Source organism: Chiloscyllium punctatum, chromosome 38 (genome assembly GCF_047496795.1).
Source record: "Chiloscyllium punctatum isolate Juve2018m chromosome 38, sChiPun1.3, whole genome shotgun sequence".
NCBI classification, from domain to species: domain Eukaryota; kingdom Metazoa; phylum Chordata; class Chondrichthyes; order Orectolobiformes; family Hemiscylliidae; genus Chiloscyllium; species Chiloscyllium punctatum.
Window position 1 is genome coordinate 26444684 of NC_092776.1, and position 72089 is coordinate 26516772.

The 72089-nt window shown below is 38.7% G+C and overlaps 1 protein-coding gene across 1 annotated transcript; it reads right to left on the minus strand.

The window, feature by feature from the left end:
* Nucleotides 1–11297: 11297 nt before the first annotated feature.
* LOC140463465 (regulator of G-protein signaling 10-like) lies at nucleotides 11298–46767 on the minus strand. Its single transcript, XM_072557446.1, has 5 exons — nucleotides 46487–46767; nucleotides 39699–39817; nucleotides 24617–24703; nucleotides 17422–17565; nucleotides 11298–11663 (listed from the first exon to the last, which is right to left on the minus strand). Exons 1-5 carry the CDS (start codon nucleotides 46536–46538, stop codon nucleotides 11514–11516), a joined length of 552 nt encoding a protein of 183 aa, XP_072413547.1. The 5' UTR covers nucleotides 46539–46767; the 3' UTR covers nucleotides 11298–11513.
* Nucleotides 46768–72089: the final 25322 nt, after the last annotated feature.

Sequence of the window (72089 nt, forward strand, 5' to 3'; positions counted from 1 at the left end):
CAAATCCCATTGTAGCAGCTGGTGGAATTTAAATTCAATTAATAGATCTGGAATTTAAAGCTAACTACTGTAATGGTGACTATGAATCTTTTGATGCAAGAACAAATGCAGCCTTCTGGTGATTGTAATGAACTCAGCCAGGTGAACCACATAGAATATGAGTTCCCCAATAGGTGTGGTTAATCTGGTCCAATCAGGAAGCCCTGGCAGACAGATGTAAACAGGGATGTGCAGTGCTTGTCACTGGCCACTCGGGTGTTTTTCATATCTTCCTGGTGGTGGAAATTGAATAAAGATTCGTGCACTTTGTGTCTTTCACTGTGTCTCAACACCCGCGCACACACACCATGGGTGCTGGGGAAAAAAAAATAAGCACTACCGCAGTTAGGCGGTAGTGTGGGGGGTAAAAGGAAAAAAATATAACCAGGAGATTCACAACAAAAAAGAAAAAAGAAATAAAAGAAGTGTCAGCTGTTCAGGGAAAGAAAAAAAAGTAAACAGGAATGTGAGAGCTTCTGTTCACTCTGAAAGCTGGCTCTGAGGGAGCTGGATCAGTGTAAAGGACTCTCCATGTGTAAAAGAAGGGTGACTTGGTGACAGAAACTGTCCTCTATGGAGCAATTTTAGTTCCAACTTTCCTTTAGAAAGGAAATCTCTTGTCCTTACCTGATCTGACCTATATGTGACCATAGCAATGCAGTGGGCTCTGAAATTGCTAAAGAAGATCAGTTTGGGATGGGCAACAAATGCAGGTCTTGCCAGTGATGCCTACCTACTATGAAAGTCACAAAACGACATGACCCTCTGTAATTAGTATCCTTATATACAGATGAGGAAGGACACCACTTTGACTGGGACAACACATCCATTCTAGGATAAGCCAAACAGAGACACGTGTTTCTTAGAGAATTCCTAGAAGCATGGCATTCCAACCAGAACTCTATCAACAAACACATCGAGTTAGACCCCATCTATCACCTTCTGAGAAAAAGAACGGGAAGTGACTTCACCACAGCAAATGTCATCACCAACCCAAAGAAACCCAAACATCTAAGTAGAAGACAGGAATTATCAACAGTGCTTCGCCCGGGATCCCACTGAAGATGTTACCTGGTAGGATGACAAAATGTCTGGAAATAAACCTTCCAGCTCAGCGAGGAAACCTACATCCAGAACCTCAATCTGAGCTACAAATCTTCTCAAAACTAACTATAAAAGACAATATTAAAAATGTAGTGGCAACCACTTCCATTACAGTGGGCTTCAATTGCAAAGGTGTGCCCTGTAATGTAATAAGTGTGCAAAATATTTTGAGTAATTATTAGCTAACACTTACTGATTTCAGGAAAAATAGGATCTTCAATCATTTTCAATAAGGTATTCATATTTCAATAATCCTTATTGAAAGAACCAATGTAAAAGTGTTTGCTTATTTTAGGCAATATCTGTTATCCAAGCAGTTTCAGCCAGTATCTGGACCTCAGTATAGTCGATTATTTTAGTGTTGCAATTCTGGATTCAACTTCTGACCAGGACTCACTGGAGATTTTCTGCTTTTCCAGAAATATATTGGATACTTTGGTTTTGCAATTACCATCAAATACATGCTATGGGAACTTTATACAAACATTGACTCTGAGGACTGTAGCCACGTTTTATTTCCAAACTTTTAAAATTGGATTCAAATTATCACAGCAGAATTGCAATTTGTATTCTCTGAATTATTAACCCATCACCCCTGGATTACTAATTCAGTGATGTATCCACACTCTAATATATACCCATGTTTTTAAGGTAGAAAAGAATAACAACAATGTGGAAATAAAACAGAAAATGCTGGAAATATTAAATACACAGGAGCACTGATTTTCCTGTCAAGAGTGAACAAACGTTGCAAACCACTCATGACACTTAGACTTGCCACAGCCTGTGGCTTTTACCAGTATTTAGAGAGTCAAAATAGCCCAGCACCTTCAGCAGGGGATTGGGAAACTCTGAGAATACACTACAACATGCTTCCTTTATCAATCAGAATGAAGAATCTTTAAGTGAAGCACACAGGAATATATTTAATGGAGGTGGGGGGGGGGGGGTGTCTCACCCAACAAGCGGCAAGCTATTGAGAGCTGTATGCCACTTCTTTTTGGAAAGAATATTAAATGGCAATCAGCACCTAGCCAGAAAGCAGTGGACCTTCCCTGGGCTCAAGGACCCTAAGGACAGAAGTGCCTTATGCTGAGAGCTGCTGGTCACTTAGAAACTGGCTGCTCAATAGAACAATAATTCCACTAGGAAATGGTGGCTAAAGGCATTACAATACCTAACCTCATACCCAGGCCACTCATGAATGATGGTAGGGTAGGCAGTGTCCTGGGTTGGGAGTCACATGGGAGATATTAGGGGCTTAGCAGCAACTTCAAGGGGCTTGCTCTCAGTGGGTGCACTCCATCCAAATAGTATGGGCCCTCAATCAAGTGCTGAGTGCCTTTGAATAAGAGCACCTCCTCTTCCCCCACAGATTGCCAGCAGCCTGTCACAGGTTTGCTTATCATGCAATCTTCTTGGCAAGCCCTTCTCTCACCATTGCGTTGGTACCAATTGAGGCAGGATGTGGCCCTGGAGCAGAAATAAATTTCCTACCTAAGGACCTCAATTAGGAAGGTTTTCTGTGGGCTTTTCCACCTTTTCTTTCATTATCATGAAGGCAGGATAGTAGCCTTCCATCAGCCTCCCACCTTATTAAATGTGCCCTGGCACCCAATTAACACAGGAGAGGGCAGTCGATGCTGCCTACAGAGTCAAAACTGGTAAATTAGAATATCTAATTCAATTCAAAATCACATATAGAAATAAAGAAATCAAAGAGAAGACAGAATTAAGGAAGATAAAAGAGCTGGAAAGTTTTAATTTTAAAAATATTATTGCCAATAATAAAAATTTTAAGGAATGAAAGTATACACATTTAAAAATACATTTCAGAAAACCAAGCAGTAATCAAGGTGTATGTCATTAAAAATTTACTTCCATTCTAAAATGACAAACTCTAACTTTTTCTGGCATGTTTAGTGAGTACCTAATAAGTATTGAAATTTCATACAATGGCAAATCATTTGGTGAAATATCATTACAGTGAAGCCTCTGAAAGGGTAACTCAATAATAATTTTCTGAATTTAACATCACATTTGCAGGTACCAGCAGTTGCTGTACACTTTGCTGTTTGATAACTTTAGCTTTAAGTAGCCTTTTCCCACTGCAAAATCTGAGTTACTGCTTTTACTGTGAATCACCCTGATGATCACTTTTGACTTCTTGAAATAGCACCATTTAAGGAAGGTCAAAATACATGAGCTTTGTAAAATCAGTCTCAGAGTTAAGTAAATGCAAGTGGGTGTTTAAATGCAGGGGTCTTCCCTTCTACCATTAAAATTAAACACCAGGGAAGAACAGGTAGTCATTGCATTGAGCATTTCAAAGATACAACATGAATCAATTTGGCAGAAGCTCCTCCATCTCCTGATTCTCCTTGTGGCGTGAGTCATGAAACCAATGTAGATGCAATTGTGATGACATCAGCTTCAGAGTAAAGTGAACATGATGATCAATCAATTATGGTTCTGCACCCCAGTATATTGTTAAGAGGAATTGATGTCTTGTTGAAAGTGCCACTTTTAGAAGATGAACAAAGAAAATTGCTGAAAAAATATTGTGAAATTTGCATGACTTTACTACCAATTGATGACAAGTTTGAGAAGGCTTTGAGAATTGAAAACTGCTATGATTCAGTATGTATTAATCATTGAAAACACTGAGGAATGTGAATGACTTCATATTATACAATACAGTTTCCCATAGTTTGCACTATATTAGTAGGCAGTGGATTAAAACATTGCACATTAACAATCGATTGAAAACCTGACTAATGTTAATCAATGTTCACAAATCCAAATGTAAAGTTGAATTTCATGCATGTGTTTTCAGACCGGTTTTTTATGATTATGTCACTGACACTTTCTTTATGAAATACATTTTAAATTCTCAATGGCATATGCATCAAAACCACTTTGTAATTTCCATGAGGTATGCATATGTTATTCTGGGTTATGAAGTGCTTTATCCAGCAATTCTATTTAACCAAATCATATTGTTAAGCTGGAAACTGGAAGGTATTAAAAATCAAAACTATATCATTAAAAATTGCAGACTCGTTCATTATGAGAGGAAGATATATTACAAATATTTCCTGACAGATGTTAAGATTGATGTGGAGCTACACGAGAGATTTATTCACGTTGCAATTAAAATACAGCTCGTGGTCTGTCAAGGTAATCACAAAAATGGCTCATTTCCTGTCCCACCAAAGTAGTCTGAAATGAGGTTCATGCTCTGCCAAGAAAAATGATTCATATCCTATTTCACCAAGCGAGTCTGTAACATGGCTCAGTCTTGTCCTGCTGAGGCTTTCTGAAACATGACTCGTATTCTGCTTTATCATGGCAGACTGAATGTTCTCCCAATTTGCTAATAAAAGGTGGAGCTTAAAACAATGTGAGGCAATAGCTCAGGATTTTAGAAAGCTATTCCAATGGAGGTATATTGATCTTTTAGTGGGGGAAAAAAGTCACATTCAATTATAATTATAAGGATGATTAACATGATAGCACAAAAATAAGAGAACTATTCAAAAGGAGTACAGGTTTCTCCTGATGTCCAGGCCTATAATCGTTTCATTGAATTGTGTCAAAACAGATTAACCCATCATTCCTTCCATTTGGGGTGAGTTTTTGGTGGGATTTTTCCATGGAAAAATCATCCCATTGTTGTTTGCTGGATTTTGTTGCATGCATTTGAAAGGATTTCATTGCATGGGAGGTATTGTGAAATATTTCTAGACATGATAAAGCACCACGTAAATGCATATCCTTCGTTGTCAGTGGCAAGTTTGAATAAGTTGCCAGGTTTGCAGAAGATCCTTTCAACACTTCTTTTCTTTGCTAAACATTCTTCCTTATGGACTATTTAATAAGATATTTTACTCACAGTTTGTATCTAACTAGTTGTGAATTTGATCATTCATTTTTTGTTTTGCTTAAACAAAAGATAAATTCTCTTGGCACTGGTCCCAAAGTATGTGAATAAAATTTCCCAAAAGCAAAAATTGCTGAAATATTCAATTCTCACAAATGGGAAATGGAGGAATCTGAAACAGGACAACTGGTGCCTGAAGTATTTATCACAGTCTATTGCTGATTTCTATATAATATAATAATGTCTGCAAAAGTTAAATATGAACATTGCTTCAATAAACTATCAGTTTAGGCTTGTCTATTCTGAGCCTCTAATCTAGCACAGTGAGATTCTGGCTTGAGTTCAAAGCTTCCTTCTCCTGCTACATAGCTGAAACGTTTCACCAGTGCTTAACAACGGTCCAGACAAGAATTCCAAAAACAGCCGTCTGCAGACTCTAGGAGTGAAGATGGTAGATTTTTAATCAATCATGTTTAATCTTGATGGCAACTATTAATACTGGAACAAATAAAGCAATATTTTAAAAAGTTTAAAGCAGATTTATCAAAAAGAAAAATAGCAATATCCCAAGCAACTTATAAAGTTTAAAATGCAGAATTTGCTACATCAAATTTAATAGAAATCACATTTCACATTATTCCTGTCTTTTAATTATTCCTAGCTTTAAAATGCCTTTAGAAATTCCATACAATGCCTTCCTAATCTCAGCAAAAGCTATCTTAGGCAGCAATAAAGAAAATTGACCCTACACTTCTTGTTCTATACTTTTCTAATGTCTAATTCAAAGTAGCAAAACCAGAACCAATCTGCAATCCATGTAGTAATCGGTAATAACAAAAGGTAGCCATGATGTAGAGTCATACACGTAGTTCAGAACAGGCCCTCTGGCCCATTGGGTCTGCACCGATCTATTGACATTAATCTCACTTTCCAGCACTTGGCCCATAGCTTTGACTGTTTTGAAGTTTCAAGTGCTCACTCCATGTACTCTGTAAAGGTTGTGAAGTTTCACACATCTTTCACCATCTCAGACAGTACGTTCCAGATACCCACCATGCCCTGGGTGAAAAATATTTTTCTTCAAATGCTCTCTGAACCTCCTGCTCTTCACCATTCCAGCTGCCACGGATCTGCCCAAACCATTTGTATTTTCCTGTAACCTAAGACCATCTTCCTCACTGTTAACCACCAATTTATTTATTTCAATAAAACCGAGCACAGAGTGAATTGCACATTTATTAATTCAGTTTCTCAATGTTTTTGGGCACAGTCAATGTAGGAGCTCTTTTCCTGGAATGCACAAGTCACCAGATAATTAAATATACAAATAAGGAAAAAATTAATATAACCAGGAAAACCTATTCCAGCAAGGCAACATTGTATTTAACGTAAAAACACAACAAATCAAGACTTGTGTATTATACACACACAAATACAAAAATTAGTCATATTATTGACAAATATCTTAACATAAACAGAAACAACAATACACAGATGGAATGTGTATAATAACAATTTTTTTAATCCTCCTGAATTGAAACCTTCGTCAGATTTTGAAGACCATAAATTGGCCCTGAGGGCTTCTCCCAAACCTTCAATTTCAATTTTTGTTTAAGTAATTCACTTGTATTAAAGATAAACCATGGTATGCAACATATAGAAGTGGTTACAATGATCTTATACATGCATTTGCAAAGATAATTCAAAGCAGTATTGTGGCATATGAGTTGGGATAATAACGTGGTGCACCAAGCAATTCTTTTGGTTGTAGATTTACACTGTCAATTCCCCACAGATTGAGTCCTGGACCTCAAGCAGAGAACATTAAGTATAACATCAACAGTTCCTAACAGAAAAGAGGAAAATTAAAGGTGAATGGATTATTTTTGTACATGCAAAAGAGTTTGATCAAAAGTGATCTTTGTAGAAGCCAGGGAACAAATTGACTGGCAGGATTACTAAAGGATTATCATGGAGCGGAAAAGAAAGCTCAGTTATCATTTATTATTAATACATTTCATGAATCTGAATCACTTTCAGTATCCAATAAAGTGAAAATTCAGGCTAATGGATGAAATTTGCTGCAAGCAATGAGGTTTCTGTCTATTTGCTGAAAACTGTAGGAATGCTAAGTATTCTCAAGAGGCTGACACAAATTTACAGCAACCATGCACTTGCCTTGGCATCATTGTATCAAATTAAGCAGGTGCAGGGCGAAATCCTGGTCTCCATGATCTCCAATAATCAGAGGCAGGCAGCTGACTAGTACCAAAATGTTACATCCAAAACATTGACTTCTCCACCTCCTGGTACTGCCTGGTTTGCTGTGTTCTTGCAGCCTACTAGTTGACTGGTATCAACACAGCCACCAGGAGAGTTAGCCAAAACCTGTGTTACACTCAGGTCTTCACCAGTAATCAATGATGGAACCCTGGAGAACATGTAGGTGAGGTGGATCATAGGGAGTGTTCAGTGAGGGAGAGGGATTGAGAGACCAGCTTGGGTGTTGGCTTCCTACAATGCCGGGTCCCTCAATCAAGAATGCCAAAGTTTGGGGGCTCCCACAGTTAAATGCTAGTTAACTGGAGAGCCATGTGACTTTGCTATTCCACTGGTTCTGTACTTGGCCCTTATGCATCTCAACTTTCTTGCAGAGAAGATTGCAGCCTGACATAGTTTCCATTCGGAGCTTTATCAGCCTGGAATCGGGAATGCTGCAGCACCTTCACTCCCTCCCCAAACCCTCCTACCTAATCAATCTACCCACCTTCAAACTCATATTACACTCCATTCACTGAGGAAAAAAAACACTAAACACATCTTAATTGCTGTTAAAATTTATAATTGATTTTCAATTATTTCATGGTATTGAGTGTCAAAGACAAATTATGAGATTGGTTCTTGCAAATTATGAGAACTTCCAAAGTCCAACACAAACAAGTGCATCATGGCACTATGGGATATTTAAAGCATATTATTCCATGGAGGTCCTTGTGTCTCCCTGGGATAATAAAATATGAATCTATAAACATGCTATAGTTGTTTTATAAATCATTGATACAATGATGGTAAATGCATACTGTATAATCAAGTTTAGGCCAATTTCAAGAAGCAGATCAAACAACATCCATGGGCTGCCCTTCTACAGTGCATGAACATTGAATGATAAAATAAGTTAATGATCAACAAACTCAACTGGCTTTGAGGGAATGCTGAAACAGACTCAAATGCATTTAACTGACAATGTAATGTAAGTGATTGAGATTGCTCTCAAATCAAATCCTTATGATGAACTCAAGGGGGTACACCTGAGAGAATCAAGATAAATAGTTCAAAGTTGCGCTAAAGGGAAATCTGATCAACTGTGCTTTGCTATTTCATACAAGGAGTAAAACATGTTCTTAACACAATTATTGACACCAATAGAGCTGAAAAGAGGGCAAGACTCAATTAAAAGCTCAACCAAGTGATGTTGACTATCAATGAATGCTATAAATGCGTTCAAAATTTCCATTTACACATCAGCTTCAGTACCAACATTACTGGATAACACAAGCATGAATGTAACCTGAGGTTTTGATTGTTGTTCTTTCTCAAATTAGCAATGAGAACCATTACATTACTGTTGTCTTGCAATTACTTTAAAGATTCAAAGTTTTTGAATATGGATCTTTACAGATTCCATTCTTTCAAGTGTAAAATGTAGTTTGTTTGGGAGACCCCTCCATGTGCTGTTGATCATTTGTTTTCCATATGCAGGGAAGCGATGCCTAGTGGTATTATCGCTGCACTGTTAATCCAGAAATTCAGGTAACATCCCAAAGACCTGGCTTAGAATAATGCCATGGTAGATGATGGAATTTGAATTCAATTTTTTAAAAATCTGGAAATAAGAGTCTAATGATGACCATGAATCCAATGCTGATTGTCAGGAAAAACCCATCTAGTTCACTAATGTTCTTTAAGGAAGGATATGGTCATTCTTACCTGGTCTGGCCTACATATTACTCCAGACCCACAGCAATGTGATTGACCCTTAACTGCCCTCTGGGCAATAGGACAGGCAGTCAACGCTGCCTAGCCAGTGATGTCCACATCCCATGAATGAAAAAGAAAATAAAATTACATTGGACTAATTGCAAAGCCAAATGAAGATGTAATATGATGGATAGAAACATCTCCCAAGATAATTTTAACTAAATTGCATAATGCCCTGTGAGTTATCAGTGAATATACTTTGCTTTCTTGCCATTTCACCACTTTCCAGAACTGAAGGTTTTGATTTTCAGCATTTGCAATTTTTAGTAACATATAAAATATAGTACAGAACAATTTTGTAAGAGATGAAAACCAACACAATTACACTGGAAAGGCATTAACTCCAAATTTATGGCTATATAAAAATGTTGAATTAGCATTTGATGCAATCAACAGGTCATGTCACACTTATACAGTACAAAAATTAAAAATAGAACTATGAGAAATTCTTTCAATACAGTGAGTGCCTGTTTATTAGCAGGCAGATAATTGAATAAATAGCCCTTTTTCTTTAATGGAATTATTTAAAACCAGTATGATAGAATTGCAGTACATGGTATTTAAATATAAGTATCCAATGGATTAAAGTGAAATTCCTTGTTTTTTTAATTTTAATAAAGCTTTTACCTTTTTCAACTAAAGGAATTTTGCATGATAATATTACACTAATTTTACCAAACTGACTTGATTATAGTTCATATCTTCTCTTATCTAATCTTCACACAGATTCTGAAATAAGGTCTATCTCATTAGAAAGCGCAATTACCCCTTGTAAGTCTATCAATTATCAACCCACTCAAATTCCAATGCTTGTTGGCTATATTTGGTAGAAATTAACTAATGCGTATATCTTGATGTAATAGGCACATGGAATACATTTTTATGAAGGTACAGCATATTACCATCAGAAGCGTAGATGACATTAAACAAATGTACCAGTACTGTGCACATTTACAGTTTGTATTATAGCTTGGGAAAATATTTCACCATTTGATAGTGAACCGGTTTCTGGATAAAATTAACTGACTGCAAACATTATACAATTAAGCATAATTCTCCTGCCTTTCCTGATTTTTTTTAAAAGATTGTTCTCAGTTCACAATATTTAGTAGTATAAAGCAATGATTGAATCTATTGTCATCACCTGCACTCCAATGTATTCCAAAATTTAGTTGGGACAGCTGTATAAGGCAAATGGTAGTCTTGGTCTTGTACCCAGGAAATCAATCACGATATAATCCTGCTGCTTTTCACATCAGAAACGCAGAGATAGTATCCAAAATATCTACTTATTCATCCTGATGCTGAAGTTTACACGCCATTGTTCAGAGTTCTTGGTCTACAGCTGTGTTGACATGTAGCTGAAAATGTGTTGCTGGAAAAGCGCAGCAGGTCAGGCAGCATCCAAGGAGCAAGAGAATCGAAGTTTTGGGCATGAGCCCTTCTTCAGGAAAGAGGAGAGTGTGCCAAGCTGGCTAAGATAAAAGGTAGGGAGGAGGGGCGTTGGAAATGCGATAGGTGGAAGGAGGTTAAGGTGAGGGTGATAGGCTGGAGTGGGGGTGGGGGCGGAGGGTCAGGAAGATTGCAGGTTAGGAAGGTGGTGCTGAGTTCGAGAGTTGGGACTGAGACAAGGTGGGGGGAGGGGAAATGAGAAAACTGGAGAAATCCGAGTTCATCCTTGTGGTTGGAGGATTCCTAGGCAGAAGATGAGGCGCTTTTCCTCCAGCCGTCGTGTTGCTATTGTCTGGCGATGGAGGAGTCCAAGGATCTGCATGTCCTTGGTGGAGTGGGAGGAGGAGTTGAAGTGTTGAGCCATGGGGTGGTTGGGTTGGTTGGTCCGGGTGTCCCAGACCATAGCAACATGACAGCTGAAGGAAGAGCACCTCATCTTCCGCCTAGGAACCCTCCAAGCACAAGAGATGAACTTAGATTTCTCCAGTTTCCTCATTTCCCCTCCCCCCACCTTGTCTCAGTCTCAACCCTCAAACTCAGCACCACCTTCCTAGCCTGCAATCTTCTTCCTGACCTCTCTCCCCCCTACTCCGGCCTATCACCCTCACCTTAACCTCCTTCCACCTATCGCATTTCCAACGCCCCTCCCCCAAGTCCCTACCCCCTACCTTTTATCTTAGCCTGCTTGGCACACTCTCCTCATTCCTGAAGAAGGGCACATGCCCGAAACGTCGATTCTCCTGCTCCTTGGATGCTGCCTGACCTGCTGCGCTTTTCCAGCAACACATTTTCAGCTCTGATCTCCAGCATCTGCAGTCCTCTCTCCCTGTGTTGACATGTATCCTACCGGAGAATACTCAGTACCATCATTTACAGAGATTACATGCATGCTTTTCTCCAACACAGTCAACACTTAACCAATAGGCATCATTACAGTCCATTAGCAAGTAAAGCTAAGAAAGCACACAGTTGTTATGAAGCTAGTCCACAAGTTTAGTTATCGATTATAAATCCTGGATGCCCTCTTCGGTACAGTTTCATCAGAATCTAGGGAAGTCTTTCCACTTTCTTCCAGTTGCTTGACTTGCTGGCATAAATCAGATTTCAGAAAACGATTGTAACTGTCATATTTCATAAGAGTAAATATCTGAAAGATAAAAACGTAACGTGTCAAACAATGATGCAATCAAACAGCAGCACTTTTATCATCTATGAAACTATGTGATTCATTGAAGTGAAAGCTACTTAAAGTAGAAATTATATTGCTTCATGTATACTTCTTAAAAACTCAATTCCAAATTAGAAAAAAACAACTGATGCTCAACTGTTCAATTACAGCATTGCCACGTGATGGCACTGATCTCTTCCAATCTTTACTAAAGTCTGTGCTCCGTGGATCCTCAGAGAAACATAGGGTTAACTTGTGGGGGGAACCTGCCATCTTCAAGAGTAAACAATATGTCTACACAGGTAAAAACAATAACTGCAGATGCTGAAAACCAAATACTAGATTAGTGGTGCTGGAAGAGCACAGCAGTTCAGGCAGCATCCAAGGAGCAGCGAAATCGACGTTTCGGGCAAAAGCCCAATATGTCTACACAGTCTCCTTTAAACTGTAATGGCACAGAATTGCTATTTTCAAAAGTGGCTGAATTGAAGAACATTTTCTCATTCCAATGTATATTTCTTTTACATTCTTTCCTATCACCAAACAGGTGGTGACATTCTGCACTTTCAGTTCGTCATTATATTTTGACGTAGAAGTTTTCATGTTTTACAAAATAATTATTTGAAGGGCAAGATTAAAAAAAAAGAACAACCTTAGGATGGGCAGAGAAAATTACCAAAAATAAGAGATAGAATAAAGGAATTAATTGTATGACAGACTGAGCCATGGATTTATAGCCATTTAAAAAAACCTGAACAGGCTAAAATATAGATTACTTCCAGAAAAGCAGAAACTAGACCCTCAGAATAGGAAAGAAAAATAGCAAAATGGCTCCTTTATTTAGACCACATTAATGGGAACTGCAGAAGTATTATAACTTTTTAAAAAATATTCTGATCATTAGTTCCTAAATCATTGGGTTAAAAATGTAAATATATTGTGAAATGAAGCACAGAATCATGATTGAGTGCTCAAAACTTCATGCAATAATGGTGACACTAACTGAAATACATGAGACAAACATGAGAAAACAACAAGGAACACACAATGGAAGTAGAAACAAAAACAGAAATTTCTGGAATAAGTCAGCAGGTCTGGCAGCAGCTGTGGAGAGAAATCAGAGTTAACATTTTGAGTCCAGTGACCCTTCTTCAGAAGGTGTTCAGAATCATGCATTGGAGCAGAATGTTGTGGTCATACCCATCAAAAACAGCAGGCAAATCAAGAAGGGGGTTATCTAGAAGATCATGTGACTTTGGTTAAGCACTATTTCTGTACAGCAACAGGGACAGAACCAGGATTCAAAAGAGGAGTTCCAAGAAAGATAAATATAATTAGGGAGTGGGGAGTAATAACAGGTTCAAAGATTTTGCCTAGAAAAAACAGGCTCTTGATAAGAGGTAAAATCACAGTAAGGGAAGAGGGGAACTTAGAGAAAGTTTATTCTGGTATGAAGTAGCAGAGGCAGCTGAATATGTTATGATTTATATAATGAAAAGGTTCAGGAGTTGTTGCCCTTGTTGTTGGAGGTTAGAATGAAAGAGGCATGGTAGTTTCAGAATAGAGTCAGTTCTGAAGAGAAACCAGGTTATCTTTGCTTTCTTGGATGGTCTTTGAGCTGTGGTCAGTTTTAGTGATTGAAAGCATAGCTGATACTGCTTTAAGTGATCTAACTAGATATTTTTCCTTTACTCATTCAGAGGATGTAGACATTACTGGCTATACCAAGATATATTGCCAACTGCCCAGGGAATAGTTTAGAGTCAACCATAATCCTATGGGTCTAAAGTCAGATATAGGCCAGACCAGGGAAGAATGACAAATTTACTTCCTTAAACCATGTTGTGTACCCGATGGATTTTTATGATAATCAACAGCAGTTACAGAGTTTCCATTAGACAGCTTTTTAATTTCAGATATCGACTGAATTTGAATTGCTCCATCTGCCATGGCAGGATTCAAACTTATGCCCCCAGAGCATTAGCCTGACTTTCTGGATTGCTAGATAATTGACTCCCCACTTATCTTGAACTAAAAGGCAACGGGTTTGTCCATGTGGATATACCAGGGACAAAATAGGATGAGAAACAGTAGTACAAGGAACAAAAATCACAACTGTTCATCACCATCTCAACAAGTTTACAACTGCCTAGATGTCATATTGAAGGCTCACAAATTAGACAGGAAGAAATTTGAGAGTACAGATGTGAGTGAGTTGGGGGAGGAGTTTTTAATACAGGGCAAGTTACAGAAAGAAGAAGTCGGCTTAGACGTGGGGGATGATAGGAAAAATAGAAGGAGAGCAATACAAAAGATTGATCAGAGTTTGCCTCATCAGTGATAGTAACAATAAGTCGCTCTGCAAATGGGTAGGGGATTTTAAATGGACAGAAAATTTTCAGGAGGAAGGGAAGGTACTGTAAACACAAAGGTGAGGGCGCAAGATGGCTTGAGGCTATTGGAGAGTTGAAGTGATTGAAATCATAGATAATAAGTTGCTCAGTGGACAGACTGAAAGGAAGAAAGCCATGAGGGTATGTGTGAGAAATTTGAAGAAATATTTGATGGGTGGTAGAGGATATTATGCCAATATAAATGTCTACAATATATAATCATTACATGGATGGCAAGAGCTTTAGAAGTAATTAATAGTGGTCTATTAGGTGAATTTACTGACTCAGAGTTGGACGCATTTGTGCTGCACCAAGAGAAACTTAATTCCAACCTACAGACTACAATTCTTTTCAAAACATTTGGAAGAATTGTTTTGAAGGATCTGGATGTGGAGATTTCCCTCTTCGATATAATGTTTTCAGTTGAAATAAAATATTTTGCACAAGGCACCACTGGAGCCAAGTGCTCCGTTTGCTTGCAGATTGCTGACATGGGAAAAGGAATTTTAAATCCTGAAACTGACTTCATTGTTATCAACACTAGATCACCTCTCAACACAAAATATTTCAACTGTAATTCAGTATATATCAACATTGCAGTTGACAGCACTGCCTAAAAAGTACAATAGCCTTTGAAAGAATTTGCATGTTGAATAAATAAGCTTTTAAAAATATGTAACCTGACTTCAATTTCTTAGCTATTTCACTTTTAATTCACGCAAATAATATAATTGACTGGATTATTGGCTGGAAAAGTCAATATATGCATAAACACTGCCCTGTGAGGAGAGTTTTTTTTCTGGTTTTAACTCATTCATGGGATGTGGATGTTGCTGGCTGGCCAGCATTTAAGGCCTGTTCCTAGTTGTCCTTGAGAAGGTGGTGATGAACTGCTTTCTTGAACCACTGCAGTCCATATACTATGGGTTAACCCACAATGATTGTAGGGAGGAAATACCAGTATTTTGAGAATGCCAAAGTGAAGGAATGGTGATATATTTCTATGTCAAGGTGCTGAGTCTTTTTGAGGGGAACGTGCCACTGGTGATGGTCGTATTTGTGTGCTGTCCTTGTCCTTATAGATGGAAATGGTCCCGGGTTTGGAGAGTGCTGTCTAAGAAGCTGTGGTGAATTTCTGCCGTGCATCTTGTAGATAGCACACGCTGCTGCTACTGAGCATCAATGGAGGAGGGAGTGGCTGCTTGTGGATGTGGAGCCAATTAAGTGGGCTGCTTTATCCTGAATGGTGTCAAACTTCTTGAGTGTAGTTAGAGCTGCACCCATCCAGACAAATGGGTATTGGTTTGACTGAGCCTGTATGCATTAGAGTTTACAAGGATGAGAGGGTATCTATTTGAAAAATATAAAATTCTAACAGGGCTGGGCAGACTAGGCTAAGTACTCAGTGCAGGACAATAAATTAAACAGAAGGACACTTAGTCCCCCAAACACAAAAACAGTATGGTTTAGAATGGTTATAAAATTAAGTTTGATCCTCCAAATACACAGCTCTTAAGAGTTCAGTTCCACTGCCATACACAGACACCAGATACCAGACTGGTCAGACTGGTCCTTTACGATATTTTGAAGTAGTTATGTCTCTTCACCATTGGTCTTTCTGTGCCTCATATGTTTCCATTACCAAAAGGACAAAGGACTGATATTTACTGCAATTATATTATATAGCAATTATATTTCAACTGAAAACATTAAATCGAAGAGGGAAATCTCCACATCCAGATCCTTCTGAAAACCAAATGTTTTGAAAAGAATTGCAGTCTGTAGGTTGGAGTTAAGGTTCTCTTGGTGCAACACAAATGAGTCCAGCTCTGAGTCTGTAAATTCTCCTAGTAGACCACTATTAATTGCTTCTAAAGCTCTTGCCATCCATGTAATGATTATATATTGTAGACATTTATATTGGCATAATAACCTCTACCACCCATCAAATATTTCTCACACATACCCTCATGGCTTTCTTCCTTTCAGTCTGTGCACTGAGCAACTTATTATTAACAAAGGGAAAAAAAAGACTCTAAATTATCACCCATAAAAAGGTAAGTGAAATTGTAAGTGTACTTATCCATGTTTTTTGAGATACAATAAAAGTAGTCCATTTGAAGGGCTTAATGTGAGGAACATATGACTGTCACTTTGATGGCAGTTTATAAATAATCAAAACTGGGTGTGCAAGTGTAAAGCCTGACTAGGTATGTTAAAAGTGCTGTTTTTATGTAACTACAATCTATACATATCTCAGGTACAATGCAAGCATGAAGAGAAATTTGTTTAAATATTTGTATAAACTTCCACTATAAACAAATGATAACTGAGGTCAATGCAATTAAAATGAGAAAACAAAATACATACCAGAGCAGAATTAAACACTATCAGACATATGATTTTAAAATATAAATGTTACAATCTTGATACTTGACTTTTTAAAAAAAAAATTAACTGAAACCAAAAGAATGTATAAAATGTGTAGTTCAAACACACAGAACTATTGGTGCTAAGCAAAATAGCATTGATCATGGTGTTTGAAATTAATATGCAAAATTGAAGTTTCCAAAACGGATGTCAAAGGATGGTAGTCACATTCTGTGAAATTGACCTCTGATTAATGGGGCAGAGTTTTTGGTTTTAATGACTTTGTTCCTTACATTAAAAAAAATTATTACATTAGGAAAAAAAAAAGAGTCAGCTACGCGTGTTTAAACTGAAATAACTGGCATTTTGTTTTGGTCTTTATATGCTTTTGTTATAGGGATGAGCTGTGATGTGGGACAAGAGGTTGAAAGAGACCAGTCAAGGAATACAAAGCAGCCTGTAGGGATTAGGCAAAAATAAAACATTGGGCAAAGTAAGAATCCAGAAGTGGCCATGAGATTTTGGGAGAAAATAATAGAGAAAGTAAGCAGAGAATCTTCTCTACAGTGCCTTTTCATTTTTCATTATCAGCCTTTCATCAAACCACTGAATGTAATGGTATACGCAACTGCTCCTCTTGGCATTCTGTGACAAATGCCTGTCCACAGACTTAGAGACTGTTCAGGCTTATTTCTGATAAGTGCCTGATCCTTGTGCTGAATCCAAACCCAGAATCCAAAGCATCTGGGCAACCGGTCTTTAACCATTTATAATATTATAATCAATACCTATACAACAACTATTAACATAAGCATATAGCAATCAACTGACAAAACAGCCAGAAATTGAAAAACAGTCAATTTGCTTTTCAACCTTCGCATTGCAATTAAATAGTTTGAGGTAGACATAACTGTTATTGCAATAAACACTTTCAAAAGTTATCTATCCACAAAAATGAACATGAAATATTTTACCTGGTCTTGCAGTTTCTGAAACATGAATGGATGTGGTTGCGCCAACATGCTCTCACTGATTCGAGACTGTCCCTCAACATTTACCTGTGTTGCGGCCTTACTGCACAGAAAGGTTTTGTAGATTTGTTGTGCCTTACCGTGAAGCTTCATCAATAGAACAAATAGTATTCAAGGAATTAATATATAAGGTTTAGACCTAAAATAACTAATACAAGTAATTAGAATAATAGCTAAAATGCATACATGTTCAACATGTTATCCCTACAATATAGTATAATACCATACTTTCATTATTCTAGATTTGGAGATGCCGGTGTTGGATTGGGGTGTACAAAGTTAAAAATCACACAACACCAGGTTATAGTCAAACAGGTTTAATTGGAAGCACACTAGCTTTCGGAGCGATGCTCCTTCATCAGGTGATAGTGGAGGGCTCGATCGTAACACAGAATTTATAGCAAAGATTTACAGTGTGATGTAACTGAAATTATACATTGAAAAATTGATTGTCTGTAAAGCCTTTCATCTGTTAGAATACAGTGATAGTTTCACTTCTTTCATGTGCAAATCACAAAACTTATTTTTTAAAAGTTGCATTCTTGGGTTAGCTGTTAACAATGGTGATGGCTAAACAATATTTTGAAGGTGTTAGTCCCCTGTGTTCTCTGTCTATGACCTGATGTTTAGATTGATTCTAATCTAAATAGTCAGATAACAGAGTTTTACATAAATTCATGCAATTTTTGAGCTCAGAGTTCGACATGAATGTATGCAGTTTTTGAGCAAAGTGCAATTTAACTCTGCAAGTACAAATTCACCCCACAAAATATATGTGTGCATGTGGGTCTTTGTCTGTCTGTGTGTGTGTATCTGTCTGGGGTGGGGGTTGTGAGTGTGAGAAAGTGTGTGTGTGTGTGTGTGTGTGTGTGTGTATAGGTGTAGTGAGTGCAGAGTGTCTTATGTGTGAGTGTGGGAGTGTGTGTGTCTATAAGGGTGTGTGTGGTGTCTGTGTGCGCGTCTGTGTGTACCTGTGTCCGTGTGTATGTGAGAGTATGTGTGTGTAGGAATAGGTGTGTGTAGGAATAGGTGTGTGTAGGAATAGGTGTGTGTAGGAATAGGTGTGTGTAGGAATAGGTGTGTGTAGGAATAGGTGTGTGTAGGAATAGGTGTGTGTAGGAATAGGTGTGTGTAGGAATAGGTGTGTGTAGGAATAGGTGTGTGTAGGAATAGGTGTGTGTAGGAATAGGTGTGTGTAGGAATAGGTGTGTGTAGGAATAGGTGTGTGTAGGAATAGGTGTGTGTAGTGCAATGGTGATCACCTGTAATGTGACATGAACCCAAGGTCCCGTTGAGGCCCTCCCTATGGGTACCGAACTTAGCTATCAGCCTCTGCTCGGCCAGCCTGGCCATGCAGAGGCTGATAGCTAAGTTCGGTACCCATAGGGAGGGCCTCAACTGGGACCTTGGGTTCATGTCACATTACAGGTGATCACCATTGCACTACACACACACACAGATATTCCTATACACACGGACACAGGTACACACAGAGGTGCACACAGACACCCACACACACCCTTATAACACACACACTCCCTCACAGACTTAAGACACTCTGCACTCACTACACCTACACACACACACACACTTTCTCACACTCACAACCCCCACCCCAGACAGATACACGCACACAGACAAAGACCCACATGCACACATATATTTTGTGGGGTGAATTTGTACTTGCAGAGTTAAATTGCACTTTGCTCAAAAACTGCATGAATTTATGTAAAACTCTGTTATCTCACTATTTAGATTAGAATCAATCTAAACATCAGGTCATAGACAGAGAACACAGGGGACTAACACCTTCAACATATTGTCTAGCTATCACCATTGTTAACGGCTAACCCGAGAATGCAACTTTTAAAAAAAGGTTTTGTGATTTACACATGAAAGAAGTGAAACTATCACTGTATTCTAACAGATGAAAGGCTTCACAGACAATCAATTTTTCAATGTATAATTTCAGTTACATCACACTACAAATTTTTGCTATAAATTCTGTGTTATGATCGAGCCCTCCACTATCACCTGATGAAGGAGCGTCGCTCCGAAGGCGAGTGTGCTTCCAATTAAACCTGTTGGACTATAACCTGGTGTTGTGTGATTTTTAACTTCATTATTCTAGTTTTATATTATTTTATTTTGTACATTTTGGTGAGGTTGAGACATGAAGTTTCTATCTTATTAAGCAAAGGTAACAGAATCAAATTGTTCTATGAAGAGGTTAAAGAAAAATCTAATTTATTTTAATTGCAATCATCTAAAATTAAAGATAGAATATCAAGTATATAATTAGGAATTTGGGTTTTTACATATAATAAATGGTTGCTTCATGAATGTGTGTCAAGGAGACCACAAAAGACTGTACATTTGAATCTGTTTATGGAAATTGACTTATAATAACTTACTGAGTGGCAATTGTGATACATTTTTAGGATGACGGCTACAGATTTACAGAGTTCAGCATAATTGGAGATGCAGAAATACTCAGGTTCTTTGCAAACAAGTATACAATCTCAAAAAAAGAGATAAATTCAAAGATGTGAGGATGTAGATTACGTGTGGAAAACTTCGTCCAGCAACATTTTAGGGGGCAAAAAGTGAAAATCATAGTGCTGTCCTATAGGACAGAAATGAAGAATTGGTACTGTGGAGGGTTAATACACAAAACATATTTCCTCCCAGTATTTGCTGGAATAGGCACAAACAACCACACTGGAAAATTCCAAATAAAGTTAGTGTTAGATATAAATAAGACATCCTAGACAAAAGAAAACCCCACAAAATTAATAAAGCTTCAGCAACAGATGATATCTACTGCTAAGCGGGACAAGGGAAGAAATCTGTGAAGAACCGATTCCTGGCAGTGAGTCTAAGTTGAATAGTGCCAATTTTCCAAAAAAGAAGAGTGATTCTTCACCCTTATAAACTTATTTGTTGTACTCCGCACAGTAACAGAACTAATCAAAGTAAAACTGAAGTATTTGGTGGCTGTCAGTGATAGTGACCTATATAAACAGTACTGATCTAGCAAGCAGAAGCTACATCAGAAGAGGAAACGTAGACCTGATCAATCCTGTTACTTTTGACAAAGTGATCCCAAGCGGTTGTTAAGAATACATAATGTGGTGTGCCACAACATAAAAAAGATTTGACAAGCTTCATTATGAAATGCCACTGGTTTAGCTCAAAGTAATTCTGTAGACAATTTGGGAATGGATACAAATTTTGGAACAATAGAAAGCATTAAGTCAGGTTGGGGTTAAAATGTTGAATGCGGTGCACCAGAATCAATGCTAGGACTCTACTACTCTTCCTAACTTGAACCTTTAATTTCATAAATCCTTGTTCAGATAAAAGAATAGGGATTACATATCAAAGTTTGCTAACAAGTGGGAAAGTATGCTGTGAGGAAACATGCAGACACTGCAATGGGAAATAGGGTAAATAATTGGAAATAAGATAGCAGATACAGGTGAATGTGAGATTTTACGCTTTGATGGAAAACTAGAAAATGCATGTAAGTTTGCTTGCTGAACTGGAAGGTTTGTTTTCGAAATGAACCTTCCAGTTCAGCAAGCAAACTTACATCTAGAACCATAACTTGAGCTACAAACCTTTTCAAAACTTGCTATCTGAATGCCTTTTTTAAAATGGTGAAATACTTTTTTGTAAATGTTCAGGGAGATTTGGGTACCCTTGTGCAGGAAGCACGACAAGAGCATGCATCCCAACAATGAGCAGTTGGGAAGGCAAATGTATATTGCCATTTTTGCAAGTTATTTGGAGTGAAAAACAAGGGATTTATGTTATAATTAAAGAAGGCCTCAATAAGACCACCCCTGGAGTACTTTGCATGGGTTTAGTCTCTTTAACTCAGGAAGGACTATGTATCTTGAAGGTGGCAAAGGTTCACTAGATTGAATCATGTAATTACCATGTTGTCTTATTAGGAGAGATTTGGTCAAAAAAACTGCTTACTCGCTAGAGTTTGGAAGAATAAAAGGTGATCTAATTGAACTGAGAAACTCTAAAGGGGTTTTAATAGGGTAGATTCTAAGAGGGAATTTGCCATAATCTAGAACGGTGGACATTGCTGATTTTGAGACTATCATTTAGCGTTGAGAAGGAGGAGAAATTTCCATTCAGAGGATTGTGAATCTTTGAAATTCTCTAACCCACAGGACTGTTGATGCTCAATTGTTCAGTACATTAAAGCTTAGGATAGATAGATTTTTGATCCTAGGGCAATCAGGGAATGTGGGAATTGAACAGGAAAGTGGAATGGAGGTCAATCGATCAGTATCATAGGAACAGGTAATCTGGTCATTATCTCACTGATTTTTGTGTGAACTTGCCATGTTTAGATTAGATTCCCTACAGTGTGGAAATAGGCCCTTCAGCACAACAAGTCCACACCAACTCTCCGAAGAGTAACCCACCCAGACCCATTCCCCTACTTACCCTGACTAATGCACCTAACACTATAGGCAATTTAGCATGGCAAATTCACCTACCTGTACATCTTTTGCATTTTGCATTGTGGGCGGAAATGGGAGCACCCGGAGGAAACCCATGCAGACACAGAGAGAATGTGCAAACTCCACACAGACAGTCGCCCAAGGTGGGAATTGAACCTGGGCCCCTGGCGCTGTGAAGCAGCAATCCTAACCACTGGACCACTGTGTCGCCTCATGTCATCTGTAATTTGGCAGTCACTTTTCTTACATAAAGACAGTGACCACTAGACAAAACTTTAACTGGCTAGGTGCATTAAGACATGTGGTGGTCATTCAAAGTGCTATACAAATGGAAGCCTTTCTGTTTTCTTTTCATCGTTGTACTATGTTACTGAAATATGAAAACAGACAGGAAAAATTTGGGCTTTTTAAAATCTAGAAAGAAGTAAACATCATTTATAAGCAAATGGCATAGAAAATGTTGATTCAGAAAATTATGCCAAAATAGATTGTAAAAATAGGTCAAGGGAATATGGGTTGAATATAGTAATTGAAATCAATTCTAAATCAGCATTTATGTTTTTCAAATTAAAAGTGATCAACATACGACACAGGCACGACACCTGGGCAGTAGAGTGGAGATGAAAACTAGAATTATTTCTTTCTCTAATTGGTAATTCTGGAAAAAAGCACTAAAATAAACCAAGACACCTTCCTCACCCATATATAACTCATGAATCAAAAACTAATATCAGACTAGTCCTCTGAGTTTACTGCATGAGTTTGATTTGAAAATTATACAGGACTTCTCGTGTTTACAAAGTTTGGGATGTTGGATAGAACTTTAGTTCGACCACCTTTGGAATATTCCATACAGTTCTGGTCACCACATTACCAGAAAGATATGGAGGCTTTGGAAAGGGTACAGAGACAGTTTACCAGGATGTTTCCTGAAGGAGTGATTGGACAAACTTAGTTTGTTTCCACTCAAACATCGACGGATGAGAGGTGACCTGATAGAAACTTATGAGAGGCATGAACAAAATGGATAGTCAGAATCTTTCCCCCAGGGTAGAAATGTCAATTACAAGAGGACATAGGTTTAAAGTAAAAAGGGGGCAAGTTTAAAGGAGATGGGAGGGGTAAGTTTTCCTTTTACAGAAGGTGGCAAGTGCCTGGAATGCACTGCCACAGGAGGTGGTGGAGGCATACACAATAGCAACATTTAAGAGGTATTTTGAATAGACAGGGATTAGAGGAACACAGACCGTGCAAAGGCAAAAATGTTTTAAGTTTAGAAAGACATCAAGTGTCAGCACAATTGCCGAAGGGCCTATATTGCTATATTGTTTTTGTTCACATGCGGGAATAGCAGGTTTCACTTTTTTTCATGAGCAAACTCTCATTGTTGTTTTCCTTTCATATCCTGCCTCAATCCCTACCTACAACACTTTGTGCCCCACAGTGTAATGCAAATTTCTCTAGCTTTCCTCAGTGAGTCTTTGGCATTTCTGACTAAAGTCAATATAATGCCAAAGCACAAGCAGTTACGTGCTGTGTGTCCATTCCCAGGCAGTATTAAATGGTGCTTGTGCAATTACTGGAATTTAAAACTGATCAGCCTCAAAGTTTATACAGTAAAATATTTATCATGCCTTGGTAAATCTTCCCCGCTGGGACACAGACTTTACATTTCAGATTTTGTGGAGGGTATTGAGTTTCAGCAAGCCTGAGTTCAAGGATGAAATTTAAGAAATAAGAAGCCAAAAAATATATTGATATCTAACAGTAGCAATAATACAAACAGACCTTGGGCTTTTGAGTCATGAAAGAAGTTGTACAAAAATGGGAATGATATATCAAATACTCTCTGTCCTCAGGGAAGAGGAGCAGAGACTTCCCAGGGATACCACTACCACATACTATGAAGGACTGCACAATCAGACCTGAGGATTCTATTACAAAAAGATGAGGTTGCTTGCGGATAACAAAGAGTCCAGGTATATTAAGGAATAGCGTGGTGGTCTATCACTTTAGGGTACATTGCATTGCCCTTATATAATCCTCAGAGTAAGCTCCTGATTCCATCTGGGCTACTGCCCAGAGATACCAGATGAAGGTGAAGCATTTTGTTCCACACAGAAGAAATGAGTCGAAGTTGCTTTGATATGCTACAATGACTCAAATGCAACACAGAGATGGTCTCTTGATCAGTGAGTACTTGGTGAAGGTCAATGAGCAAGGAATAACTAATAGTGAGGAAATCTCAAGTAGTTAAATAGCATGTTTCCTGGAATAAATGAATGCAGTCAGTCATATGAATTCCCCATGAATAAAATGGAGATCAGTTCCAAGGAGTACTAAATTGGGATTAAAAAAGAAGGATATTTGCTTTCTGGAACCTTTGAAGTATCATAAATGGTTAAAAATTCTATATTCATGATACAATAAACACTATTCGAAAATCCACTTAATTCTGGAAATGCAAAACATATAGGCCAGCTTTATGTTATTATTGTAACTTGCTCAGTTACAAATACTGCAAACATAACTTTTGAATAATATTTTTACAACAAAACCAATTGAAGACATTATGTAGGGTTACACCTCCACAAAACAGTAACAGTAAAAAACTATGAATCCATCAATAAAGCCAAATGAAAAACATTTACCAGCTGTTTGTCTTGAATATTCTTGAACTCCTCACATGCCAACCAGAATAAAACATTTTCCTCACTAAATTCGCGCCTTAAAAAATCCTGTGAAGAGAGAAAAAATGTTATTATCTACCCTGCTAAGAGGTACTGAGAACTAAACAGGATTAGGAGTAAAACTTAGTTCACAACGGAGAGTTAGGTGTTAATGTCAATGTGACCAGTTTTTAATTGTCTGATCATTATAATGGCTAACAAGTGTAATCCCATGGCCCTGTTCTCCAATCCATATACTTGTTAAAAGTCCACCAGTCGCCTCAGAAAATTTACCCAAAACGTGACAGAAATGAATATATCTTGAACTCAACAAAGAATCGCAAAATCTCATGATGGAGTCAATTTCTTTTGATTCAAAGTCACTTAATTTGAATGATCACGTAACTGGAATTTCTTTCAGTGTTAAATGCCAATTTGTTAATGAAATTGCTATGTGTTAGCCTAAGCGTTTTGATAAGTTTGTACATGTTTAGTGTGATTTTTATTTAAATAAAAGTGGAGTGGGGGTATTCTGAAAGAGGGTTAATTGGTATCCTGATTATGGCATCTTTAGGTTCCAAGAAGTACCCATGTGATGTGAGGTTACCATGGAAATAAACAGCAAAGAAGCAAAGGGTAAGTAGAAAGTTAATTGCAATGATATTGGCTCAGCCTTTGTTTTCTGCTTGGCAGTTCAGATCACATTGCCATTTGTGTAAAGAGTGAACAAGCAAGATTTGCCGTCAATGGAACAGTTTTCTCTTTGTCAGTCTTTGAACAGATTCTAATGTTGAAGTGAGTTTCTGTGAATAAAGCATACTATCAATGTTAAACCATTAGAAAGAGCTGAAGACAGAGAGGGCAACAAATTAAAGATAGGACAAGACCACTTGCTGCTGTTTCAGTATTGCCAGAGCTCACCAACCATGCACGGAAATCAGAGAAAAAAAGTCTCTGGAGATTGCGTACCATCAGGACTGTCATGATTCAGATGGAAATGACTCGTATTCATGCATCTTGTCAGTGGCAACTACGTTCAAAGATTTTGAATGGAATAGGGCACTGCTGAATGCAAAATCAGGGGCTGAAATGATTGAGTGAGAGAGATCCTAGCCCAACTCGGAAAGACTGAGAGATTGCAGAGAGTTGTGTGCGTGTAGGAAGTATCGCAAGTGCCTGAAGCTACGTCTTTTTTAATTCACTTATGGGACATGGATGCCACTGACTGGCCAGCATTTACTTCCTGTTCCTAGTTGCCCGTAAGAAGTTGGTGATGAGCTGCTTTCCTGAATCCCGCAGTCCATGTGCTATAGGTAGACCCAAAATGCAGTAAGGGAGGGAATTCCGTCAGTAAAGAAACAGCGATGTATTTCCAAATCAGGATGGTTGAGTAGCTTGGAAGCAGTTGGTGGTGTTCCCATGTGTCTCCTGTCCTTGTCCTTCTAGACAGAAGTGTCCTGGGTTTGGAAGGCGCTGTCAAAGTATTTTAGCAAAGCATCTTGTAGATAGTATATACTGCTGCTACTGAATTTGTGGTGAGAGGGAATGGATGCTTTGGGATACGATGCTTTGTCCTGGTGGTGTCAAGCTTTGCTGGAGCTGCATTCATCCAGGCAAGTGGGGTGTATTCCATCACACTCTTGATTTGTGCCTTGTAGGTGATGGACAGGCTTTCGAGAGTCATTAAGTGAGTTACTCACTGCAGTATTTCGAGCTCTTCGAACTGCTGTATTTATGTGGCAAGTCCAGTAGAGTTTCTAGTGAATGGTAACCCCAGGGATGTTGACAGTAGAGAATCCAGTTATGGTAATACCATTCAATGTCATGGGGCAGTAGTTAGATTGTGTCTTTTTTGGTGGTCATTGCCTGGCAATTATGTAGTGCAGATATTACTTGCCACTTGTCAGCCCAAGCCTGAATATTGTCCAGATCTTATTGCATTTGAATACGGACTTTTTCAGGATCTGTGGAGTTGTTGAACATTGTGCAATTATCAGCAAATATCCCCATTTCTGACCTGATGATGGAAGGAAGGTCATTGCTGAAGCAGCTGAAGATGGTTAGGCCTAGGACACTACCCTGGGGAACTCTTGCAGAGATGTCCTGGAGCTAAGATGACTGACCTCCAACAAGCACCACCATCTTCCTATATATTTCAACTGACAGAGAATTTTAACTCTGAGACCCATTGATTCCAATTTTGCTTCTTGATGCCACACTCAGTCAAATGTGACCTTTTTGTCAAGGCTTGTCATTCTCACTGCATGTCTTGAATTCCTCGATTTTGTCCATGTTTGAACCAAGGTTGTAAAGAAACCACGACCTGAGTGGCCCTTGTGGAACCCAAATGCAGTGTCGATGAGCTGGTTTTTGCTGAGCAAGTGTTGCTCAGTAGTTCTGCTGATAACACCTTCCATCACTTTATTGAAGATCATGAGTAAACTAATGATGGTTTGGTAATTGGACAGTAATTAGACAGGTTGGATTTGTCCTGCTTTTTGTATACAGTACATACCTTTTCAATTATCCACATTGTCAGGTAGATGTCGGTGTTGTAAGTGTACTAGAAGAGCTTGGCTAGGGTAGTGGCAAGTCTGGAACACAGGTTTTCAATACTATTGCCAGATGTTGTCAGGACTCATAGCCTTAGCAGTATCTAGTACCTCCAATCATTTCTTGGAGTGAATTGAAACAGCATGAAAGATGAGGCATGAAATGTTATATTGACCAGTTAAAGCAAAGTTTATATAACTTAAAGTGAAATATCCTTCACTTCTTAATTAATGCTTATTTCAGTTATTTGCTATAGTAAAAGTCTTACAATAAATTAGTAAGTGAAATCTTGCCTATTGATTTTCCCTTGAATTGGCATAGTGGAGATTTCTTTATTTTAATTATCATTTTACCTACAGATACAGTTCCCACTTTCTTCTTTTTTTCAACCATATTTTCCTGGATAAATGTTTCATTGGATTTTATCACTATCATTCCATCACAAGTAAATAAGAGGAGTGACTATGAGAAATGGTGGGGACAGATGTAAAGTCATTTGGACTAGTAATCCAGAGACACATTCAAATGCTCTGGGGAACATGCATTCATGGCAGCTGGAATTTTAATACAGTAACTAAATTTCCAATATAAAACAAGCCTTAGTAATGGTAAGCATAAAACAATCATCTATTAACCAACCCCAGTTGGTTCACTAATGATCTTTAGGAAAGGACATATTCAGTAGAGAGTGGTGAATGCAATTGCTATACTGGTTGCAAAATTCAGGTAGATCCAAAATGTCCAAAGAACTCAGCATGCAGTCATCTAGGCCATAAATTATCTGAATGGGAGCTAGTCAAAAAGACAATCAGAACAGTGGCTGGGAGGGAAAACCCACAACACACTGTAGCTATGGCAGATGGGATATCACAGTGATATGGTGGGAAATGTAATGTGTGAGGCTGCAATCAGAAGGTGACAGGTTTATTTGATGGACAAGACTAAGTTCTCCTGCTCCTCCTGGATCTCAAGCAGAGCAAAAAAAAATTTATATTGGAGTTTACACCTCTCACCTCACTGTCATCACTGTTTCCTGCCGTTTGAGAAATTCTTACAATACCGGTGAATTGTAAATCAACTACTGAACTGCATAGTGGTAGCCCAATTTAAATATGCTGATTAAGTATACTCAGATGTATGAAATTCACTACCATGAAAACGACTGAGCACATGCCATGGTCACATTTCTTGTATTTTGCAATTTAACTCCCAATTATCATGAAACCCAACAGTCTAGTCAAAGGAAAACCAGAGTGGTTTTACCCTTCTGCACAAGTAGAGGCTACAAGGAAGAGTGTTGGTTGGTAAGTGGTAGGTAAGGCCAGGTAAATATTTACAACTCTTATCATTTATATTTTGTAAGATATTCTTGTGGTTAGTTTCTAATGACTGTATTCTGTGACAACAAGGAACAGGAAAGAAGTATCTTAGAGAAACTGATATTATTTGATATTAAGCATCTTCCAAAAGGTTTAATTCACAGGGGGCAGGTCATGCAGGGAAGCTCAAAGCCATGGTGTGCTCCTCCTGCTCTATGTGGAAAATCAGGCGCATTTCCAGTATACAGGACCAGCATCTGTGCAAGAAATATATGCAGCCGCTATTCCTTGAAGCCCAGCTTTCAGAACTGGAGCAGTGGCTGCAGACACAGTGGGGTATTCGCAAAACTAAGAGAAACATGGATAGCACACATAGAAAGGTAGTCACACTTCAGGCTAAGATTCCACAGGCAGAACAGGAATGGGTGACAGTCAGGCAGAGTGAGAGATCTAGGCAGACACTGAAAGAATCCCCTGTGGCTATTCCCCTGAAGAGATATATTGTTTTGAATACTGTTGAAGGGAATGGCCTCTCAGTGGAAAACAGCAACAACCAAACTCGTGGCACCATGGTTAGCTCTGCTGCACAGGGAAGGAGCAAAAAGTGTGGAAATGCACTACTTGTAGGGGATTCAATAATAAGGAGAATAGACAGGCGTTTCTGTGGGCCGCAAATGAGACTCCAGGATAGTGTGTTGCCTCCTTGGTGCTTGGTTCCAGGACGTCTCAGAGAAGCTACAGGACATCCTGGAGGGGAGGGTGAACAACCAGTAGTTGTGGTAGACACTGGTACAAATAATATAGACCAAAAAAAAGCAGAAAATAGGGAGTTATGAAGTGAGCTGAAAAGTAGGACCTCAAAAGGTAGTGATCACAGGATTAAAAACAGTGTCATGTATTAGTCAGTTTGGAATTAAAAAGATATATTGACCAAAGTGATGGTGTGAGAGGGACGGTTTCAGAGTCCTGGGGCATTGGGGACTAACACTGGAGAGGTGAGACCAAAGTTACACCTGGGCAGGACTGGGGCTGATGTGATAGGGGGAGTATTTGCTCAGGTGGTTTTGGAGGGTTTAAACTAAATTGGCAGGGGTTGGGAACCTATGCAAGGTGTCAGAGAAAGGGGAATTAAGGATAAGAACGAAAGACAGAAACGGGAATAAGAGAAGTGATATGCAAAGGAATCAAAGACCAGAATCAAACAAGGACACAGTAAGAAAATTATGGGAATGGGATAAGGAACATTAAAAAGACAAGATTTAAGGCTTTGTGTCTGAACTCATGGAGCATTTGAAACAAGGCAGATGAATTAACTAAGCAAGTAGATATGAATGATATCATATAGTTGAGATTATGGAGACACAGCTGCAGGGTGACCAAGGGTGGAAACTGAATATCCTTGGATATTCTGTATTTGTTAGGGACTGACAAAAAAAAAGGTGGTGGAGTTGCATTACTGGCTAGAGATAATATAAATACAATACTGAGGGAAGATTTTAGCTCAGACAATGTAGGATCTGTGTGGGTAGAACTGAGAAATATCAAAGGGCAAAAAACATTAGCAAATGTGAAACATATATCACCAAACTGTACTAGTGATGTTGGGAACGGCATTAAGCAGGAAATCAGAGATGCAGGCAGTAAAGGAATATCTGTAATTATGAATGACTTTAATCTGCATAAAGATTTGGTGAACCAAATTAGTCACACAGTGTACAGGATATTTTTTTGGAGCAATATGTTGAGGAACCAACTAGAGAATAAGCCATCGAGGACTGAGTATTGCAGAATAAGAAAAAAAAATTGGCAATGTAATTGTAAGAGCCCCCTCTTGGGATGAGTAACCACAAAATGATAGAATTCTTCTTGAAGTGGTCGATTCTGAGACTAAGATTCTGAATCATAATAAGAGAATCTACAAGGCATGAGTCAGCTATGATGGATTGGGAAGTGTTGCTAAGAGGAGTGACAGTGGATAAGCAATGGCAAACTATAGGTACGTAAAGAAGAAAAAACTGGTGAAAACTAATTTAGGTCCATTACATTCAGAAACGGGGTAATTTATAATGGGAAGAAAGAAATGGTTGATCAACTAAATTCATACTTTGCTTCTGTCTACACAATAATGTACCAGAATTGAAGGAATAAACAGGATTTAGTAAGAGGGAGAAACTGAAACAAACCTGTATTAGTGAAGAAAATATTTTGGAGAAATTGATGCGATTGAATGTTGATAAATTCCCAGGCCTGATAATTACAGCCCGGAGTACTTAAGGAAGTGCCCTAGAAATAGGGGATGTATTGCTGCGTGGTCATTTTAGAGTCATAAAGTCATGGAGATATACAGCACGGAAACAGACCCTTTGGTCCAACTTGTCCATGCCGACCAGATATCCCAACCCAATCTAGTCCCACCTGCCAGCACCTGGCCCATATCCCACCAAACCCTTCTTATTCATATACCCATCCAGATGCCTTTTAAAAATATTGCAGTTATACTAGCCTCCAGCACTTCCTCTGGCAGCTAATTCCATACACTTACCACCCTCTGCATGAAAAAGTTGCCCCTTAGGTCTCTTTTATATCTTCCCCCTCTCACCCTAAACCTATGCCCTCTAGTTCTGGACTCTCGCACCCCAGGGAAAAGATTTTATCTATTTATCCTACCCATGCCCTTCATGACTTTATAAACCTCTAGAAGGTCACCCCTCAGCCTCCGACACTCCAGGGAAAACAGCCCCAGCCTATTCAACCTCTCCCCATAGCTCAAATCCTCTATCCCTGGCAACATTCTTGTAAATCTTTTCTGAACACTTTCAAGTTTCACAACATCCTTCCGATATGAAGCACGCAATATTCCAAAAGTTGCCTAACCAATGTCCTGTACAGCTGCAACAATAACCTCCTGACTCCTGTATTCAATACTCTGACCAATAAAGGAAAGCCTACCAAATGCCTTCTTCACTATCCTATCTACCTGTGATTCTACTTTCAAAGAGCTATGAACCTGCACTCCAAGGTCTCTTTGTTCAGCAACACTCCCAAGGATCTTGCCATTAAGTGTATAAGTTCTGCTAAGATTTGCTTCCCCAAAATGCAGCACCTCACATTTATCTAAATTAAACTCCACCTGCCACTTCTCAGCCTACTGGCCCATCTGATCAAGATCCCGTTGTAATTTGAGGTAACCTTCTTCACTGTCCACGAAGATTCTTTAAACTCCATAACAGTTCCTACAAATTGGAGGGTAGCTAATGTAACCATACTATGTAAAATGAAAGTAGAGAAAAAATAGGGAATTATAGACCAGTGTGTTTGACATTGGCAGTGGGGAAGAAACTAGAGTTCATTATCAAGGATTCTACAGAGAGTACCTAGAAAACTATGGCAGAATCAGGCACAGTCAGCATGGTTTTACAAATAGGGAAATCATACTTGACAAATTTGCTGGAATTCTTCCAGGATATAAGTAATAGAATTGATTGGGAGAGCCAGAGGATGTGGTTAATTTGGACAAGTAGACGGCTTTTGTCAAAGTTCCACATAGGCGATTGTATAAAGTTAAAGCGGATGAGATTGGGAGTAAAGTCATGAGATGGATAAAAAAATTGGCTAGCAGACAGAAAACAAACAGAAGGAATAAATGGGTCTCTTTCTGAATGGCAGGCAGTGACTAGTGGGGTATCACAGGGATCAGGACCCCAGCTATTTACAATATATGTTAATGATTTAGATGAAGGAACTAAATGTAATATCTCAATATTTGCAGATGAGGCAAAGCTTGGTGGAAGGGTGAGCTGTGAGGAGTATGCAGAAAGATTGCATTGTAATTTGGACAGGCTGACTGAGTGGGCAAATGCATGGCAGATACAGTTTAATGTGGATAAATGTGAGGTTTGGTAGCAAAAACAGGAAGTCAAATTATTATTTGAATGGCTGTAAATTAAGAGAGGGGAATTTTGGAAGAGACTGGGATATCCTTGTGCATAAATTGCTGGAAGTAAGCATACAGGTGTGGCAAGCAATAAAGAAAGCAAACTGTATGCTGGTCTTCATTGCAAGAGAATGAGAGTAGAAGAATAGAGATGTCTTGTTGCAATATATAAGGCATTGGTGAGGCTACATCTGAAGTATTGTGTGTAGTTTTGGTTCTCATCAGATGGAGGATGTTCTTGCTAAAGAGACAGTGCAGCGAAGGTTTACCAAATTGATTCCTGGAATGGCAGGACTGTCAATATGAGGAGAGATTCAGTCAATTAGGATTGTATTCACTAAAGTTTAGAAGAATGAAGGGGGGGAATCTCATAGAAATCTATAAAATTCTAAAAGGACTTGACAGGTTAGATGCAGAAAGTACTTTCCTAAAGGTGGGAGAGTGTAGAATCAGGGATCATAGTTTAAGGATTAGGGATAAACCTTTTAGGACTGAGATGAGGAGAAATTTCTCCACCCAGAGAGTGGTGAGCATGTGGAATTCACTACCACAGAAAGTGGTTGAGGCCAAAACATTACATATTTTCGAAAAGGAGGTATATTTAGCTCTTGTGGCTAAAGTGATCAAAGGATTTAGTGTATTGAGCTGGATGAGCAGCCATGATTATATTGAATGGCAGAGCAGGCTTGAGAGGTCAAATGGCCTACTCCTGCTCCCACCATCTACGTTTCAAGACAGAGAATTGAAAACATGCCAGTTATTGATCTTTTGTGATCCCAAAGCCATGCATAACCATAATTTAACTGTAATATATATATATCACACACACATATATAGCAAATCACAATCACATCCAAGGGTTTTATGTAATTTTGTTTGAACATTACATATAATTTTAACGACAATATAATAGATGAAGCAGATCAGACACATTCACATTTATTGGCAACCTTCAAATGTATCTGATAATAAACATCTGAAGACAATTGCACATCCAACCAATATCCACGTAAAATTATTTAAGAGGGCCAAGATTTAGGGGTCTGAAATAGAATCAAAAGTAAAGGCAAAGATAGTATTTTCATACCACTTTGGATTTTGTTTTTTTTTAATAGTCGCTCCTATCTAAATATTTGCCAAGTGCAGAAAAAAAACTCTCCACTTTCTTTACTGCAAGGCATACAGTTAAAAATTTATTTTTGTGGACTGGCTGCCTTGTCAACAGGATATAAAAAGAAATGACAGTGGAGAGTGGTTCACAATAATAATCATGCCAGTTGACTCACCACAAGCTCTAGAGGGGAATGAAAATTGTCTTGTTCATACTAGCATAACCATGTAGGTGGCTTCTCTTTCGAACTGGAAGGAAAACCTCAGGATAAAGGAAGACCCACAGAAATACAGTTAAGACCTACCAACTGAGATTCCAAAGATTCAGTCATCCATACAAGTTCCTGATTAACCACTTTCAACAAGAATTCATAATGCACTGAAATCGATATTATAGAACTCAAGAAACAAATATTTTCTACCATCAGTTTTCAAAATTATGCCTTGCAGGAATACAACACTACTTTAAAGAGCAACCACAAAGAACTCTGTTTATAGCACAGTCTAAAAGAAGGGAAAAAAGTCATACATTAACAAATTATGAAGATAGCATTCAAAAAAATACAACAACCATCCTGAGACAAACTAAATCATAACTGAACAAAGCAAATCTGGGGCTAAAAGCTTTTAAACCCCAAGTAGGGCAGATGCCTAAATTCATATCACTTGCCATAGTAGTTTGTCAACTCGGTGAGATTAAGGCCTATTGTTTGTGACCAACTTGTTGTAAATTGCCATAGAGACCAATAACTCTTAAAAAGATATTTGATCAAACAAAAAGGTTTCAAATTTTAATACATGTAACAAACTGAAACACATTGACTAAACAACTATTTTGCAAGCAACCGTTACCCTAAACTACAAACAAAAAACTCCCCATTAACATTTTAGCATGATCGAAGATCTTCTGCTATAGTTATACTTTACACTGTCTCTTAAGAAGACACTCAATTTTCCCAGAACCAACAAAAACTATTCTCCTCTCCTTTCAGCCTGTTTCCTTTTCCCTTCCCAGCTGGGTTTCTTTTTAATCGCAGAAGTGAGTTTCAATGAAGGATTACATGGAGATTCCTTCCCCTGAGCCAATTTATCAGCTTCCCTTAAATTCTCATAAATTCAGTGTCTTCAGTCTGAGCTCAAGCTACCATCTATGCTCTGTATGCTGAACAGTAAGTTCTTCATTTTCACTGCTTCAGATGCAAGGCTGCCTATCTCCATTTTCTGCTCTCTGTCTTTCAGATGGCTGCAGACTTACTTATGTGTCTGAGTTTGGGCCCCATGGTATTATCATGGGTTCAAATATCACCATGGCAGATGATGGAATTTGAATTCATTAAAAATCTGGGAAGTAAGACTCCAATGATGATCATGAAACCATTGTTCCTTTTGGAAAATCCCATCTGGTTCACTCATGCTCTTTGGGAATGAAATTGTTATTCTTACCTGGTTCAGCATATGTGTGACTCCAGACCCTGGCTGACACTTAACTACCCTCTGGGCAATTAAGGATGGGTAATAATGCTGGCATAGCCACATCCCAGAAATGAATTTTAAAAAGTTAAAGGATATCTTAAAATCCCAGAAATCTGAAACTACTGTGGGTTTCTATCTTTCCCTTCCAAAAGTTTATTTCCATGGCAACCTGAGTCAAATGGACCAAGTGTTCAGGTAGAAATGCTAATTAGCTGTCCTCTGGAATTCTATTATGACTTGGAATTCCTGAAATGTCCCTGTGAGGCTTGGACACTGACGGTGAACCCACAGTCAGCATAATGCTTTAGCATTGTCCACAGGTGTGAACATCTAGCTCCGGCTTTCCAGCAAGAGAACCTGAAAGCTCGCCTCCACCACAACTTCATCTTTAACAATAAAGCCTTTAGAGTTTGTTGTCAAGCAGAGTTCAGAGCAAGGCACTTAAATCTTTCCATTCCAATTTAAATTTAAAAAGCAGCACCAAAATATAACAACTGTTTAAACCTTGTATTTATAACAAACTGGATTTTTAAAATCAGCTTAGAAATGTAAGTGGTACGGGCTGTCAGCAGTAAGCCTGAGAACTGGTACTTCAGGACATCCCTGCCTGCTTGCCTTCGGCTGCAGCAGTGAGCTGCCCTTCCTCCTCCGCATGATGGCCCAGATGCTAAAGATATCTTTTATGTTAAAGTTCAAAATATTGGATGGAAAATCATAGCCCAAAGTCTGTTACCCACACAATGCTGATTTCTGAGCCCACATTCCATCAAGACATTGGGGTCGTGAAACTCATACAGAATATCCTGCCCCTAGTCCACTCAGAGCTAAAGCATACGTAGTGTGTTACATTGGTCACAATATTGGTAAAAATGGAGCATCAATTTTCAACTTCAATCATCTGATTTTTAATATATGGGACCCTTCATAGGTTTACAATGGTTTTAAAAAAAGAAAAACATTGACTTAAGATGGCTACACTGATCACCAAACTACCAGAGGTTGAGCCAGTTCATAAAACCATCAAAAAAAGACCTAGCCTTAATTAAAATTAACATATTACCCAAATAACTGAAAACAAGTTATTCAGTTTTTTTGTCCCCTATTTGATTTACATCATTTAAAAATTTATTTTATAAACATATGATTGCCAATCTGGGAAGTTGATTTGCAGACATTTTGTTCCCTGTCGAGGTGACATCTTCAGTGCTTTGGACCCTCCTGTGAAGCGCTGCAGTACTGTGTCTTCTGGGATTTAATTAGTTCAGTTCCTGCTGCTTTCGGTTACCGGTTCCAGTTGTTCGTTGTAGTGGCCGGTATATGAGTCTAGATTTATGTGTTTGTTGATGGAGTCTGTGGATGAGTGCCATGCCTCTAGAAATTATCTGGCAATCCTGAACTACAAAAGCAACCACTTAAACATACACAACAGAAGCTGCATTAGGACCCTGTTCAAAAGGGCTACAATGCACTGCAGCACTCCCAACCTGCGAAGCGAAGAAGAGAAGAAGAGAAGAATACCTCTACAGAGTCTTCACCAAGAACAGATAATCCCACAACTTCATCCACAGATGCCTAACAGACAAACAAAACAATGACCCAACACACTGACCACACTACCTTATATAAAAAACGTCTGAGCTGACAGCCAGATTTCTTCGACCATTTGGATTCACGACAGTCCATAAACTGACAGCCATGTTCAGACTGGATTAGTGGTGCTGGAAGAGCTCAGCAGTTCAGGCAGCATCCAACGAGCAGCGAAAATCGACATTTCGGGCAAAAGCCCTTCAATTTATTCCTGATGAAGGGCTTTTACCCGAAACGTTGATTTCGCTGCTCGTTGGATGCTGCCTGAACTGCTGTGCTCTTCCAGCACCACTAATCCAGTATTTGCTTTCCAGCATCTGCAGTTATTGTTTTTATCTAGCCATGTTCAGACAACAACTCATCAGACAAAAGACTCTCTACCCATCATATGCAAGACAAACATAAAATTTACAAGGCTCTACGCAAAGACTGCATGAAACACACTGGGCAAACAAACGAACAGCAATTTGCATCAACGAGTACCAACTAGCCATGACTAACCGTCCCTAGTAGCTAAAGAAACAGGTGACAAGCATCACAAATTTGATTGGGACAACACAACAATCATAGGACAAGCTAAACAGAGAACAGCCAGAGAATTTCTCGAGGCATGGCACTCATCCACAGATTCCATCAATAAACACATAGATCTAGACCCATATATTGGCCACTACAATGAACAACTAGAACCAGCAACCAGAAGCAGCAGGAACAGAACATACCCACAATCACAGAAACAGGCACCTGAGCTACAAATCTTAACACAAATCTTGAATAAATATATGAATTAGAAGTATTAGGCCATTTGGTCCCTTGATCCTGTTCTACATGGCCAGTCTATTTGCATTTTTAAGTCCACATTTCCATCTACCACCCTCCCCAAAGATCTTTGATTCCCTTGCCAATCAAGAATCTGTTTACCTCCATTGTAAAAAATATTCATGATTTTGCCTCCATTATACTGGGATGAATGACTCAACTGCAGATTATCCAGTTTGAAAGAAACAATGAAGCCAGACATATTAAAATGCATTTCAGGCAACAGCTTTTAGTCAGAGCAGAAAGATGAATAATAGATTTGTAACAGCAGAACTGGAAAGTATTTTTTCTCTCTCCCTCCCTCCCTCAGGCTTTGGAAGTTAATGCCAGCGAAAAGTGAATTGGAGAAACATCTATTCATCAGGAATTCAAATAAATTTCACAACTGCAGAGAATACAAATAATCAATTAACCAATTGTAGTCTTGGTTTAAAATGAACGGAGCTAATTCACCCTTCCTTACCCAGCCATAACAAAATGTTCCAATTCATCATGCACTACCCAGCTGTGCAAATCTTTTTTAAAAGTAAACAAATATTTCTCTAAATTTCCCTTTTAAGAAATGGATTTATCTGCCTTTGACAGTTTTTATTTTCAATTTGATCAATCTCTAAGTCTTCATTCTGCAGTCAACTGATATCACTTCCTGAAGACTGTTCCTCATTTACTTCAATAATTGGGGGATGTAGACATAGAGTGGTTAAGTCGTCAGTTGGCTATTAATGTAGACATCTATAGGAATAATTTGTTAGAACGCAAATTTAAATTCCATCTCAGCCGTTTAAGATTTGAGTTAATTAAAATATTACCAAGAACTACCACAAAAAATGATCATGGAACTACCAGATTATGATTAAAAACTTAATGGGTTAATTCATACCATTCAAGGAGATAATATACCAGTTTCACTTAGTCTGTCCTGTAAGTGACTCATCAGCATGGTGTTTGCTCTTAATTGCCCACTGATGATGTATCAAAATGCTACACAGAACAAATAAGGACAGGTAATAAATATTGGTTACGATATCTACATCCCAAGAGCAAGTAAATGTAAATAGAAGTGTGAGAAGTAGCCTTTAGTGATATTTCTGTTCAGGTTTCCACTGTTAGATTCTTAGAAATTGGAATAATAGGGAGATTTCCAGTAAATCCATTGTAGAATACCAGAAATGAGGCATCAAGCTAATTGATATTACTATTTAGCTCAGATCAAACATTTTCCAGAAAAAAAATCAATGATAGATCACCAAAGTGACTCATGTTTTCTCTAAAGAAAATTAGAACATAAGAACTAGGAGCAGGAGTAGACAATTCAGTCTCTTCAGCTTCTCCACCATTTTATATGATCATGGTTCATCTCATCTTGGCCTCATCTCCACCTTCATGGCCGCTCACTAAAACCCTTCAACTACTAATTAGGTATCTGTCTATTCCTTCTTAAATTTACTCAATGTCCCAGCATCTACTACACACTTGGGTAGTGAATTTCACAGAATCATAACCCTTAGAGAAGTAATTTCTCCTCATCCCCGTTTTAAATGTGCTCCTGTTATCCTAAAACAACAACCTCTCGATCTGGATTGCTCCACATGAAAAACATTCTTTCTGCATCTACTTTGTCAAGCCTCTTTACATCTTAAATGGTAATGATATTGAGTTTTAATTCACAGTTCTAATGCTGAAGAGTTCAGAAATTCCATTCTACCAAGGAGTGAAAGAGAGTTAATGAGAATAAGGGAAAGAAAAAGATAATAAAACAAGGGAAGAAGGAATAGGAAAGAACAGCAAGCAAGAAAAAGAACTTAACAAAACAATACGTTTTATGCAATAGTCCCAATATGAACCTCCATTAAGATTAGATTAAATTAGATTAGATTCCCTACAGTGTGGAAACAGGCCCTTCGGCCCAACAAGTCCACACCGACCCCTTCGAAGAGCAACCCACCCAGTCCCATTCCCCTACATTCACCCCTGACTAATGCAGCTAACACTACGGGCAATTTGACATGGCCAATTCACCTAACCTGCACATCTTTGGATTGTGGGAGGAAACCAGAGCACCCGGAGGAAACCCACGCAGACACGGGGAGAATGTGCAAACTCCACGCAGACAGTTGCCCAAGGGAGGAATTAAACCCAGGTCTCTGGTGCTATGAAGCAGCAGTGCTAACCACTGAGCCACCGTAACTGAAATAATTCTCCTGTTTTCACTACAGCCAGTAAAACAAAATTTCAACAAATCCATTTAACAAACTTAAAGCTCACAAACCCGGAAATGTTTTACTCCTTCTGGATCTTCTAAGAGATTTTCTAATGAAATAGCCCACTTGGAGGTTCCTGTTGGATTCTGTTGGCTATCAGTTGCACGCACATCATTATCATGAATTTCTGTAATAAAAAAAGCATAACTATTTACAATGAATATTTCCATGACATAAATTTTAGCAGAATTCATATTGGTCAGATTAACTGAGATTACAAACTGACTTCAAGAATATATTTGCTTTTGTTTTAAATAAAGTTTCCCTTGACAGTTTATGGATAATGGAAATTAACCACTTTGAGAATTCATGAAAAATTGTTACACTTCTTCAGTTTGCTTTTCTCTGGCAGCAAACTATCGCAATTTTTCACACATACACATACAAGCTCGCAATTGCATCTAGACAAGCAACTTCTTTAAATATACAAATCATATGGCAAATAACAGTGGATGCCAAAGAATAACAAAGTTAAGCCACAGTATTGGAAGGGAAATTTAGTGGGCAGAATGGGCAAGATTCAGTCACATTAGCTGCCAGGTTAAGCTAGCAGACATCCAAAGGTCACACCATTTTGCAATTAGAGAGGTCTTATTTATATCTCAGCAATATAAGTATACAAATTTGTAAACTATCTAAGTTAGATCAAGTACAAATCACTGTTGCTAAGTGCCAGGTGACTATAGACACAAAAATAGAGATTTTTGTAAACAAAATGCAGGAGTAAGTAAACTATTCTAGGATAGAAACTATTAAGGCTTTGCACATTTTTCACCAACAGTAACATCGACAATGGTTTCCATTGTTCTGAAATCACAAGGCACTTCTGTAAAAATCCCAATATGTCTCAAATTTACTTTATTTAAAGGACACAAAATTAAAGTTTTTCATCTTGCACTCATCAAGACAAGGACACGAGAAATCAGACTTCCAAGACTTTAATGTCTCCCTTTAGCAATGTTTACATTTTTTGATAACAAGAAATTATCAAATTTATTTTGTTAAGTAAAAGAAAAATAAAATACATATTTCTATATGACCTTACTTAACTTTACAAACTTGTTTATATTCAATTCATATAAAGTTCAATTACTGTTAGAAGTAATAGCATTAGCAAAACCCAAAATGATGATTAACTGAATAACCAAACTATCTGTTTCTACTTGAATTGTTTAAAAAAAATACTGGAGAAATTGATCTGCTTCAACTTTAGCTGTTTGCGCAGTGCTAGAGATTACGTGTCATTTTAGGAGGAAACTGAGGCAGATCCCAGAGGTTAAAGTAATAAGTCGGGCTCCCTAGAGGTTATCAAATTTCTTCAGCTAGTGTGATGTTAGATCATCAAATGTATCGTGACTAATTTTGACAAAAGCATAGGTAAATATATGAATCATACAGAAAAAGTCAGTTGAATGAATCTGCTAGTCTACATTACAAGTTGGGGTAGGAGTACAGCATATAAAATCCTGTAAATAGCTAATTATCCTATTTTTACATCAGTACAATGATCCAAATTTTCCAGTCTCTGGATCATCGAAGATGGAGCATACATTGGTACATGTGCTTCAGAACTCTGTGGAAATCCTGACATACATAGGAATTTCCCATGAGCTTAGGGCAGAAGGAGTTAGATATTCAGGATCCACCTGGACAAAACCAAGATAATTTAATAGTTTAATACCTGGTCTAACAGTAGTTGAATTCTAAGCATCACAACTCAACCTCCATCAACCACTTAACTGACTAACTCCTTGACCCGTCCCAACTATTCCAGCCCTCTGACCTGAAACCCACAACACAATCCAAAAATGCTGATTACCTGATTACTCCCGCCCCACCAACAATGCTTCAACCACATGACTACACCCACAATTCAACCTGACACCTCCCTCAACTGACCCAATCACGTCCCGAACCTAACCCTGCCCCTTCCCAGTTATGTGATAACCCCTCTGAACCAATTTGACTAATGGCACAGTGGCCCAGTGGTTAGCACTGCTGCCTCACAGTGCCAGGAACCCAAGATCAATTCCAGCCTTGGGTGACTGTCTGTGTGGAGTTTGCACATTCTCCCCAAGTCTGCGTGGGTTTCCTATGGGTGATCTGGGTTCCTCCAACAACCCAATCCAAAGATGTGCAGGTTAGATGAATTGGCTATGTTAAGTTGCCCATAGTGTTCAGGGATGTATAGGTTAAGTGCATTAGGCAGGGGTAAATGTAGAGTAGTAGGCTCGGGGAATGGGTCGGTTACTCCATGAAGGGTTGGTGTGGACTGAATGGCCTGTTTCCACACTGCAGGCATTCTATGATTCTATCCCTGGTAATACCAGGCTACATCCCAAACCATCTACTTATCCACTTCACCTATCTACCCATTCACTCACACCTATTATTTAACCTATGTGCATTCACCTGAATACAACAACTACAGATATAAAATCAGGGCATGTTGACTTATGCCCACCTCTACTATTTTCTCTGGATTTACCCTTGAAATGCTTTGCTGCCTTTTGCTGCTTCAGCCAGAAGCAGACAATTCAAGAAGAAATGTGCCAGATCATTAATAGGGAAAATTCTTTACAGTCAGCAGCAAGGCTTCCAGCATTACCCTTGACAGGAAGGTCTTGGCTAAGAAATGTAACTCTTGGTCCTTTCGGGGAGACTCACCAAAGTAAGTGGCAATCATGCATTTTAGTGGGCAGTGGCAAGCTTTTTCTAGCACCAAGGGCCCCAATGGCAGAAATCCTCAAGTATTGCCGGTTAATCAAAGGACATTAAAATTCCAACCATGGATTCTGCAGTAATATAATCCTGGTGAACCTATCTTTGTAACTAGCCATATCTTTACACACATTAGAATTAAGACCATGGGAAGGCCTATCCCACGCTAATATTCATGATTTCCAAAATTTTGTCACTGGCGACAGTAAAACATAAGCCTGAAATCCAGAATAGGTTGAGTATATAATAGTTCAAGGTAATTCTTTCATTTTGATGTTGTTAACTCAGTCTATTAACACACCCTACACAAATAATGGAAAATTATCTTAAAATATGCAAAGAAAGTTCTGTTAGGTTTCAAAACTTTATGTTCAGTCATAAATTACTATGAGCTTGAATACATAATAAATAGAGGGAAACCATGAAATGTAAGAAGAACAGATTAAGAAGTATTACACATGTCATTATCTCTTTTACTAAGGTCCTAAATGGCCATTGCTCAAAAGTTGTGGACTGAAGACACTTAGTTTTTGGAGTGCTCTCATAGAAATATAGATTTCTATTTAAAATATGCAATTACAGTATTAGTTATCCAAACATTAGAACTAGCATGATTTAACTAATAGCCGGAAGTGGACAGTGCAAAAAATTCTAATCTAAATTTTAGCCTAGAATTTTAATTTATTAATAATTGGGTACAATAATTAGTGTGAAATGTAGCTTTGTTATGTGATTGTATTAAATTTAGCCACATTGAACCAGAATGCTAATGCACGTGTCTGTTGACTATCTATATAACCCTAATAATTCAGCAGAAATGAATGCTCACTTCTGAATTTTATATTTTGATTATTCTATTGTTAGTTTTGTTTAGGAAGTTACCGCCAAATCTGGGGGATTGACTAGCTCATTTGGCTGGATGAGACAGTTTGCAATACAGAATAATGCTAATAGCATGGGTTCAATTTCTGCACCAGCTGAGGATATCACAAAGGAGTCTCCTTCTCTCCTCACCTGAGGCATGATGACCCTCAGGTTAAACCATCACCAATGTCTCTCTACAATAAAAGCAGTCCTATGGCTGGTAAGATTATGGGCCTGTTTTTATTAATATCTATGCCTTCTTGTACTTGATTCTTTCAAATGTGAGAACTTTTTCTCCATACCTATTCTGTCCGGATCCTTCAGGATTTTGAATACCACCATCAAATCTTCTCTCTGCTTTCTTTTCTCCAAGGAAAACAATCCTAACTTTTCTGGCCTACCTCCAAAACTGAAATTCCTCTTCCCTGAAGCCGCTCTTATGAATCTGTTCTGCACTTCCTCTAAAATCTTAACAGCTTTCTTAAAGTGCAGCGCCTAGAAGTGGATACAATTTTCAATGAGGCTGAACTAGTGTCTGAAACAAGCTCACCATTACCCCTTTGTCTTTATACTTTACTGCATACTTTATAAAGCTCAGGATTCAGAATTCTTTATTAACCGCGCTCTCAACCTGTACAGTAACATTAAAATAATTTATGCACTATTACACACAGGACACTTTGTTCCTGCACTGTTTAGAATTGCGCCTTTTAATTTTTGTACTTGTCATGTTCACCCTACAAAACTGAATCACTTCACATTTCTGATTGACATGTTGGTGGAATGAGCGGTAAGTAGTAGGTGAGGTTCAATGCGGAGAAGTATGAGACTTTGGCGAGAAGAACAGTGAAAGACAATATAAAATACGGGTACAATTCTAAAGGGGGACAGGATCAAAAGGATTTTGCTCTCCGTGTGCACAAATCATTGATGATGACAAGACAGGTGAAGAGAGCAGTTATTAAAGCATACTATGTCCTTGGCTTTATTAATTGGGGCGTAGATACAAGAGCAAGGAGTTATTGAACTTGTGTGAGACACTTGTTAGATCTCTGCAGGAGTACTGTGTATAGTTGTGGACACAGGATAAAAAGATGGGAGTGCATTAGAGAGACAGTGGAAGCAATTTACAAGAATGGTTCCAGGAATGAGAAACTTCAGTTATGAGGTTTGACTGAAGAACTGTTCTTCAAAGGAAGACGTTTGATACAAGATTTGATGGAAGTTTTTAAAATTATGAATGGACTGGACAGAGTAGAGAGACACAAACTGTTCCCACTCAAGAATGAGAGGACATCAATTTAAGGTGATATGCAAAAGAAGCAAGGATGGTGTGAAAAACAATTCACACAGAAAGTAGCTAGGGTTTGGAAAACACTGCCTACATTTTTGGTGGAGGCTGTTTCAACGGAGACATTCAAGAGGGCATTGCATATACAGTGTGCAAAGGTATGGGGTAACAGCAAGAATTTGGCACGAGGAACGATGCTCATTTGAAGAGCCATTGCACGCACAATCAGCCAAATGACCTCCTCTGTGCCATAACAATTGTGATTTTCCACATGGGTCTTCACCCGCTACTTGTCTGCCCATTCCACAAATGTGTCTATGCTCTTTTGAAGTTTTACACTATTCCTCTTCACATTTCATAGCATATGCAGGCTTTAAAGTTATACCCTGTACACCAAGGCCTAGGTTGTTTCTTTACACATATCAAGAAAAGCAAGGATCTCAACACAGACCTTTGGAAAACTCCACTATAATTATCCTCCAACCAGAGATCACCCATTAACTATTCACTGTTTCCACACAGCTATCTACTGTGTTTTTAAATGTGTGACACAGTGCCATAAAAATTTATTTTGTATGATACTACAGATGTATAGTTTAAGACAGGCCCGACTGAAGAGCAGAATTCAAGCCAGTAATAAATGTAAACTCACACCCATTTGCACAATGATCTGTCATTTCAACAATGAACTAGTTTTTTGCCGTCAAGAAATTTTTCAGGAGCAGACAGGAGACAAATAGGGCCATCAAACAAACTGAAAAATTTGTTATTTAATTAAATCTAAAAGATTGTCAAATTTGTTCAACCCTATACTGTATCTCATGACATAAATACATTTATAATGTATAAGAATCAGTTTAAGGCCGTCAAAACAACTAATGTACTAATAAGATACAATTCAGAAGAATGTAACATCATTAAAGATCAACAGGTTGGAGTAAGGGGGTATAGTAGATGAAGGGAACTCAAAAATTTCTTAGTCCACAATATCACTATAATGAAGATAGTCATGATATCATTCCCCAAAAGGCAAATTTTGAAGAAAACAGTTTCGTCACATTTGTCCTTTATGTCTTAACTAATATTATCATACACAAAATGGCTGTTTTATATGTGCTGTCAGTCTGTTGCTGAGACAGATGAACTCCAAAGTAAGGCAAGTTAAGTGTTTGCTGAAAAGAAATATCTGCTGTAAATAATAACTACACAAAAAAATGATGAATCCTAACTTTCCTGTATCTTTCATGCTGATATGGGAGGGATGGGGGACACAATCTAGGAGATCTCAAAAAGACAACTGCTGTCAGATGGTTAAAAATATTATTTTGCAAAAGAAGAAAGAAAACTATCCTTCCCTATAACCAATTCCCCATTCATTGGGCTATGAGAACTCTTTCTTGGACTAATACCAACGAAAACCAGCTAGAAAACAGCAAGTCGGGAGCTGACTTGGCAGCGGTGTGGGGCTGGCGGGCGGGGGACCGAGAACAGTTTTTAAAATAAAAGCGGGGAGGACCGTTAATAAAAAAAAAGGTGGAGAGGAACTCGGGGGAGTCAGCTACTTTCTGCAATGCACTTTCCTGCTTCTGGTTCCGCATTTTGGCGCAAAAGAAAAGTGGGTCGGCACCGACGTTCGCAGCACACCCTTCCACAACGGTGCCGGGCGGGCAAACCCGGCCGCCGGCCGAAAATAAACCGTTAGAGGGGGCGTCGCGTGACGGGGGGGGGGGGGGGGGGGAGGTGGGGAGTGAGGTAGAGTGGTGGCGTCGCGTGAGGGAGAGCGGGAGGAGCTGAGGCGCCTCCGGTTGCCCGGTAACGAGCCAGAGTCCAGCTGCAGCGAGAGAGAGAGAGAGAGGGAAACTATTTCAGAACCAACTGCTGACCGAGAGGAGAGCAAGCTTTGTGGCCCCCGGGGCTTACCTGAAGGTGGTCGCTTGCGGCTCAGCCGGCTGACAGCTTTGGACACGAACATGATCCTTGGTCAGGCTTGAGGGGTTAGAAGAAATAACTCGGACTCCGTCTCTCCGCGCGCACACACACACACACAACTCCCTGGATTCAGCTCTTCTCCTCGCTTGCCGAGAGACTGACGCGAAAAGTGTGCATCTTCCTCCTCCCCTCTGCTCTAACAAGTGTGGCATGGGCTTCCTGTGGTTACACTTCGCTCAAAACGCATCACAGGCTCAGCCCTCGCAATTCATTGACACCCAAAAAGCCACTGAATGAACAGGAAGAGAGGGAGAGATCAAAGAAAGGAAATGCGAAACTGTGTCATCAGTGTGAGAAGATGACCATTTCTCCTCACTTACTGATACTTCTGTGCAGTCATCTCCTGTGCAGAATTCTTCTGGAATTAGAAAGGCTCTGGCAAGGATTACCTGCTTTGAGAATGCATACTTGAAATAAAATCTTCATAGCTGCCCGGTTTATCATCAGGTTGATAAACTTTGTAAGTAATTTAATCTTTGAGGTAGTTAATCAATAGAAGTTGACAATATTTAACTTTTTAAAATTAAAAATCTCAAACTACGTAATATAGAGAACCAGAACAAACAACCCACCCCAGTTAACGCTCCACTTGAGCCTCCCCACACCCGTCTTCTCTGATACAAGTATAGTAGTGGAAACCTCTATTCCTTTCTCCTACATATGCTTATCGAACTTCCCCATAAATTCATCAGTACCATTCACCTCAACTATTCCCTGTGGTAAAAAGTTCCACATTTTCTGTTTCGCTGTTTTGTTTTGTATTCTTATCTGATTTCTTGATGAAAATCCAGTTTTAATTTTTTTTCTCTCTCCACTGTTCTCAAAGGCTTTCATAATTTTAATGACTTCTGTTCTGTTTTAGTGACTGCTCATCTTTCTTAAAAGATACAACTTCACAGTTCTGGTACATTCCTTTGTTTTTATACCCTTTTCAGCACCTCTATTATCTCATACTCTGCTGGCCAGAACTGTCCAAGTATAGTCTAACCAAAGTTAGATTTGTCAGAAGTAGTTTGTCCTCATGAAGAGGAAAAGCTCCAACTCACAAACAGAACAGCCATGCACAACTAAGGAGGTAAATTTGTCAATGTCTTTATTTTAGAATTCTATCCCTCTCGAAATAAACACCAGCACTTAGTTAATCCTTGCAACATTCTGCAGGTGGGAGGAGGAGGAAAGCAAATTATTGCTAAAGGTTTCAGATTTGTAGTGCGTACTGGTTATTCTGTTCGGGTCCAAATTGTGTTGGTCTGAGTGTAGTCCGGAGTCCATGTGGGATCTATCGGTTCCGTAGACAGGCATTGAGGAAGGAGATGTGGCTGTGGTGGGAGTCTGCTTCAGGATGTGACTGAAAAGCTTCAGGGCAGAGGAGATGATCTCGAGGGTGCAGTGAGAGACATACTGCAGGTGATTTGAGAAATTATGTTGTGTACAATATAGTCTTTATCTTAATTGTTATAACCTGTTCCAGTATTATATTCATCTATATATTAGATTGGTCTTTCTGTATCTCAGTTCAATTTTCAGTTGTCGCACACCAATATGACAATTGTCAGTTGGTATTTTGTATGGACTAAATAAAACCACAATAGTGGTGTCATGATATAGACCATCTGGTAGCATCTTAGAAGTGCTAGATTGTATAAATGCTAAAATTAAGCAACAGTGTAGCAAAGGAAGAGTAATAGTAATGTGGGATTTTAATCTTAGAATAGATTGGCAGAGACAGACAAGCATCTGCCAGAAAGCTTATGAATTTCTAAAGTGTGTCCAGGATAGTTTCTTATAGCAATATTGAGAGTTTGGTGCTGGAAAAGCACAGCAGGTCAGCCAGCATCTGAGGAGCAGGAGAATCAACATTTTGGGCATAAGCCCTTCAAATGAAATGAGGCTTTTTGAAAGGAAACTCAGAAGGGACATAAAAGACTGAGAAGAGATTTTACAGTTTTATAAACAGAAAGCAGATGGTTAAGAGTACTATTGGCCCACTGAAGGCTGAGAGTGGGGATATTGCCAATGACCATGGTGAAATGACCGACATGCTGAATGATTATATTGCTCCAGTATTCAGAGCATAAAAGGATAGTTTGCCAGAAGTCCCAAAGAAATTTACAGAGGATCAGGGACAACATCTAAATAAAATTTGCTCAAATGAATCACCAATAATGAGGAAATTAATGGAACTTAAGAGTGACAAATCCCCAGGACCTGATGGTTTCAATCCATGTATCAAAAGAGGTAGGACAGCATATTGCCGATGCCCTAACCATAATCTTTCAGAGTTGCCTGGATTCTGGAATTGTACCTCTGGATTGGAAATTTACTCGTGTCACTCTGCTCCTTAAGAGGGTGACAGAAGGAAACCAGAGAATCACAGACCAGTTGGCCTAATATCTATGGTGGAGAAATTGTTGGAGTGTTTAATCAAGGTTAGGGTAATGGATTACCTTGAAAATTTTTACTTAATCAGGGATGGTCAGCAAAGATTCATGAAGGATAGGCATGACAAAATTCATAGAATTTTTTTGAAGAGATGGCAGAACTGTGGACTGAGGTAAGGTCAATGGATATTGTTTATATGGACTTCCAGAAGGCTTTTGATAAAGTCTCACATAAGAAACTGTTAGCCCAAGGAAATGAGGGCATATTACTGATATGGAAAGGAAATTGGTTGAGTAGCATGAAACAGAAAATTGGAATAATGATTAAGTACTCAGATTGGCAGGATGTAACTAGTTATATCCCATATGGATCTTTATTGGTGCCTTAATTATTCATAATATTCATTAATGTTTTGGATAATGGCATGAGAAGGCAAATATCCAAATTTGCTGATGACACAAAATTGGGCAGCATTGTCAACAGTGTTGACGACAGCATAGAATTACAACAGGATATTGATAGTGGTTAGCACTGCTGCCTCACAGCGTCAGGGATCGAGGTTCAATTCTACCCTCAGGTGACTTTGTGGGGTTTGCACATTCTGCCCATGTCTGAGTGGGTTTCCTCCCACAGTCCAAAGATGTGCAGGTTAGGTCAATTATCCAGGCTAAAGTGCCCCATAGGGATGTGTAGGTATGGTAGGTTAGCCATGGGAAATGCAGGCTATGGAGATTGGGTTGGATGGTTTTTGGAGGGTTGGTGTGGAGTGTATGGGCTAAATGGCCTGCTTCGGCACTGTAGGAATTCTAATTCTAAAAGATGTTAAAAGGGTGTCCTAATCAAGGTCTCAGGATATTGACAGGTCGATAAGGATGAACAATTTCCATTGTTTGAGGATTCTAGAACCGGGGTCATAGTCTAAGAATTAGGGCCAAGCCATTCAAGAGAGATGTTAGAAAGCACTTCTATAACCAAAGAGTTGTGGAGGTTTGGAATTCTGTCCAAATGGTAGTCGATGCTAATTTACTTATGAATTTTAAATCTAAGAGAGACATAATTTTATTAGGCAAGAGTATCAAGGAATGTGGGCCAAAGGCAGGCATATGGACCACAGACCAGCCATGATCTTATTAAATGATGGAGCAGGCTCAAGGGTGAATGGCCTACTTCTGTTCCTACGTTTCTAAACATTATTGACTGCTGTTGGAGGAAGCCTTGCTCCTAATTTCCACTTTCAGGTAATATAAATTCACTTATGTTCAAAAGGAAATGACTTCCTTTCATGTAGAGACTTACACACAAACATTTAAAAGTGCTTTACAGCTAATTAAGTACTTCTGAACTGTTCATTCATCGGCAAACAGGAAGGGTCTGTATAACTCTATGACTCTAAATGCAGAAACAGTTTGCATGCAGCAAAGTCTCACAAACAGCATTAAGATGAAGAACTAAATAAACGGTGAGGGTGAATGTTGGCCAGGACACCAGAGAAATTTTAACAGGTTCCATGGGATTTTTAAGTCCAATTGAGCTCCCTCAGTATTGAATTGCATTAAATTGGCAGCCTTAATTATGTACTTAAATTCTGGAATGGAATAATAGACCACAATTTTGTGGTCCAAAACAAGGGTTACTGATGAAATCAATGTGACACATTTAGCACTAAGACTTTCAGCATTGACACTGGCAACAGAAAAAGAAAATCAATAAATTAATGTATCATATACTAAGTATCTTAATTCTCCATAGAATATTACTGAAAATCCAAAACTAACTGTCAGAGGTTGGAGAATATAACTTATTGTCTATTAAAGTCCAATAACAAAAGAAGAAAAATCCCATTTTAACAGGATAAGTTTATCTAATTTTAAATGTATAACCTTTGAAATTCAGATACAAAGACTAATATAGTGATAAAAAAGCTTATCATTAGACAACCAAAGCATTATCTATATATTTGACTGTGGCCTCTGGAAAATTGGAACTTGCAAAGTTGCATCCTATAAGAAATTGCAGCTCACATCTAAATTATCATACAATTAATAAAATATGTTCATAAGAGACCAATTACATGTGTTATTGTTACCTTGGCAGATGTCTTTTATACACAGTCCAGGAAGATGTGCTCCAGCACAGAAAAATACACACTTGCACCTCTTGGAAAAATCCATAATAAAGTATTAGGGGCCTACATCATTTCATGGAATTAACTCTTTAGAGTCTGTGGGCTGTGGGTCATCCCGCAAAAAAGGAGATCCCAGGTGTATTATGCATCCAGCTACCTTTAACTTGCACAACTATGGCAGTTTCTGCACATCTTCATCTGAAAATATGCAAACTGGAGGTACAAGAGGAAAAAGGAGAACTGGAGACCCATTTAGATCATAAAAACAAATTTTATTGAAACTATTTATCAGTTCACCATCTACGTGTACAGATCTTGAATTTTGGGCTGTCACAGGATGTAAAAGTCACATGAGTAACCGGAATAGCTGGTGTTAGTGAAAAGGATGTTTGGGTTTGTCTAGCCTACTGTCTGCACTTTGATGAATGTCATCTTTTTCTAATTTTGTGGGCCAGAACTTGAATTACTGGACCTCAAATAAACACATGACCTTCACCCATATCAAACTGTTAATATTAAAAGCAGCTTATTTCCTGGATCTGTGCTGTAGCATATTGCAGTCAAAATACACAAAGCATGATGTATGCTTCATCAAAGATTGAATGTCATTATGGATGACTTGATGTAGACTACATCAAGTTCTGGCTTAGCTATGTCAGATTCATTTCAATGCTATCTTGAAAGTTGCTTCCAACATAACATTTAAGGATGGTCTTCATCTCAAAAATCTGTGTAGTTCACCAGAACAGCTGGTTGTTCATTTATTCCTGAGTCATAAGGTTAGATCCATAGGTATAATGTATATTAAAGCAACACAGAATTTATTAGCTTGATTCAAAATGTATTCCCAGAGTACACATTTTTGACTATCATCTTTCAGCTCAATATAGCTATACATGCAGCAAATATTTTCAATAGGGAAGTGATTCATATGTGTATGTTTCATCCAAACTATATGTCAGTTGAAAGTATAATGGTTTCATCTCATACTTTTTCATTACTTTCCTGTTTTCTTGACTTCATTGATTTTGCTAAACCATGATTATTGTTGGGTATTTTGTAGGCCTGTTATTTACATTGATTTATGAATTAACAGAAAGGGGATACATTATATTGATTTAATTAATATTATAAGTAATTGATATAAAATAGAGTAACATAAATGATGCTGGAAATATTTTTCATCAATATGCTCATGCAATAAATGTGTATATCACTAAAATTAAAGCATTGAACTGGCTTGTAACTTTTGGCAGAAATTAGTTCAAGTGAATATTGAGAAGATCAACCCCCAAAGGTATATAATATATAGATAAATAACAAATATTTTGTTACACGTCTTTCAAATTACATTATGCCAATTGTACCTTATAGTTTGAGTGAAAGCATGTTATATATCTAATTGTATATTTTATCTGATTATTGTGTTAATTACCTATTCTTCTACTTTATGTCTCATGTCCTGTCATCCATTTCTTTTCCATTTCACATTATAATCTTACATCATTATACCTTTGTCCATTTTTAGATGCATATTCTGTAAGTAAAATAATTTTCTACTTCATAGTTCCTGTTTATTAATTACACTTGCTTTTATAACTAATTATAGCACATCAAAAGTGTTTTTTTCAACTATTTTGCAAGAATAGGCTATCCTTCATTATCTATACAATTTTTTGCAGAAATGTAGGATACGTCAAATAGGATTGTTAGAAATGAAAACACAGCATGCCAGAAAATCTCAGCATGACAGGTGGCATTTGTGGAGTGAAGCAGGTTAACATTTTAGTATGAGTGACCTTTCATTAATACTGTGAACAGAACCCATCAGGCGTGGAATTGTGTTTCATTCTCTGATTTGATTACCATGCATTAACACACTTGCAAAAAATGTAATTTGGTAACAATGCCTTTTGGATCTTTCTAAAGGGTGTAAGAATACTGTATGATTGTAACAAGGTCAGACAGGTGGAGCTCATAGAGTAGGAGTTCCCTGATTGGGGCTGTTAACCTGGTCCAATCAGGGACCCCTAGCTGTCAGATATAAACAGGATTGTCAGAGGTTCTGTTTTCTCTAAGAACTGGCTCTGGGGAAGGTGGACCTTCCCCATGTACATATTAGTAAAGGGTGATGGGATAGCAGCCTGTGTGGAGTTATTTCAAATACTACATCTTAAAAGTTTTTGCATTGCTTTACATTTTATCCACACTATCCTTTCAGTCTCTTCATTAGGGTATTTCAGTGTGTAAAACAAAGCTGCAGTGATAGTTATAAATGCTTGAATCATGCATTTGTACTGCATATTGTTCTTCAGGATTGAATCCCCCAATGAGCCAAATACCTGCCCTCTAAAGTCTGTTCAACAAGAATTGTGTCTGCAGGTCCAAGTGTAAAGTTAGACTTTCATCTCTTTCAGAAGAAGAGTTGTTTAATTATTTACTTGAATTAAAATCTAATATGGTATGACATAAACCCAATTGACACCTTCAAGATCTGTTTTATTTTGAGAAAACTTCTGAAAACTGCAGTCATGATTCTAAAATAAGGAATTTGGAATAATGTACTGGACGATTTCACCACTAGAATTTACTTCCTCTATCAAGCAGTAACTTGCATTGGAACTCGCAGCATTTTGTAAAATAGTTTCTATGTAATTTCCTTTCTATTTCTCAGGGTGTTGTAGCATAATAGAGTTGAGTTCATTTGTTTACACATCCTGAAGCAGATGCAAATACTAAGACTTTTGATGCTCGAGATGAGCCTTTGACTACAGATTTATTCAATATGTATTTTTAAACAAGATTAGTTGCAACTAAACTATAGAGGACAGTAATTGAAAAATATGGATAAACCAAGATACTGGTGCTTTGATATTATTCAAAAAGGTTTCAGGTTTTGGCCAACTTGTTCAGGCTTGTTCAATTCACAGAACAATAATGCATACAGCTTGGAGGAATGGACGGATACATATCAGATAAAATTTAACATAAAAATTTAATACACTTTGGTTAGGAGATGGAATGTAAACAGAAAGATGCAATTCTGAAGAGGGTGCAAAGAGAGAGAGATCTGGGAGTAATATGTACACAAATCATTGAAGTTGATAGTTTAGATTGAGTAAGTGGTTGAAAGGCAAAATGTATACAGGGCTTTATAAATAGAGAATAAAAGCAAAGAAGTTCCAAGACTTTATGAGAGACTGATTTAGCTTTTTTCTCATTATAATACTTTTAATTAAAAGCAAAGAAAAAATGTACTTAATGTCCAGGTTTGCTATTTGTGAAAATATGCCAATGTGAATGTGATATCATTATCATTGGATGTCTGGAGATCCTTTCAGCCTAATACCAAATTCAAACTGGCATCAAAAAAGCATGTTCTACATGATAGAAATTAGTAAAATCCTTGCGGGAAGCTTTTATACCAAGGTATGCAGTTTGACAGTCTTTACAAAATCCAGGCCAAAATTACATTTTAGATTTCCTTAATGGACTCTGTGCAAATATATAATGTAATTTGTTTTCCTTAGGGTGTATTTATTTAAAGATTAATTGCAGCATGAGGACCACATTAAATACAGACAGAGAGATGGCATAATAGTATTGTTACTGGACTCGTATTTTAGAAGATTCTGAGGAAAGGTCACTGGACCTGAAATGTTAACTCTGATTTCCTTCCATAGATGCTGCCAGACCTGCAGAGCTTTTCCAGTAATTTCTGCCTTTTGTTTCTGATTTCCAGCATCCACAGTTCTTTTGGTTTTATTTCATACTCCAGAGCATCTGATTAATACCCTCAGCACATAGGTTCAAATTCTACAAAGGCATCTCATGGAATTTAAATTTAATTCATAAAATTTGCAATTGAAAGGTTGCAGTAATGGTAATCATGAAACTATCATCAATTGTCATTAAAAAATTATATTGTTTATCAATGTCTGCCATCCTTACTTGTCTAACCTACATGTAACTTCAGATTCACAGTCATGTGGTGACCCTTAACTGGCCTCTGAAATGGACTAACTATGCACTCAATTAAAGGGCAATAAGAGATGTGTAGCAAATACTAGCCTTTGCAGCAACAGCCACATATCAATGTTAGAATAATTGAAAACAATTATTAATCATAAAGTAAATTAATTGGGCTGCACTCAAAGGCAGCATGGGTCAGAGTAATAAGCTGAAAAACATCTAGGTAGACTTTTGAAAAGTTGAGCTTTCACTGAGGATAGATCTCTGGAACTGTATTCTGGAAGCGATACTGAGGACTGATATTTTGCTCGCCTTACAGTGCTGGACACTATTTTGCTTGAGAAACAAACAGCAAAATTAGTCTTCCTCAATAGCATGAAATAGACTCAGCGAATTGACAGTCCATGTTACTCTTCAATTAACTTCAAAGTCAGTACATGGATGAGATGCATCAAAAAAGGAGCTGAACACAGATAGCACTGATGGCTTCCAACATCGCAGGCAATCAACAGAAATGTGGTATAAGGCTCTCCATTCTACACAACCTTTGAATATAGCATGAATAATTTACTCTTTCAAAAGAATACATGTTATAGCATCAGGAGAATAATTGAAATGTACAAAATCTCTGATTAATTTACACACAAACAATCGAATAAATATATACTACAATTAACCTATAAAATAACATCAGATTAGTTCATGTATATTTGTTGTTTTATGTTGCATTCCCTACATCCTTTGTTTATAAAATTGTTAATATATTAATATGAATAATGTTTTATAGGCCCTAGAGTACCTTGTCAATTAATAGAGACAAGAATGGAAGGATGTTATAAACTAACCAAACAACCAGAAGTTGCAAGGGAAACGAACAGAGCAACTCTCAACGTGGGTGCCTGTGACAACTTTATAATTAGATTTGGACCAATTGTGGAATTTTTCAGTTCTGCTTTTCCTTTTAAAATATTGTAGAGAAAATACATATCACTTCATCTTAGTAGGGACATGTGGCCAGCAGTGTTTTAAATTCATCTTTTAACGCTATGCTCATCAAAACATGAGTTTCATTTCTCATCACTTTTTTTGTTGTGACTGAATCAGGAGCTACTGACAGCATTAGTTGAATTTTGTTTTGTCATTTATGGGTCAGTCTTTTCCTCTAACATTGCAGTATTCACTTCTGTTCTGGGTCACTTCCCTGTACTATATATAGTCCTACTTTTGTTCAGTAATGTAAAGCACTAATTTGTGATTTGTTCGGTGTGATAAAGAGCAAAAGACAAATAATGAGTGAAAAACTTTGAAATTGAGACTGTTTCCCTATTCAGGCAATGTTTTATTTTATTGCATTAATTTCAAAAAGATCTAAGTTTGCTCAGCAAGAAGATAAAAATGTATACACAAAAAAGGAAGGACCAGCTGACAGAGAACAGGTCAACTAAAGGAACAAAGAAGTGGAATAAAAGTTAGTTTTAGTCAACAACATTTTATGGGATTAAAAACATAACATGCTGAAAACAATGAGCTCATCAAGCAGCATATGTAGAGAAAGTTAGTGGTTTAAGCTAAGATGATTATTCATGTTATATTCCACAGAATCTACCTGACTTAATGAGCTTTTTCAGAATTTTATTTAGCATCTGCAGTATTTTGATTTTGTAGTAACATTATATAGGAACTAGAAACAATGAAGACAATAATATAAATATCACATTATTGCATTCTCCAATAACATACAGGAATTACTACAGACATTTAAAACAAATTGGAATTGCAAATATATTTGAAAATATTTTCTCCTGGTATGTACTGTTTAAGTTTCACACTTTAAGTGCGCTCTTGTTTTCAAAGTCTATTCAGCTCACCATCATTCCCATAAAAATTGTTTTGCAGTTTAAACTATCTACTTCAGGAGGAAGACCTTAAAATGGGTATTGTGATAGTTGTCAATCAAACCCTCAGGTGTCAAAATAGTGGAACTCATTTCTTGAAACTTTAAAATAAATAAAATTGCTCTTGCATTTTCCCTTACTCACTTTTGAATTTTCTCACTCCGTACAGCTTTATTCTGATTATCATCTTCAAAATTCCCAACCAATAATTTTTCCAAATATTAAAGACGTACTTTTCAAACAACTTTTTTAGCATGAACCTGCAACAGTAACTTCAAAGCCATGGACCTAAACAATTGTAATTTTATTGCTGATGCTCTGTCAACATCCATACAGATCGTCTGATTGTTATCAGTGTTGTTTGTGGGAGCTTTTCTCATGCACATTTGCTTCTGAGTTTCTTTACAACAGTAACAACAGTTCAGAAGTGTACACTCCATTTAATTGGTTGCAAAGAGTTTGGGGACATCCTAAGTCATGAAAGGTGCTTTATAAATGCAAGCAATTCTTGATGTTTAAACAACTTCCTATTACATAGTTTCTGAAGATTAGTCATGAATATTATAAGACAGATATAATTCCAGAGCCACAAAACATTTACACAACTTAAATTGATATTTTCCCACAAAAATATTGTCATTTACAATAGTGTTCACTGAGGACAGTAACAATGTCATGGTTAACAATTTTTCTTTTTCTTTCAACTATTCAGCATATAACTACTGCCAGATTTTGCTGCTATACTCCAAAACTATATTATAGATAAACTTCAGTGTGGCTTTGAGCCAGTACCAATACAACGATTCAACCTGTGTGTATCAAAAATAAATCTCAAATTAGTCATTTTATTATATATAGAAAGCTTGTCTGTTTCCTAGAAAACAGTCTTCCAACTCCAAAGTCTTCAAAACAAATATTAAGCATTAAATTCAAATTATCTCACTTCCTACTGCTTTTGATTCAAGCTCTAGTCTGCCTGTAACAGTTGGCAGGAGAGCTTTGTGGATTCAGGGATTAGGAAGAAAATAGTCCTAGCTTCCACAGCTGAACCACAATAACCTGATTTGTATTTAAAATATATACATGTCCATAATTCCCAAACCACACATATAGTATTAAACCACAAGTCTTCACTTAGTTGTAATTCCTTTCAGTTGAATGGTAGCAAAATCACAATTCTTCTCAACAGGTCCTGTAGTGATTGTAACAAGGTCAGCCAGGTGGACCTCATAGAATATGAGTTCCCTGATTGGGGCTGTTAATCTGGCCCAAACAGGGGGCCCTGGCTGACAGGTATAAACAGGAGTGTCAGCGATTCTGTTCACTCTGACAGCTAGCTCTGAGGGAGCCAGATTAGTGTCAAGGACTCTCTACATGTAAATAAAGGGTCGCTTGGTGATGGGATATCAATTTCTATGAAGTTATATTAGTGGTGATGTGAGAAAAACACATTCCTGAAGAAATTTGCTCGTAACAGTCATCTTTGAGTTGGGGTAAGAATTACTGGCATCATGCCATTACTTGGGAAGCTTGATTTATTTGATCCTGCTGTTGAAGACTAGAGATCCTGTATGTGGAAAAAATGAGTTTTTTTTCCTGCCGGATGACATTTGTGCACTTGAAAAGCAACAAGTAAATCTCCTGACAGTTTGTGGACCTTCGGTTTTTTCAGTTATTAGGAACTTTCCCTGAGGCACCAGATACTAAAACCTTTCTAAGTTGATAGATTTAATTAAGGCATGATACAATTCCAAGTCTCCTCTAATTCTGAGCCACTATTAGTTTTACTTGATAATTTGAGAACTAGGGGAATCCCATTTCGGGACTTTTGAATAGGTTAAGACGAATGGTAACGGCACATGACTTTGGTTTAACCCTTAATGAAATACTGAAAGATCCTTTGGCATGTGGGATTAATGATGTAACCATGCAAAAGCACCTAATAGCTGAAGCCAAACTGGATTTCAAACAAGCACTACAACTGGCTTTACCATTTGAAAATGCAGCAAACGGAACATATGAGTTGCGGGATATTCCAATGGAATTGGATACTCTCGTCAGTGTAAGTCAGCTTGGGGAGCACCACTTGAGTGAAGGCAATTGCACAGTCTCACTGAGGACATATCCTGACAAAAGAGACTCAAGGTCAGCCCATAGCAACATCCCAAAACAAAGCCAAATCTCAGCCAAAAGGCTAAAGGTTTCTTTGGGATCCAGGCTGGCAAGCCATTATCGATGTTGCTGGTATGCTGACTGCAAGAAAGCTAAAGAGTCCCACTAGACCCAACTTAAGTTAGAGAACTCATAGGCCAGTGTCCAGGGGAGTGCACTCCTTGGAAAGTCCATCTACATCTTGTTTGGAACAATTAAATTGCTTAGCAACATCCAAATCAGAACTAATTTTTAAAAATCTGGTTAAATTGTCACCCGGTTCGCACAGAGGTCAAACTTCACTCTGGACTCCAACCCTTAAGATTGCACAAGATCTCATTTAAACTGAGAGCCTATACTGGGAAATCTTTACAGATTAAGGATACAACTCTTATGAGAAGCAGCTGGTTTGGTTACCATTGGTGATAGAAAAGATTTGGATCCAAGTATGATGGGGTGAAATTGGTTGCAAGAGATTCACCTAGATTGGCTCAACATTTTTCAATTAAAAAATGGCTGCCTGAGTGAAGTCTTGATTAAATACCTGGAAGTCTTCCAGGGAGGTTAAGCTTAGATTACTTACTTACAGTATGGAGACAGGCACTTCAGCCCAACAAGTCCATACCGACCTTCCGAAGAGCAACCCACCCAGACCCATTCCCCTACATTTACCCCTTCACCTAACACTATGGGCAATTTACCATGGCCAATTCACCTAACCTGCACATCTTTGGCCTGTGGGAGGAAACTGGAGCACCCATAAGAAACCCACGCAGACACGGGGAGAATGTGCAAACTCCACACAGACAGTTGCCCGAGGTGGGAATTGAACCTGGGTCTCTGGCGCTGTGAGGCAGCAGTGCTAACCACTGTGCCACTATTAGATAAGTCCAGGTCATCTTGTATGTTGACCTGGAAGCAATTCCATGATTCAGCAAGGCCCACATAGTGCCATTTGCATTATGGGCAAAAGTTCAGGCAGAAATCAGAAGGCTAGAAAATGAAGGAATCATCAAAACAGTCCAGTTTGCAGAAAGGGCAGCCCTGGTCATACCGATCGTGAAGCCAAAAGGGTCGGTTCACCTTTGTAAGGATGTTAAACTAACAATAAACCATTTTAGCAGTTGGATAAATACCTAATCCCTTGCATAGAGGATTTATACACATAGCTAGCAGGTGGGCTGTCCTTCACAAAACTGGACATGGGCCATGGGTACTTGCAAGTATAGTTAGATGAGGATTCCCAGAAATATGCTCCAATTAAGATCCAATTTTTTACCAATATATGACCTACTTGTGCTACTGAGTGAACAAGACAAGTTTATATTCAGTGGAAGATAAAGTGAGGGCGATCAGAGGTGCTTCGGCTCTCATGCCAGTACTGGAGCTTAGATCTTTCCTTAGGCTGGTGAACTATTATGAAAAGTTCATATATAAACTGGACTTCTTCCTGGCATCTTTGTATCAACATCTAAAAAAGGGTCAGCCATGGAAATGGTTGCATAGCCAAGCCATAGCCTTCAGGGAAGTGAAAAAACAGCTATCATCCTCCCAGGTGTTGGCAAACTATTGACATGCGATGCCTCCTGTACAACATTGAGGTAGTATTGGCTTATAGGTGGCCCGTGGAGAGGAATGCCCATTAGTGCATCCATCCAAGACTTTGGCTAATGCAATATGTACATGTGTCCAGATCGAGTAGGAACATTTGTTAGTCATATCTGGAGTCAGGAAGTTCCACCAGTACTTTTACGGATGTAACTTTGTAATAACAGACCACAAATTGCTGCTAGGTCTACTTAAAAGGGACAAGGCAGTGCAGTCCATAACGTCAGGCCAAATTTGGCAGTGAGCTCTAATACAAAGTGAATATAATTACAAGTTGGAACACTGTCCAGCACGCCAAGTGGCAAACGTGAATGCAGATATACCACCAGCGATACTGCCACTGAAAGAGTCTGTAATGGTTTTAAGTTTTTTGGACGCACTCCCAGTCTCAGCTGACAATATCAGACTTTGGATGCAGGAAGAGCTGGTCCTGGAAAAACTGAAACAACTGGTGGTGATGAGGGAAACCAAAGGGCTGTTGCAACCAGAAGTACAACCTTTTTGCTCCCGAAGAGACCAAATCACATTAGAGGACGTTATATTATCACTGGGAACAGAAGTGATTGCCCTGAGCAAAATTCGCCACCAGATACTGGTTGAACTCCTCCAGGGTCATCCACGGGTTTCCGAAATGAAAATGTTAACAAGACATTATGTCTGGTGGCCAGGAGTGGATGCAGACATGGCTGCGTTGGTAGACCAGTGCCAACAAGGACAGAAATTACTACCAGGAGCTCCCTCGCTTTCGAGGCAATGGCTGGGTAAACCCTGAACTCACTTACACATTGACTATGCAGGTCCTTTCAAGGGCTCAATGCTCTTGTGGATGCCCATTCAAAATGGCTGGATATGCATAGAGTCAAAAGTGTGGTGCTGGAAATGCACAGCAGGTCAGGCAGCATCCAAGAATCAGGAAAATTGACGTTTCAGGCAAAAGACCAGACGTGCATAGAGTTCATTTGTCAAACATGGGGACAACAACAGAAAAACTGTGCGTATCCTTTGCGATATGTGGACACCCACTAGTGTTGGTCACAGATAGTGAGCCATCATATACCAGCAGGGAATCTGAGTATTTCCTCAAGCCGCTGATAGCCTTTGGCATGTAAGGACAGCCCCATACCATTTTTAAAATTCATTCACAGGATGAGGGTGTCACTAGCTAAACCAGCATTTATTGCCCATCTCTAATTGGTCAGAGGGCAGTGAAGAGTCAACCACATTGCTTTGGGTCTGGAGTCACATGTAGACCAGACCAGGTATGGAAGGCAGATTCCTTACCGAAAGGATATTAGTGAACAGATGAGTTTTTCTAACAATCAACAACGGATTCATAATCATCACTAGATTCTTACTTCCAGATTTTACTGAGTTCAAATTACACCATCAGCTGTGGCATGATTCAAACCCAGGTCCCCAGAGTATTACAGCGCGGCGGCTCAGTGGTTAGCACCGCTGTGTCATAGCATCAGGGCCCCGGGTTCAATTCCACCCTTGAGCGACTGTCTGTGTGGAGTTTGCAAGTTCTCCCCATGTCTGCGTGGGTTTCCTCCAGGTGCTCCAGTTTCCTCCCACAGTCAGGTGAATTGACCATGCTAAATTGCCCATAGTGTTCAGGGATGTGGAGGCTAAGGTGGTTTAGTCAGGGGTAAATATAGAGTAGGGGAATGGACCTGGGTGTGTTACTCTTTGGAGGATCAGTGTGGACTTGATAGGCCGAAGAGCCTGTTTCCACACTACAGAGATTGTAATTCTAATTCTAATTATCCAGGTCTCTGGATTAACAGCCTAGCAATAACACCACTAGGCCATTGTCTCCCTCATCTATCATCCAATTAAAAGCAATCCAATCTTTAAAGGCAGCCTTAAAGAAAAAGCCTATGGCTTCACTAGGTACCAAACTGTCTCAGTTTCTATTTGATTAGATTAGATTCCCTACAGCGTGAAAACAGGCCCTTTAGCCCAACAAGTCCACACCGACCCTCCAAAGAACAACCCACCCAGACCCATTCCCCTACATTTACCCCTGACTAATCCACCTAACACTACAGGCAATTTAGAATGGCCAATTCACCTAACCTGCACATCTTCAGACAGTGGAGGAAACTCACGCAGACACAGGGAGAATGTGCAAACTCCACACAGACAGTTGCCCAAGACTGGAATTGAACTAGGGTCCCTAGCGCTGTGAGGCAGCAGTGCTAACCACTGAGCCACCGTGCCTCCAATTCTTTTGGTTATAGGACCACTCCTTATGCAATACAGGGATAGCTCCAGCAGAGTTGATAATGGAAAGAAGACTCTGCACTAGGTTAAATTTGATCTTCCTGAATCTGGTAGGGAGGTTCCCAGTAATGCCGATGCTGGGAACAAGACTCTGCGAAGTGAAAGAGACAGTTTACTTCAGAGAATGAAGTTTGGCGTAGGAACTACGGGAATGGCCCTGCATGGGTAAGAGGCATGGTTGACATGAGGTCAGGTTCACTGACAAATAAAGTTCAGGTAGCTGAACAAGCACGTGGACCGAATGAAAACTGTAAACTCGCAAACATTGTGGGAACAAAACGTGCCTGGCTCCTCTACTGCCTTTCCAACTGTGTGGAACCCATGGGTTCTCCCTCTCCATCAAGAGTTGAAGATATCTCACAATCTGAGATGGATCCAGTAGATGTCGCTGTGTCGATGCCTTTGCCGCCTGAAGGGAAGAATGAAGAGGACGGTATGATGGCTCAGTAGTTAGCACTGCTGCCTCACAGCACCATCCTTGGGTGACTGTTTGTGTGGAGTTTGCACATTCTCCCTGTGTCTGTGTGGGTTTCCTCCAGGTGCTCCGGTTTCCTCCCACAGTCACAAAGATGTGCAGGCCAGGTGAATTGGCCATGCTAAATTGCCCATAGTGTTGGGTGCATGAGTCAGAGGGAAATGGGTCTGGGTGGGTTACTCATTGCAGGGTCAGTGTGAACTTGTTGGGCTGAAGGGCCTGTTTCCACACTGTATACATATATATAGATATAATCTAAAATTTCTTCTGTGATGCTCCAGGTGCAAGAGGCAAGCTACTGTGCATTCCAAACCACCTGTATCAGAGGCAGAGCTGCTGACCTGGTGCTAAAATGCCCCTGGAGGAACTACAAAAAGATGTAGTGATTGTAATGAGCTCAGCCAGGTGTTCCTCAAAGAATATGAGTTCTCTGATTAGCCCCTGTCAGGACCCCCGGCTGACAGATATAAACAGGAATGTAAAAGTTCTGTTCACTCTGGGAGATGGCTTTGAGGGAGCTGGATTAGTGTCAAGCTCTCCATATATAAATAAAGGGTGACTTGGTGTCAGGATTCTGGCCTCTGTGGAGTTCATTCGGTTTCCAGCAGCTACTTGAGCTTAATAAACTTTTGAGTTGCCTGGGTGATACACAGTGTCAATTTCTGTTTGATTTGTTGTGACAATACTATGGCTTTAAGAGGTTTTTTAAGAGAGGTTTTAAGACAGAGATGCTGAGATGTCTATTGAAAACTGTCAAAAGCTTGTGGCCTTGGGGTTTTTGTTTTGAAATGATAGGAGCAGCCTGAATGGGTGTGGTCAAGCTCCCACAGAACCAGGATTTTTAGTTTCTTAGTTTTCAGTAGCAGTTGTTGCTGGGTGTGTTGCTGCAGTACACCTCTCCCTGATACACTCTCTGAGAGTTTTCTCTTGATGCTTTTCCTCTTGGGCTGCTGGAGTTGCATGTGAGACGACCTGTCTTCTGAATTTGCCTTTTGAGAAGGGCATTTTTATGGGATGCTATTATATTGGAAAGTTAATTATTAATAGTTGTATTTATTAATGATTGTATCTAATAAATGTATCTATTATTTTGGTAAGTATTTTGAGACAGTTACAGATAAGCCATTTTTTTTGTTGTGTTTTAACTAAAGTGTATGAATAAAGTGTGTTTTACTTACTGCAAACCTGATACTTTGACCAACCAGATTGCATCTGGAATGCAGCACTGTACACTTACGTTTAAAATAAGAAAAAGTTAGGGTCTAGACTATCTTCTTAACACATCTTGTCTGCTCCATAACACTATCATTTTCTGTCTTCAGTGTAAAATTGATAATCTTATCTTCAAGTCCAGCATTGATTCTTTGAATGATCTACTGTACCTACTATTATGTTTGGGGATTTTTAACACTAACTATATGCTCAGGTTCAGTCTTGCCAGCAACTCCTCTGAGCAGATTTCAAGCCTCCAAGAATCCCAAATGTACTTTTCCTGTCCAATGTCTCAGTATAGAATTGTGGTCACAACAACAAACTCATACTCAAGTACCTCAATTGGTAGAATGCATCACATGCCTCCAAATGAAATTTTTTTTAAAAGAAAAATGTACACAGTAAAAATGTTTATTATTTTACTATTGTAGTTTGCATTATTACAGTAACAAATTAAGTTGTTTATCACAATTTGCTTCAGATCACAACAAGGTCAAGAACACCTGGAATTTCAAAATTTTGCAGTTTTCTCTTATCTATAATAAGATAAACATAGAATACTGCAATTGCTGGCAATCATCCAGGAAATATTAGGGTAGCATCTGTGAAAAAAGAAGTGGAGATAATACTTATGTTCAAAGATCCTTCCTCAGAAGGAGGAGCAATGGTGGAGTTAACACATTAATTCCGATTCTGTCTTCACAACTGCTGCTAAACCTGCTGAGCTTCTCCAGTACTTACTGACTTTTAGCATTACAGTGTAAAATCAAGCTCAAATATTGAATTCATTATTGATTTTGCAAGGCATTGTTGATGCTGAACAGTATCTCTGGTGGAACAGCAATTACTGGCAGTTAGCTAATCTGCTCTTTGCATGAATTCTATTAAATGCTCATGAACTTCAGTGGAAGACAGAAGCAATGACATATTTTCCTGAATGATTTAACATATTGCAGATTTTAACAATCATACTGAACCACAATATAAGAGGGTAGATTACTTTATTTATTTATAGTACATAAAATGAAAATATCTTTCTTTATTTGTGTTTGCTCTTAATGCAGAATTACTGCTGCAGTCAACAAAGAGTTAAAAGCCAAAAACAATCAGTAAAGAGTTCAGTGAAATAAGAAAAATGACTAAAATTTTAAGACGGAATATTAAACAACAAAAGCATGAGCCAGACTTGAGTCTAGAATGACACATCAGTAATTCATTGTCTGAACTGCCATCTTTCAGATCAGACATTAAACCACAAGTTACATCTGCCTGTTAGGATCATTGTTTCAAAATCATATTACTTAAAGAGCAGGGCAGTCATATAGAGAAATACCTCACAGAGCAGATTATCCTTGATAAATATTAAAAGATTGGCTAGCCAATGCACCTTGTGTTTCTAACAATGAGAGAGGTTAATTTTATTGTTCTGACACTAGCCTAGTAAAAACATTAAACAATTAATATAAGCCTCAAAATGCAATGTATTTTGAAATCCACACACAATTTCATATTAGACATGGTAGTAGATAAATTTTGCCAAATATTAAATCATGAAAATTAGAAGAGTCAGCTTGTAGTTTGTATGCTGCTCTAGCTGAAATTAACAGGCTTTTGGTTCTCAACTGAAATGATGTTTAGAACATGTGGCTGGCATATCCCCTTTCCTTCTGGATACACCACTGTCTGCTTGGAAATTTTCAGATACAGACTGACAAATTCAAAACTGAATACTGTAGTTAGATTGGAGAGAGGCAGAGAGAGACATTCTTCCTCACTCCTGCAGGTAACTTTTGCCTTTATCGAGAGTATGATGACATAATTTTAGTTAAGTTTTATTCATTCCAATGTTCCAGTCTGCTACATTGCTTTTTCCTCTTGAACTGATGCATGGGACTGCCACATTGTTTTGTTATACTTTAGTTCATTTAGTTAAGTTCCTTTTCCAGAAATACGTTCGACTAGTGCAGAGTTGTAAATCATTAGAGTCATAGAAATGTACAGCACGGAAACAAGTCTTTTGGTCCAACTTGTCCATGCTGACTAGGTATCCCAACCCAATCTAGTCCCACCTGCCAGCATCCGGCCCTTATCCTTTCAAACTCTTCCCATCCACATACCCGTCCAGATACCTTTTAAATGTTGCAATTGTACTAGCCTCATTCCATACACATATCACTCTCTGCATGAAGAGGTTGCCCCTGAGGTCTCTTTTATATCTTTCCCCTCTCATCCTAAACCTATGGCCTCTAGTTCTAGACTCCCACACCCAAGGGTAAAGACTTTGTCCATTTATTCTATCCATGCCCCTCATGATTTTATAAACCTCTATAAGGTCACCCCTCAGCCTCTGACACTCCAGGGAAAACAGCCCCAGCCTGTTCAGCCTCTCCCTATAGCTCAAATCTTCCAACCCTGGCAACATCCTTGTAAATCTTTTCTGAACCCTTTCAAGTTTCACAACATCTTTCCGATAGGAAGGAGACCAGAATCTACCTGCGACTCCACTTTCAAGGAGACATGAACCTGCATTCAAAGGTCTCTTTGTTCAGCAACACTCCCTTGGACCTTACCATTAAGTGTATAAGTCCTGCTAAGATTTGCTTTCCCAAAATGCAGTACCTCACATTTATCTAAATTAAACTCCATCTGCAATTTCTCAGCCCATTGGATATCTGATCAAGGTCCTGTTGTAATCTGAGGTAACCGTCTTCGCTGTCCACTACACCTCCAATTTTGGTATCATCTGCAAACTTACTAATCATACCTTTTACGCTCACATCCAAATCATTCATATAAATGATGAAAAGTAGTGGACCCAGCACCAACCCTTGTGGTATTCCACTGGTCACAGGCCTCCAGTCTGAAAAACAACCCTTTATCACCACTCCCTGTTTTCTACCTTTGAGCCAGTTATGTATCCAAATGTCTAGTTCTCCCTGTATTCCATGAGATTTAACCTTGCTTATCAGTCTCCCATGGGGAACCTTGTCGAACGCCTTACTGAAGTCCATATAGATCACGTCCAACCCTCTGCCCTCATCAATCCTCTTTGTTACTTCCTAAAAAAACTCAATCAAGTTTGTGAGACATGATTTCCCACGCACAAATCCATGTTGACTATCCCTAATCAGTCCTTGTCTTTCGAAATACATGTACATCCTGTCCCTCAGGATTCCCTCCAACAACTTGCCCACCACCGACATCAGGCTCACTGGTTTATAGTTCTCTGGCTTGTCCTTACTACCCTTAAACAGTGGCACCACGTTAGCCAACCAGCACCTTACCTGTTTCTACCAATGATACAAATATCTCAGCAAGGGGCCCAGCAATCACTTCCCGAGCTTCCCTCAGATTTCTAGGGTACACCTGATCAGGTCCTGGGGATTTATCCACTTTTGTGTGTTTCAAGACATCCAGCACTTGCTCCTTTGTAATATGGACATTTTTCAAGATGTCACCATCTATTTCCCTACATACTATATCTTCCATGTCTTTTTCCATAGTAAACACTGATGCAAAATATTCATTTAATATCTCCCCCATCTCCTGTGGTTCCACACAAAAGCCACCTTGCTGGTCTTTGAGGGGCCCTATTCTCTCCCTAGTTACCCTTTTATCCTTAACATATTTGTAAAAACTCTTTGGATTCTCATTAACTCTATTTGCCAAAACTATCTCATGTCCCTTTTTTGGCCTCCTGATTTCTCTCTTAAGTATACTCTTAGTGCCTTTATACTCTGAAGGATTCGCTCAATCTACTTTGTCTATACCTGACATATGCTTCCTTCTTTTTCTTAACCAAACCCTGAATTTCTTTAGCCATCCAGCATTCCTTATACCTACCAGCCTTTCCTTTCACCCTAACAGGAATATAATCTCTTTGGACTCTTGCTATCTCATTTCTGAAGGCTTCCATTGTCCAGCCATCCATTTACCTGCAAACATCTGCCCCCAATCAGCTTTTGAAAGTTCTTGCCCAATACTGCCAAAATTAGCCTCCCTCCAATTTAGAACTTCAACTTTTAGATCTGGTCTACTCTTTTCCAACACTATTTTAAAACTAACAGAATTATGGTCGCTGGCCCCAAAGTACTTTCCCACTGACACCTCAATCACCTGCCCTACCTTATTTTAAGTTAAGATTTCTTTAGAAATGTTAGCATCATATGTGTCTCCTGCTCCTGGTTTCGGTGTTTAATTTGGTCTTTTTCACAACTTAACTCGGACTTGCAGCTGTGCACTTCACCAAACTTACCCCAAGCCAGTTAGCTTTTAGCTAAAAGTCAAGCTGACTAGAAAACGTTATCTGAGGAAAACATCTTCATTTATTAATCCCACAGGATGCTACCAATGACTTGTGTTTCTCTCATTTGTGAAGAACTTACAATGGTTATAACAGGTGTTTAGACTTTTGCTATGACAAACATATTCTGTTATGATCCCCAGGGAGACAGTAAACCAAAGTAATGAAATTCACTGAATGAACTCCAACTGAAAAAATTAGCAACAAGATTTTTTCCACTTTTTGTGATTTTAGTTTAGCATGAATCAGACCCCACAAGTGACTCAGCAACACAGGTGAGGCAAAAGAAGACTCGATGGGCAAAAGTTGTAAGCAATTTGATGGTTAGGAGAACAGATGGTCACAGATGTGATGCCAGGATTGAGGGACAGTGAAGAGGCAGAGATTGTGGTCCACATTAGCACCAACAACATTGGTAGAATGAGGGATGAGATTCTGAAAATAGAGTTGAGAGACCTTGGAAAGAGATTGAAAAGCACGATCTTAAAGATAGTAATCTTAGCACATGCTACTGAAATAGTAAAAGAGTAAATGAACATGTGGCTGGAAAAGGTTTGCAGGAAACTTTCTGAGGCATTAGGACTGTTTCTGGAGCAGAAGGGGTGAGTACAAGAATAATAGGTTTCACCTTTATAGACCCAAGGCTGTTATCCTCATGGATGGTGTTCTTGAGGAGACGTAAAACTAGCGTGTGAGGATTTGGGAACCCGAGCTGGAATTCAGATAAAACAAAAAAAACAGCTGATGATGGCAGAAGAGAGGCTGTAAATGAAAGTGGAAAGTAGCAGAAAATAGTGTGAGGACAAAACACATCAAATTAAATAATGTTAAAAAGACTGAATAAAAATTACACTATCTGAATATTTGCAGCATTTGCAACAAGGTAAGTTAATTGATGATACTGGTAGAAGTAAAAGGGTGTGTTTTAATTACCATTAAAGAAATGCAGTTGCTAGGTGACCAAGATTGGGAACTGGATGTGGTTATTGTAATGAGGTCAGCAAGCTGGACTGCATAGAATATGAGTTCCCTGTTTGGGGCTGTTCACCTGGTCCAAACAGGGAGCCCTGGCTAACAGGTAAAATGAAGAGTGTCAGAGATGCTGACAACCTGACAGCCAACTCTGAAGAGGCAGTACTAAAGGACTGTTCATGCGTAAATAAAGGGTGACTTGGTGATGGGATGCCAGCCTCTGTGTAGATACTTCACTGGCAATGAAAGTAAAGCACAATCCTGAAGAAACTCACTCACAACACATCTTTGAATTGGGGTAAGCATTTCCTACATCATGCCTTTGCTCGTGAAACTTTTCTCGTTTAATCCTGCCTTCAAGGATTGGGCCCAGTATGTGGAAATAATGCATTTCTTTTCTGGGCAATTGACGTTGTGGCAGATGAAAAGCAATGAGTAATTCTCCTAACAGCCTGTGCAGCCACAGTGTTTTCTGTAATGAGGAGCTTAACTTCCCCTGAGACACCAGATACTAAAGCTTTTCGAGAATTAACAAACATAGTTAAGGAATATTATGACTTTAAGCCTCCTCTAATTCTGAGACGATATCGGTTTTAGTCAGCAATTCAAGAACCAGGGGAATTCATATCTGGATTTTTGACTAAGTTAAAGTGACTGAAGCTTGTTAGTTTGGTTTAATGAAATGCTGAGAGACCGTTTGGTATGTGAGATTAATTATGTAACCATACTAGCTGAAACCTGACTAGACTTCAAACAGGCTCTACAACTGGCTTAATTAGAAATTGTGGCAAGTGGAACACATGAGTTGCAGGTTATTCTGATGAAAGTGGACACCCTCATAAATCTGACTGAGTTTGGGGGACACCACTTGAGTGAAGGCAATTGCATAGCCTCAATCAGTGCTTATCCTGAACGGAGGGACTCTAGGTTGCCCAACAGCAAACTTCCAAAACAAAGCTAATCCGTGGCCAAACAGTTAAAAATCTCTTCAGGAGCCAGGCTGGCAATCCATTGTAGTTAGTTACTGCAGGTATGTGGACTCATACAGTTGAAGAGACCCACTAGACCTAAATTAAATAAGAGAACTCATACCTTGGTATCCAGGAGAGTTCATGCCCTGGAATTTCTACCCACAGTTGAATATTGCTTCACCACATCCAAATCATAACCAATCAAAATAAGGATCTGCTTAAATGGTCATCTAGTTCTAATGGAGGTTGACACAGGCCTGGACATATCAATGATCGCAGAACCAGTTTTTAACAAATATCACTCTGGATTCCAGGCCTTAAGTTTGCGCAAGGCCTCAGATAGGCTGAGAACCTATATTGGTGAATCTTGACAGATTAAGGGCACAACTTCAGTTCTGGTCTCTTATGAGAAGCAGCTGGTTCAGTTACCAATGATTGTAGTAAAAGGCTTGGGCCCAAGCTTGATGGAGTGAAATTAGTTGTCAGAGATTCACCTAGATTGGCTCAACAACTTCTAATCAGAAAATGGCTGTCCGAGTGAAATCCTAATTAAAAAGCTTGAAGTCTTCTTGGAACGTCCAGGACTATTGGAGGAGCCAAGTCCACCTTGCATGTTGACCAGAAAGCAATTCCCTGATTCTGCAAGGCCCACCCAGTGACATTTGCCTTATGGTCAAAAGTAGAGTCAGAAATCAGAAGGAAAACAAAGGATTCATCAAGCCTGTCCAATTTGCAGAATGGACAGCTCAGGCCTTATGCATTTTGAAGCTCGACAGGTCAATTTGCCTTTGTGAGGATGTTAAACAAATGATGAACTGTTTTTTGCAACTACATGAATACCCAATCACTCACTTAGAAGATTTATATACAAAACTGGCAGATGGGCTGTCCTTCGTGAAGCTGGTCATGAGCCAAGCTTACTTACAGTTGCTTCTAGATGAGGATTCATAGAAACAAGCCACAATTAATACTTGAAAGGGCTTGTACCAATGTAGGAGACTGCTGTCTGGGATATAGTCAGCCTGTGCAATTTTTCAGCGGATGATGGAGAACATTTTGCATGGTCTCCATTTCACTTATGTTGTGGCTGTACAGGACATTGGTTAGGTCACTGTTGGAATATCACGTGCAATTCTGGTCTCCTTCCTATCGGAAAGATGTTGTGACACTTGAAAGGGTTCA

Excerpts from the sequence above, each read along its gene's own strand:
- LOC140463465 (XM_072557446.1), bottom strand. The coding sequence starts at position 46,538 with ATGTTCGTGTCCAAAGCTGTCAGCCGGCTGAGCCGCAAGCGACCACCT. Across the intron at positions 39,818-46,486 it reads CCGCAAGCGACCACCTTCAG|AAATTCATGATAATGATGTG; the intron begins GTAAGCCCCGGG and ends TTTTTATTACAG. Across the intron at positions 17,566-24,616 it reads ATATTCAAGACAAACAGCTG|CTTCACGGTAAGGCACAACA; the intron begins GTAAATGTTTTT and ends CTATTGATGAAG.